We start from the raw sequence: 72,089 nt of genomic DNA, 5'->3' as shown, positions 1-72,089 counted from the left end.
GTTCATAATACTAGGTCACAATGAGGAGCACTCATCATGAACAGAGTCATCAGGCTAAAGAACCCAGCCTTCTATCTAAAGTTTGCAAGGGGTTGCTACTGATATGACTGATAAATGCTGACAGGTTAGGAAGGTAACAGTGGTGGCATTCATTGAAAGTGAAGTGAAGACATTGGTTTGGCTAGAGTTTTTCAAGGCTATGTAGAATCGTTGTCATATGTTTTTAAAGAAATGTTAATTAGCAATACTGAGGGTAGTATATTATCCAGGCTGTAGATAGTAAATACAGAGAAACACTGTCCTTGCATGGAGGCACTGCCAATAGCTGGAATGAACACTGTCAGCAAGTCCTCAGCCAAATGAACATGCCATTATTAAAGGAGATAGTGCTAGAAACAAATGATGGCCTAGGTTCCATTTCTGTAGACAGGGTCAATGTAGTGATTTAATAGTCAAATAGCAGTGAGGCTATGGGACTGAATTAGACCCAGCTGGAAATACTAAATTAAAGGATGTTGTTGATGTGTCATGTTTAATGTGCTTTTTCAATGCTAAGACAATTCCTGAGGACTGGCATACTAGCCCCTCATATTCAAAGTGGGAGACAGTGTTCCATACATAAGACAATCACACTCCTTAATATCCATTCAAATGCTTAAGTCAGGATACTAGAAATGATATTCATCTCAATAGTCAATTCTCTGATTCATGTGGAAAAATGTGGATTCCATTTCCAGTCTTCAAATGAGGATGTCCCTGCCTAGGGAGGGGTATAATAAGATGCTTCATAGTGAAAAGAAATGGATTTGAAGAAAATAAAAAGCTCCATCTTCATGCAGTACTTCTATGTCTAATCCTATTCCTCACCCTAATTCCAACCTGAAGCATAATTCTAACTCTAATCTTATCCCTAACCATAACACACACACACACACACACACACACACACACACACACACACACACACACACACACACACACACACACACGCACACACACGCACACACTCACACACACACACACACACACACACACACACACACTCGCACACACACACACTCTCACACGCAGTACATCAGAGCTGTGGGTGGAAACAATGGAAAAAGCAAGATCTGCGTTGTTTTTTACAAAGTGTCTCATTATGTTAAAGGAGTTTAACATAGCGAGACAGCTTTAAAAAAAATGCGACGGAGACAGGAAGATCTCCATTACTTTTTTTAAAGTTGTCTCACTTTAACATAGTGAGACAGTGTCTAAAAAGCAACGGAGATCTTGCGTTCTCCGTTGCTGTAAAAAAAGACTTATGCTGATGGAAAAAGTCTGTGCGACCGGACCTTTTTCCATTAGTATAAGACTGATTTATTGGAATATTAATGGGGGGGGGTCGTTGTATAATTGCTAACATTAATCACACTAACAAAAACTGATCCATCATAAATTATGAAATTCAATGTATATCTGTAAAAGAGTTACTTTCTATTGAAAGTTTCCTTGACCACATGTGAATAATATAACTGGATTGCTTTTACAAGATGTAGCACCAGGGAAGGAAAGGCAAAATAAAATGGCAAACATAAAGCAGAAAATAATGTAACTTAGTTTTGTTTGCAGTAATCTAGTGACAAATCATAAGGTAGTTGTGACTCCCCACCACTGGACCAGTAAGCAAGGAGCCTCAATCCTCATCACTGGCAGCAGTGGGGGACATACACTGGGAGGAGAACAGGTGCACACACAGTATTTCCAGATTTCTCTTAAGAGCACACAGAGACCACAGTCAGTCTGGGGCTGGTTTCTCCCTCTTTCCTCCAGATCCCCAATAAAACTCCCCACTGGCACAGCTCTAGAGTTGAGATCTCAGCTGAGTGGCCAAGCCAAGACCTCTAGCACCATTTCTGTCCAACCAGTGCTTCATGATCCTGCCCAAGTAGCTGACACACACACTCATTGAGGCTTGATTTACACACACACACACACACACACACACACACACACACACACACACACACACACACACACACACACACACACACACACACACTCACTCATGGGAAAGGCTGGCATAGGTTTAGTAGCTGTGCCTCCTTTTGCCAAGACTATAAGGTAGTTATCACTGCCACCAGCCAACTCCTTATCAACTACTTTAAGGCCCTTATATTACATCCGAGTGATGCCTCTAGGTGCATCTGCAGTTAACTCCTACTGATGCCTCTGGGTGTCAAATATTGCTTGTTCATATTTGCATTAATAATTCCAAAACCATGATATGTTCAAGTTTTTAAAAGATTTCATCTTAAAGCTTATGCAATAGCAAACTCAACAACATTGATATTTGATCTCTGTCTAGTACAGGTAAATAGATATAAACTGTTGTTTTTATGATATTAATTTATATGGATATAATTTTCACAATTTTCTAAATATCTCAACAACCAAGTAACACAGACAGAACTCCTTAGCCTCATATGAAATCTCTCAACTAGATGAATAAAATGCTGCTGACAGTATGTGTGCAACTTGAGTGGTTGCTGAGATATTTTAAGTTGTTTACAAAATATTGCAAATGTAATAGTTACTGTGTTTACTGCGACTTATAACATTTGGTCTAAGACATAGAACTTAAAGAACGCTACCACTATAAAAATAGTTTGTGCTGAAGAGTTTACCATTTATACTTATTTAGTAACCTCTATGGTTTCAGAGTTACAAACATCTGTGTGAAATGAGAGGACATAATTTGATTCTGTAAAAAGGTTTAGGCTCTGCCTATTGAAAGTTACAGTGCAAACTTCATGAGCTCCATTGGAGTGAATAAGTTAATAAAGGGTCTCCAATCTTACTGTCTAATATTAATATTAATACAAATGGTAGTTTGACCAAGAGTAAAGCTATTAGGAGTGGCCCACACAGTGTCACCAAATAAATATGCAAGCACTCTCAAAACTTATATATCTCTAGACAGATCAGCCATAATGAAATGTTTACATATATTTAATAATAAATAATAAAAGAACAAGAAAATACTCAGTATATAGTCACAGTGACATCAGAGTTCAAAATCACAAGAAATATTTAAAACAACAACATTGCAGGGCAGTCTCAAATAAAGAAAGAGAATATCTAAACTAAGCTTTTCTATATTCCTGACTATATCTAACAGAATTGTACTATTCTCTAGAAACTTACTTCATCAGAGCAAGGCAGATGTGGTGAATGGGTCTTGTCAGGTCCAAGACAGGATACAGAATGTACAGTCTCTCTCAGAGAGTTCTCAAGTTAATATCTCAAATATTACTGCTGGGATAACTTGCAGAATGACATCATTTCTTTTCATCTGACTCTATCACAGGTGAAACCCCCACTGCTAGAAGCTGGCAGTATTTAGCATCTACCTGTGAAAATACATAGACCACAGATCTTTAGCTGATTCTGGAAGTCATAAAACAATTGCATTCCTTCATACTTTCAGAGATAATAATTAGTTCACTCTGAAGACAATACAGAAAGATCATCAGTACAGACATTATGTCTCCGGCCTGGCCTATAAATTAACTTAATTTCAACTATTTTTCTGATGTTAATCTCCTGTATTTCCAATTTCCACTATTAAAATATATACATTTAAACAGAAGGGCATACTGTAGTTACATTTTAAGCACAGGCACTTTATAAAATACCTTTTTAACACACATCTGTACAGAGAGGTTTGATATACACATGGCATAGAGTTCTAATACATTTGCAACACAAGCATCTTATATAGATAATGTTGATATTCACAAATGACATATAATTATTTACAAAATTCCAGACAGCTGTGCTGGTAGTATCCATTTATTTACTAACTGCAACAAACAGAAGTCTAAGAGAATGAGTAAAGTATCTAACCCATGTCTAAGCATGCATTTTAATCTTTTTTCATCAATTTTTTCTTTTAATTTTTTTTACTGAAATTTTATACACAGGAGCAAGCAAAAATATAACCTAAAACAAACAAAGATGTATGGAATTGTCTACATCAATTCTTATTATATACATCATTAAGATTTGTTAAAGAGCCAAACAGTATAAATTGATCATGGAACATAGATTAATATGTATGTATTAATAAGTTCAGTAATTATATTCTGTGGTTATTTTGTTCATCACAATTGAGAGAGGTAGGCAACATGTATGACAATCATATTTCAGATTTTAACTGCAAAATTCAGTGAAGACAAGTGCATTAATGTTATATATGCTTGCAGATTATGCAGTAGCATCATAAAATAATTATAACTTTATGCTTCTCAATTCCACTGAGTTGCATGAATAACTGCCACATCTGTGTAGCAGAAATGGTTGCTGAAGAACAGGATGAGTGATGGCACAACTAATGTGCCTCATGAGAGGTACAAATTGATATTCCATGGTGTTTTATTACAATTACCATCTTTTTGCACTAGAGACACCTACCAAAATCTATGGCATGTCCTTTAGTTATATTCAGACTGGGTCATCAGCTCTATCCCATATCAAAAAATATTCAGAAACACGTGGTTCTTTCCTGGGTGTTTGACATGCCTCTAGAGGTATACTGCTGACATGTGAAATAAAAGGAAGCAAACTCATATTTGAAAGTCAATCAGTATTTTGCTAGGCAGATCTCCAGAACATCCAAATTCATATCAAATCTTAGAAAAATGCATGAAAAGGGCATATAGCTCATGCAGATTGGTAAAAAGTCTCACAGTTATATAGTGAAGGGAGTAGGACACTAAAGAAGAATAGTGTTACCATGCAACAGGTTGTGAGTAGAGGAGCAGGCAGTTCCTGAGATGCAGAAATATTCTGTCCACCAATGAAACTGGTAAACCTATGCTGGTCAATTAACAAGACAGAGAGCATCTTGAATTTAGAGTTCAGGTAAAGCCACACAGAGAAACACCTTGTTAGAGGGTTATTACCATGTCTCTGAATCGGTTACTATTCTGTCAGTTCTGACAGCACAAACACACGCACACGTGTACATGCACAACACTTTACACACACACACGCGCACACACACACACACACACACACACACACACACACACACACACACACACACACACACACACACACACACACACACACACACACACACACACACATATATACACACACACACACACACACACACACAACTTATACCGATATGCAATTTAGAGGATAACCAATTTACATGTGGCAAGTATCTGGAATGTGAGAGGAAACACAGTTACTGAGACAAAACTTATGGAGACACAGAGTCCAGCTGAGAACTAAACTGGTGAGCCAAGTGTTGGGAGACAACCGAGATAACCATTGCAGCTCTGTGGTTCCCATAAACAAGTAAAAATTATGTGTTAACCAATATTCAGCTATGGGATTTCCAGTACTCACCCATGAAATCTGTCCAGAAGTAAAAAGCCTAAGCTGTCAAGTTAAAGGATGGGTGTGCAAATACTACAAATGCTACACAGTTGAGACTGACTATTGCTACTAGGTCTTAGTCATATATATGTTATATTAATCTTGCTTACCATGACTTTGAAGGAATCTTCAGTTTACAGACAACTATGATATGATTTCTTACATGTAATCTTTACCTTTTTTGTTTCCCATGGGTACTCAAATTTTAAAACCTTTTTTTTTTTTTTTTATCAGTAACTGTTGTTGTTGTTGTTTGTCTTTTGGCTTTTCCCGGTTAGGGGTCAGTCACCACAGCGGAACTCTGGTCCGCTAATGATTGGCAGTTGTTTTGTTTTTTTTATGATGTCGAGTTGCCAGCCCGACACCCAATCTTCAACGAAGGCATGCCCATTCACTGCATGTCTTTCGAACGCCCACTCAACCGTCGGGAGGACATGCAGACTCTGCACAGAAGGCACTCCCAACCCAAGCCGAGATGGTACAAAAAAACATGCAGCATTGCAAATACTGATTACCTATGCGTGATATCATCACTGCACACTTTTATCAGTCTATGGACGCTATATTGGTTTGACAAGGTAAGAAACTTTCTTTTATGCCTTTATTTGCATTTTTCTATTTAAAATGGCAAATCAGAGATGGTTTATGTTCAAGCTACAGTACTTCAGAGAACACATACATTGACATGAAGTCATGGAATAATAATTAAGCTCTGGTGGTTCTAGTCTGACAAAGTGCACAAAGAGAAAACAAATAATAGATAGACTGTGTTAGATTTATAGTTTTACAGTGTGTGCATGTGTTTGTTGGGGGAGCATCTATACCATGAACATGCATATCACAGAAAATGTTTGCTGCATGTAAGTTCTCACTGTACTGCAGTTCTGTGATTATGAGGGCAATTTTGAGGTCCTCTGACATTTTTACAGTGAAAAATGTCTATGATGTTTAAATGAACAAAAAGCTATGGGGCATTTTTAATTTTGAATTGGTGTGTAGCGATGTTTCTGACTTGCTGTATGAGCAGGTGTCCCTTGCATGTAGTAGTTCAAAATCTACTTATCTCAGTTTATTAGCTTTTCATGGCTTTTGTTTTGGTCCTTCATATAATATCTTGTTTACCATTTCACTTACAATTGTCCAAGTGTGTCATAATGGAGAATATAAATCACATAAACTTATGAACAGTGACATGCAAATTGTGCCATGACCATAGAAACTTTAAGTAGGTAGCCCTTATATGTAAACCCTTGGTATGAAAAAGAATTGTCCCTTATATCCCCCTTCTCAGCAAAAACTTAGACACCTTTCAGTCCTTTTGACCAAACTTTATTACATATTCATATATATGTGTGCAGTAGCATTGGTGTTGTGCTTGTGACAGTAAAACACTTTCTTGAGTCACTAATTCCTTCTGTGGATTTATTTACAACATATAAAATTAAACGTCTCCCCATACAAACTTGGGGAGGGGGAACTAAAAGAAAAGTGCAGTTTCAAGATCACTCTTAGTTTTAGTCCTTGCGCTCAAGCTTTTTATCAACAAATCAGAATGCACTCTGTTTGGTTAAACAATTCAGTTCTAGAAAGTAAATGGTACTTGCATGCAGTTCAAGTAGACTCAATAATCCTTCCAGTCATAGGATAACAGCATGGTTCTGATACAGGATAGTAATAAAGCAGTTTAACCTCTAAGTAAGTATACAGCCATACAGAACAATACCATGTATATAACTCAACTTTTTTGCTCAAAAATCAGGGATAAAGTCAAAAACAGTGAGGGGTAAAAAAAATTAGAAACAACTTTAAATATTACACTGTTTCAATAAAATGTTAGTATGAAACAAGTTTTCCATTATAAAGCATTTTCTGACTAATAAGAAGTATGAAGCATTGAGGTCTTGTATTGCTGACTGATTATTGCCCCTCATTATTTACCAGAAAACCAAAAACTTTATGGTGGACAGGAGAAACAAATAAGGCAAAATCAGGGACAGTTTAGAGGTTCACCCAATGGGCTCCTCTAGCCAAATCTATCCAGAACTGAATGTCTTTTTTGCTGGTATTCCATGCATCCTGCCTAGAGCAGACTGCTATTAATTGCTATTAATTAATTATAAGTCTTTTTTAGTTCTTATTCTTATTTTTATACACATTCAGTTAACATATTATGCACCCATCAGCATTTGTCCACCTTTTTCATTTCAGTATTTGTTCTTACGCAGTTGGTTTAACTCAAAATTGATGTTTACATGTATTTATTTATCTATATGACATTTGTTGACCAGGATAGTCTTGACTGGGCAAATGCCCTTTTTCAGTGGAGGCCTGGGGAAAAAAGCACCAGATTACAACAATAGAAGAAAATTGCCATGCAGAAGTAATGCACATTAGAAAAGCTTCAAATTACAACAGTGCAAGAAAATTAACTTGATAATATAATGTAAATAAGAAAAGATTGGTAAATATCTATAATTAGAGAAGAAAAAAACAATAAAATAAACAAGAAGAAATATACAGAGAGTGAGATAACAGGTAACAGTATAGAAAAAAGAAGGAAAGAAACAGCAAAAGTCATGTTGGAGCTATTTGAAGTGAAATTTGACTAGAGGAAGGGAGTTGGGGGGAAGGGAGAGTGAGTAGGTCGAAAGTAGTAATGGAGTAAGTACAACGTTCAGGTGGGATGGTCACAGAAACATAACCAGGTGATGTTTAAATGTTGTTTGAGTGTTTTCTTGAACTCATGGACATTGGTAATATTTCTAAAGGGCATGGGAAGCTTGTTCCATTTTGTGGTGGGAGAATAGCTATAAAGATTTTGTCCAATTATTTTTTTAGGTTTGTGAATCTGTAATAGACATTGGTCAGAGCTTCTGAGGGAGTGGGGGTGTTATAGATGTAGACTAGTGTAGAGATGCCAGGGTAGGAGGAGGGTTTGTTCAGGACAGAGTAGATGATGAGAAGTTGGGTAAATAAGAGTTGGTTAGGAAGCTCTCGTCAGCTGAGCATCCTCAGAGCATAGCAGTGGTGAGATTTAAAAGGCAGATTAGCAGCCAATCTTGCTACTTTGTTGTAGGTGATTTCTAATTTGGAGAGAAGTAAAGACTGTAAGCTAGTTAGAATTTGAGAACCATCGAAGAGGTTGGGGAGCAGGTAAACTTGTGCAAGTGAGATTCTAAAATCAGGGGTGAGGAACCTTTTGTTTCTATATAGTAGGATGAGCTTTTGGTGGGTTTCATTAATACAGTGATGTATGTGCAAACCAAATTTGAGCTGGCCATCTATGATCACACCAAGGAGCTTTGTGTTTGTTTCAGGTGCGATGCTAATGTTATTCAGTGAAGAGATGTTAAATGATGATTTAAGGTGGTAGAGGAATTTAAAGAGGAAGAGTTTTGTCTTTTAGGGGTTGAGTATGAGATGGTTGTTAGTAAGCCAGGATTCAGTCAAGTTGAAGGGTTTCTGTGTGAGGTTGAGCAACTCAGTAAAGTTGTCAGTGATGGAGATGATTGTGGAGTCATCTGCATACTGTATGAGGAAAGACCGAGGAAAGGATTGGTGTAGTTGGTTGCTAAAGATGTTAAAGAGAAGGGGACCTAAAAGTGAGCTATGAGGGACACCCATTTTGATGGGAACAAGGGAGAGAGGGCAGACAGCCATTTGACAGATTGCTGCCTGATTCTGAGGTGGCTGTTAAACCAAGAGAAAGTTCTATAGATAGGTTTAGTTGTGACAGTTTGGAGAGGAGGATGGGGTGGGGAACATGGTTTTAGTTTAAGGAGAGGATTTTAATGTAGCTGGAAGGAACTGGTTTCAATGAGAAGGGTACATTGTGTAATTTAGGGGTGGCTGGGAGTGAGAGATCGGGTGGGTTGGAAGTCTGCACAATTGAACTGATGGAATCAATGAAATATTAATTGAAGAGAGTTGCAGTTGCTAGGGATGTATTATTGGGAAATGTTATGACATATAATCCTTTATTCAATTTTTATGTTTTGCTTTCTTTCCTCCAATCTGTCTAATTTTAAATATGATAACTTAGCAGTTTATTACCTTGTTCATAGACTGTGTCTATTATAGAAGTAAATCAACAGGAAGAAAGTGAGTTTGCCCTCTTACAGGAAATACTTACATTTCCCTTTATTGAACTGTTCCATGAAAGATACCACATAAGGAGAAGTATCAGCTAATAAAACCTGATTTTTTTTCACATTTACATTTCTTCAAGACATTTACCCAGTCAATTCTTATCTCAAAATATATAAAAATCACTTAATCAAACAAAGACATAAAGCCTCTGCAGTGGCTGGAAGCCTAAAGTACTGGCCATAAATTATATCCACTTTCCAGGAAATTATGTACTGCATGCCTCATAACATTTCCAAGAAATAGCCTTTGACTTTGTGCCATTGAAGGCCAAACTGGTTACCTCAACCCAAATTCACAAATATATTTTCCTTCAGAATCTTCAGCCCAAAAAATTTTAACTTCTTTTCACAAGTTTATTGAATTACACTTAACATATTTTATTAGATGTTACCATGATTGTTTCTTCACAATTACAATTTGCATTTACAGGTTTCTTCAAAACTTTTAATCAGTCAATTTTTCTTCAGCATTTATCCAATCAGTTGTTATATCACACCATTTCACCAATCAGTTGGAAATACTCTTTCTTCCAACCATCTTTATCCTTTGACAGAAGTACAAAACCTTTGCCACTGAAAGAGGTCTGAAGCCCTCACCATGAATGGATGCTGAGGAATAAAAGATAAATATGTCATTATTGACCTCATTTCTAATACGTCAATGATCATGTGGGACTCTTGTTGGCTTCGAATATCTTGAACTGTCTACCCCAATCAATGTCTCCCCAACACAATGCAGAATTATCCATGGTAAATGTGAAATGCAAAAATGGGAGGAAAAAAAATCTAGCCAATAGTAAGTCTAATGGTTGCAACCACCAAAGAAGAGTTTTTGTACAAGAAATCAACAAGGGATATTGTGTGGTGCATAAGATAAATGGACCTTGAAATCCCATTGGAGCATTCTCATGTATAATCTTGTCAGGGCTAAATCTCCCACTAGGCTGAGAGTTGTCAGGATTAGTAGATATGAGGTTTTTGCTTTGTAGAGTGAAGACATTATATTGTCTTGTGTTACTGTTTTCCTGTCTGTGGCAGAGTTGCAATCATGATTGTAGTGTCCAGGTGGCATCTGATAAATGTTAATGGTTGTACTGATTATAATTTGGAGTTATGTAGATTTATGGATATTCTCAAAGGCAGACATAGATGAAGCAGCTACTGCCTTACTTTGATCAGGGATTCCTTTGAGGTCAGAGCTATGAACCAACCATCAAATTAGGGGAAAATTTTGAACTTCGGCTGATTGTGATTAGCCATGCACTTTGTGAACATCCTGGGGCTGTGACTACTCTGAAGACCAAGGTCTGAACTGGTAATGGCATGAGTCCCATTCAGAAGTGTATAAACTTTCTTAATTGCACGGTAATTTTTATGTGTAGTAAGTATCTTGAAGACTCAAAAGAGTACATGCAATCTCCTTCTTGTAGACACTGAAGGATAGACTGCACTATGACTATCCTAAATGTGGTTTTCTTTAAAAAAATTATTTAACTGAGATCAGGTATTAGTCTGAAATAATTAATAATACAAGAACTAAGCTGAAATAGTGTGCCAACCATGCACCACTTGTTCCCAAGTACTATGCAATAATAAATTTAAAAAAACCCTCTCAAAATAAAATAAATTTAATATACGAAATGGTTAAGCCCTTTTGTCCATAACATATTCAGACTTCATCAGAACCAAAAAAAAATAATCCCTAAGGGGGGTGTGGCTGGGTTCATATATGATTGAACACTAGACATAGTGAACAATCTGTTATCAAACCCAAATGCACAAAACCACAAAATGTCAAAGGAATGGATCATCAAATTTTTTCCCAATGACAAAATCTGCTGATCCAAAAAAAAAAATGTAGAGGCAACATAAAGTAGAGTGCTTCGCCCCCACACCCTCTGATGTGGGGGTTGTACCCCATACCCCCCACTTTAAATATACCAACTTCAAGATCACACCACAGTGAAGAAAACAGCAAAGTCCGGAGAATGCCCCAGAAATTTTTTTTGTATGTAAGAAAAAAACAAACAAAAAAACAAACAAACAACTGATCTAAATGGTTTATGAGACGCATTTAGAACATATTATAACTCAATTAATGATAAAAATATCCCTCTAGAGAATGAAGATATAATTGATACTTTTATTCAAAACAATATCATAAATAAAATATTAAAACAACAAAATGAGATATTAGATAAAACAATATCATTAACAGAATTAAAAGACCAAATCAAAAATTTGAAAAATAATAAAGCCCCAGGTTTGGATGAAATATATAAAATTATCCCAAATTCAAGTCTAAAATTCTATTAAATGCATTCACATTGATGCAAAATTAATTGAAAGTCCCCACTTCTTGGAGATATTCCTTGACTTCTCCTATTTAAAATCAAGGCAAAAATTCGCAACTTTGTTCCTCCTGTAGACCTATCTCTTTGTTAAATATCAATTATACAGTCTTTATGTCTATATTGGCTAAGAGATTGAATAGGATTCTACCTAATTAATTAGATTATGATCAAAACAGGTTTTATTTTACATAGAAAAGTTCAAGATAGCATAATTAAATTATTATCATTGATTGATATTGCTAATAAAAGCAAAAAGCAACTCTCCATTATTAGTTTGGACATTGATAAAGTCTTTGATTCTATTAGGTGGAATTATTTGCACAAAATGCTTAAAGATTATCATTTTTCTCTAGTCTTTTTAAATTTAATACTAAGTTTATATAATGATTCCCAGGCCTGTGTTAAAATTAGGTCGTATTTATCATCGTCATTTAAAATTTCAAAAGGGACAAAACAAGGCTGTCCATTATCACCCTTATTGTTTGCTCTGTCACTAGACCCTTTTGCTAATTATATAAGAAACAATATTAATATAAAGGGATTTTCTTCAAATAGTGAACATTGTTCTACAATTCAACTGTTTATGGATGATATCCTCTTAACAAGTGAGGATATAAATTCTTCTTTACATCATATCATTGAATAAATACATTATTTTGAAAAGATTTCAGGACTAAAATCCAATCAAAATAAATTTGAAGTATTATTAATTCAATAGGAAAATTAATAAAAAAATTTCAAGTCTATTTGTTTGTGTCTTTCGGCTTTTCCTGGTTAGGGGTCGCCACAGCGGAACTCTGGTCCGCTAATGACTGGCAGTTGATTTTTACGTACTGGCTTGGCAGGCCTGATGCACAACCTTCAATGAAGGTATGCCCATTCATGCATGTCTCCATGCAGAAGACGTCTAGCTGAGAATCGAACCAGACAGCATCTTACTGTGAGGCAACAATGCTACCACAGCACCACAAAAACTTTAATTGGGAAAATAAAACAATACAATATTTAGGGACTGGTATAAAATCTACCTAGAAAGAGAAGGTCTTTTCAAATTACACTATTCTGCTAAACACTATTATTAAGTTAATTAATACCTGGAATAAAATATTTTTTTACCACAGAGGATAGATAGACTCACATTGATAAAAATGGTTATTCTACCCAAAATGTTATTTTATACACAATCCCTGATTTTAATTTCCACCTCAAAAAATTTTCAAGCAAATAAATAATATATTACTTAAGTTTCTTTGTTTCACTCAAAACTGAGGATAGTGTATAATTGGCACATAAGAGGATGAAACAACAATGGACTCGTTTTTTCTAATATAGAATTATATGAAAAATCAATTGTTAGCAATGTAGTACTATTCTGGTTAAACAATACCCACTTTTCAAGCTGGAAATAATTACATGAGACTCATATAGTAATTGGCAGTAGCTATTAAGCAGAAATAAACTCCTTGTTAGGCATTAGTAAAGTGTATTGGGTATTGTGAGATTATTGTTTAGATAAAAAAATTAAATCATCTCGCTTATGGTGTAAATCAAATCTTTAGTACCTTTAAAAGTGTAGTAGCATGCACTCAGGATTGTTTGGAATCCTTTAATTCAAACAAGATGCTAAATTTTAAAAATAATTTAAAATTCTGGTACCAATTTTTAGATAACAAGATTAATTCAGCAAATGTTCATCTAGACAGATACAATGCTAAGCAAGACAACTGGTTATGTCTACAAATATTACGACATTTCATTGAGAATAAAGTGAAAATATCAATTAGATTAGAAATGGACACATTGCCAAAGCTAATACAACTTTTAATGTGTAATAATTGGACAGGCATTAAGAATAAATTGTGCATTTCATATATATATATATATATATATATATAAAATCTCACATAATGAAACTTTATCATTTGACTTGGTATTCTGAGACTATTCCACGATAGTCGACATAGAACCTTTTTCAGAGGACAACAAAATATTGGTATTAAATTCCATAAATAATCCCACATCTTCTCTTTTCTGAAACTGTTTACATGGAGATTTCTTCATAGAAGATTCTTTACTCCCTATAAAATTGCCATCATTTCTAAGAGTAAAGAAATAAAATGATGTGGTGAAATGTTGGAGGCTAATTAAGCCCATATGTTTATTGAGTGTAGAGTAGTATTACAATTTTGGATTGATTTCACATATTTTGTGAAGGCTTTGTAGTCAGATAATTGTCACATATCAGATTAATTGTTTTTATTTAATATTCATATCCCAATTGTAATTCCAAGACATCAAGTACCCCTCCTTTTGTCACTTCTGGCCATTGCTAGAAAAATAATCACAATGAGTTGGAAGAAAAAACAAGATCTTGTATTAAAATACTTTATTAGTTTAGCTAAACGCGTGTGTAAAAAAGAAATGCAAACTATTTAAGTAGAACATCTAAAATAACTCATAAAAGAATATCCTTGCAGAAACTGTAAATTTTATTGGGCAAATATTAATGGTGTTTATACTTCATATAGAACTTTGTCATGGATGATTGTATATAGTTATATATTGTTGACTATATTGTTTTTTCTTTATGCTTTAATTGTTCTGATTAATTGTGTTTGTAAAATCAAATACAAATTGTTGAAAAAATACCTCTAAGTAATCATTTAAATACAAAATTCAAATAATCATGTGATCACTAACAGTTAATCTTAAAGGGGCAACAAGAATAATCACAGTCTTAAAAATGTTTAATAACAAGAAATAAAAAATGATTTCCAATAATGTATTTATAAAAAGTACTACTGACTAGCTAAAATTTACAGATGTAATACAATGAAGTATAATTGAATCCTAATAAGCTAAATAAAAGAAAACAAATAATTTCTTCTAAGATACATAGTGACAAGAATATATATTATCACACAATAAACTGTTATGAACTATTAATATAAAACATAAATAATATACCTGATAGTATACCACATATCAAATGTTAAGCAATAATAAATCTCAATGGTCTTAATCTCAACCAGTGAACAATAGAAATGTGATTGTTAAGCCCTGGTGTATTTCTCTGACCTCTAATAAATTTCCCAGTCACCTCCTCTCTCATTTGGTGTGATCACATCCAAAATACCAAACAAACTTTTTTTGTAAAATGTACATGACAATATATGTTTGAACAGAGAATTGTTAATATTTTTCTTAATAATATTGTAATTGTGTGTTCATAAATATGTTTCCACAGGGCACATTCAGTTTGGCCTATATAAAAATTAGTGCAGCCAGAGCATTTTGCCACATAACTCATCCCCTTAGTTAAGCAGTTTCCTCTTGCTAAGAGGTATTTTATGATCCACCAATATGATGGAATCTTGGTTCATTAAAAAAGTACATTAATTACATGAACCACAACTATGAGTACCAGTTGTAAAAGTGAATGCATTTATCCTGGGTGATTGTTCAAAGACAATTTTTAAGTTATCCCTCACCTTATAGCTAAAGTTAATTTTTGTTTTTTTCATGAACTATCTTAAAAAGGTTATATTCATTTATAAAAATGCTCCAGTTGTTCACAACCTCATTTTTAACATCATTTGCAAATGTGCCATATTTGATTACAAATGAGGTACAATAATCATCATTATGTTTACCTATATTAAGGAAATCACCTTGACCAGTATCGAGACCTAATAGGGATGGTATTATGTATCCCCTCTTTCTAGAATTTCTTGCTTTACAGCACTTAGAAATTCATAGGGATAGTCCCATTCAAGAAACATTTCTACCATTTTGTTACATTCAATTACAAAGAGATCAAAATTGGAGCACATTCTAGCTGCTCTGTCTGGCCCTTTACCGCACTTTTTTACTTGAATATGGGTGACAACTCATGTCATGTAAGTATGTATTAGAAAATGTTTTCTTTCTGAAAATTGTATAAAGAAATTTCATTGTTTCCTTATTTTGGAGATAGTAAGATCAAAATATTTTACTTTGTCATGTTCTACTTGATGTGTAAAATGCTAAAATTCTGTGCTGTTGTTCAAATAAACTTATAAATTCCGATATTTTATTACCTCTACCTTCCAAAGAAAGAATAAATAATCTAAATATCTCAAGTACAGGGCCCATTCACAAGAAAAACTAGAGTTTAATACGAATAACTTTAACCATGCATACATTATTAGATTTGCATAAATTGGTGTACCAACTGTGTCCATTGCCACTCCTTTTGTCTGTTTGAAATATTGTGCTTTGAAAAGGATAAAATTGTTATTGAGAACTAATTTCATGCAATCCATTGTAAATCTAATAGGGCTGTAATCAAGATCTGTCAAATCTAATAAAGCAGAATGAAATAGGTCTACACTTACTTTGTGAGGGATGCATGTAAATAGTTCTATAATATCTACTGTCAAAAATATGATGTCATGGACTAGACAGAGATAACTGATACATTATATGATCACATATACTCTGAAGACATTTTTTGATCATATTAATGTAGGCACTCGTGTAAATAGATTGTTTTGTTGTTTTATTATATATTTATAAACTCTTATATGTGCTGCTAATCAGTACTGTATGTTTAGTTTTCTATGAGACTGTAAATCACATTCTTGTTTTATAAAATTTTATAAAAAATTTCAAAAATGTGATGTAATGGGTGTACAAGTGTTGTTTCATGTTATGTAAAAAAAGTCCCATGAATCTTTTAAGATGTGAGTGATGGAACAAAAAATATTTTAAGTGTTCTGTCTATAAAGACTGCCAATGGGTAAATCTTATCTCCTTAACTGATGTTGTAAGTCTAAAAGAGGGGCCAGTTGTATTTTTGTAGACCTTTGGAATGCCAAAGAATGCAGGACTGCAGGGTTTCTTAAGCTTAGGAAATGTAAAATGATTGCGTGCGATTACTCCCTGTGTTAAACAATCTTCTAAGAACAAATCAACCTTCCGATATGAAACAAAAATCGCATTCTTAGAAATTGTACTGTATTTGGAGTTGTCATGTAAAATATTAAAAATCTTACTCACATGATCAATCTTGTCTGTTAATAAGATGCCCCTCCTTTTTTGGGTTTCATAACCCTAACTGAATTGTTGTTGAGGAAAGACAATAAGTTAAGTTCACCCTTATTAAGATTTGACTTACTAATTGTATTCTTTTTCATTAAATTATAAATGTCTCTTCTATAGCATCTCTCAAAGGTTAAAATAGTGATATTCAGTGGGGGATTGGATGCAACTTTCTTTTTAAATAAATTGCTCCTTTTAGTTGATTAATTTTATTACATAAGTACATAACATAAAGTTGCAAGGTTAAGCTTACAGGTAAATAGCTTTAGCTCTACCATGAGGTCTGGGATATCTACCCAATTGGAAGGTAGAAATTTAAAACATTTATGAAAAGGGAAAAATGATCTATAGTAATATCTAAATTACTATAACTGAAAATGTTAAAATCTTGCTAAGTGTAAATATTGTGCTAAGTTAATATGTACCTGTGTTCATTAACAAAAACTTGAGTACTGTGATCTAATTTCTTTCACAGACCCTTTTCTATTTCCATTGCATCTGTCCATACCTGTACCTCTCCCCCTCCCATAGTTTTCTACATTTTGGGGGAGGGTTGTGAAAAAATGATTCTATTCTTTAGGTCTGGTTCCCAGATGTTCTAATCTTTAAGGTAAGTGGGGAAATTTCATCCAACTCCTTAGATGATTGCATATTTAATTGTTGAACTTCAAAACTCTGGGTTTCATGGATATGATTAAGTCTGTTATTTGTATCTAAACCAGGAGGTGCAGGTTACCCAGTGTCATGTAATTCACTGGTCAATACTACATTTCTAGATGTTGGATATACTCTGTTCGTATAATCATTGTAGTCTTTTAGTATTTTTTTTCTTATAATTTATAATAGTTTACATTTGTCCTTTACATAAAAAACACGATCATATTTACATTTGTTAAATTCAAAAAACAAATCCTCAACAATTGTACTATTAAGTACAGAAATTTCATCAAATAACTGATTAATTGAGTAGAGTTCCAACTAATGATAAAATTCAAAAGTTAAAAGCCATGACTGTCAAACATTTTAGATAACTCTTTGTATTCAGTGTTGTACATCAAAACTCTGTTAGGAAATCTAAATAGTCCGAGTCCCTTAGGGACCCTCTTGTTTGTTAAGAAGTTCAGTTAAAAAGCCATTATCTAACTGCAAGCTCCATACTATCAAACAAATTTTTACCAAGAAGGTCAATTAAAGTAGGTAGGATATCTTCCAGTGAATAAGAAATGTCTTGGTGGTAATTCCAGAAATGGAAATATTTTTTAACCAATTTTTCAAATTTTGATTGTATTTCATCATGTCATCCATTGAAATAGGTCTCTGCTAAGCTAACACTGCATCTGCAATAAAGGTTGGGGGGTTTAATCACTTCCAGTCATGTATTAAGCAAATCTGAAGATTTGTCAAGTGAGTTGGACTGAACCAACTTAGTTTGTTTTTGAGGTAACGGTTTAGAAGTGAGAAGTTCCAATGTGTTATTAAGCAAACTATGTTGTTGGGAGATCATCACAATAAGTTGAGTGAGAACTCTCTGCTGGGTGGACTCTTTAATTTTTTGGTCCAAAATCAGGCATCATGGTGGTGAAGCAGGAGAAGAATCCAACAGTGCTGCACATCAAAAAGCACACTGTCATGTTTACAAATATCAGATAACCAAGAAGACAGAGAATGTGACTGTGCAGCCCAAGAAGTAATTAATAGCATAAGAACTGAGCTCACATAGTATGCCATCCATGCGCCAGTTGTTCCCAAGCACATTGCGATAATAAATAAATTGAAAAACTCTTAAAATCAGATACATTTAATAGACAAAATGGTTAAGTGTTTATTCCTATAACATATTCAGACTGCATCAGAAACAAAAAACTCTTAAGTAATCTTTTAAATACAAAATTGAAATAATCACGTGATTGCTAACAATTAATCTTAAAAGAGCAACAAGAATAATCAAGTCTTAACATTTTTAATAACTTAAGAAATAAAAACTAATTTATTATAATATATTTATAAAAAATACTACTGACTAGCTAAAATTCACAGATATAACAAAATCATGTATGACACCCTAACAAGCTAAGTACAAGAATATAAATAATTCCATCTAAGATACATAGTGAGTAGACAATAAATTATTACATATGACTTGATAAAATATTTTCTAGTCACTATGTAAGACCTCAGAGGGGATTTTTTTCTTTTTGGAAAGGAAAGAATTACACTTTAAAGGTCTGGGAGGTAACAGACATTCAGGTCCTTAGTCCTGTTGTAGGAATGATAATGACTGAAAACATCGACCATAAGGCATGCATGGGAGGACCTGATTTAAACTCTGCCTTTTCTACTTCCAGCAGAATGAATGCTCTTCTTGGTACCTTACTTCCTCACACAGCTCTCAGTGCCATGACTGCAAGTGTCAAGGCTGTCTACATCAAGGGACCCGCTCACAAAATTGTCTATGATGATTGCTCAGCACTTACAGGCCCAGGGCCAACACCAAAGAGCAAGTTGTCAGCACTTAGGTGTCAAAGGCTAACCCTCTCAGCACTGAAAATAGTCCTGAAGCAATCAGGTTTAAAATCAGTAATAAAATGTCTAAACTATCTCAGACCTAGTGTGAATTGGGAACAAGGTTAATTGTGCCATATCCATAGGTAAAGAGGGAGCTCAGCACCATGGAATAAATCACTACTGCTGCAGATGGAAACACCATCCTCTTATTAGCCTGCCCTATACTCCCAGTGCTGGAAAAGATATCAGAACATGAATCTTCAATATGGTAGAACTAGCTTGCTTCCAGCTGCATTAGGAACAGAGGGGGCAGAGATGATACCTAACATCAACTAGGTCTTCAAAATGGTCATTAGCATAGTCTCCCAGTCCAAAGGAGCTGGATTCCATACAGACCTGGATGACATAAAGGGGACAGCAGAGGCAGGTCTTTAATGAATTACTTTTGATAACTTATCTTCTCTTCTTCTCCATAGAGCCTAGTCCAAAAAGCCCAACTGCGTGGGCCTGGAGCTGGCTTCAAGAGGCAGACAGAAGTTGTGTGAAGGGCTCAGTCTGAATGGGGGATCATGAGAGGAATTTCAGAAGATTATCTGACTATATATATATATATATATATATATATATATATATATATATATACATATAGAGAGAGAGAGAGAGAAAGATGTGTGTGTGTGTGTGTGTGTGTGTGTGTGTGTGTGTGTGTGTGTGTGTGTGTGTGAGTGATATAACATGTTAGACCAGGAAATGTTGTACATATTTATCATAGTAGCAATGAGTATATCTGAGGTCGTGACACGTTTCTATGGTTGTTTACATACAATAGTTATATTTTTATTTTTGTTTTTATATGAGAAATGTAGTTTTTGATGTTTTAGAGATAGAAATATAGTCCCTTAAATCTTTATAAAGTGTACTATATAAACGTAACAAAGTTTGTTATAGGTATTATAGTTAAGATAGCCATCAAATGATGAGATAAAATAACATGTTTAACTTAGATAGTTTATACTAGTTATTTTCTAGCTGATATTTAATTGAATGAGATGAACTGATGATTACTCAATGATTGCTTGCATCAGGTGTATTTAATTAAATAGAAGTATATATAACTAATGGTTTTAAAAAGTTTTAGTGAAATCTGAAGAAGCATGCCTTGGGAGCACGTGAAAGTGCTTATTTTATTCTATGAAATAAATTTTGTTACATGTTGTATATTTTCGTGGTGGTTCTATCCTGTTTTTTTCTATAAATTTTGGCTTTTTTTCTGGATTTGGACCTTTGGACAGCAGCGACATCTTCTTTTTGAATATTTTGGTTTATTGTTTAGTTATCGCAGCTGCCACACGATGGATACACCATCCATAGAACTTGACTACAATCCAAACAGTATGGATTTAAACTAGAGATGGAACAGCATTTTTGAACAGAGAAGTAATCTATTGCTTAACCTCGAATTACAACATCCAATGCCACCATTAACAACAGGTACTGCTGAAAATTTAAATGAGTTTAACAATCTTATGAGAGATCTAGAAAATTATCTTTATAAATTACAAAGGCTTATATGGCAAAGGAGACACATGGGAGCAAGTCTCCATTTCCATATCATCCCTCGGGGTATGAGAATACTCTGCATGCCGAAATATGGTGATAGCCATCCGGAACTTTTAAAGAGATGGCAGCAACTTAATATCGAACTGAGCAATAATTATATGAGGCTGCTTATAGAATATTTCTCACCCATAGAAGTGGAATTAGTCAAGAAGGCAGACGCTTTGAATAAAGATCTACAAACACGCTTTAAAGGGGAGATTTTTGAAAGGAAACTGGATAATATGTATATACAGGTGGCAATGTATAGTGATAGATTACAACAGACTAAATACCGTAAGCTCCAGCGAAACTATAGAGACTTTACCTCTGGACAAGTCTTTGTTTGGCCTAAGAACAATCAACTTAATAATAATTCTGAAAATACAATTGTACATTCTTCTCAGGTTACTCATAATAATATCATTATGAATAGCCAAACATTAGATACAGATGCTGTTCCTTTAAACAGAGATACTCATTCTGGTGATGATATGAATGAACTCGATATACCGGCTTTGTCATCCAACGGAGGTTTTGAATTAGGTACCTCCTCTTCGTTAGCCACTCCTCTACCCAACCAACAAGCCCTCATTGATGGAAAGGATGTGAATGCCACAGGAACCAGACCCAAACTACCATATGGGAATATAGAACATTTTTTGCCTTTTCCTATGCAGATACAAGCAGTGTCCAGAACCAGATCCAACAGCAGAGGATGCCGAAAACGGAAGTTCTCGGGCAGGAACTTCGAAACAAGACGCTGGACCAGGAATTAAAACAGCTCGTTTTTAATTATTCTAAGTATGAGTTAACTTCTGCAGACATTTCTTTGTTGAATAAAGGCTTGTCCTTTATTCCGTCACAAGGTAGTAACCTTAGTGAAATTTTAACGGACTTGAGAATGTTTGCTCGTACAGTCGCATTAAAATTGATCTATAAAAATGATAATACAACTGATATGAGTCAAGTCACTAGGTTTAAACACAAAAGTACTTTTCTTCCCAATTTACCAGCGTGTATAGACTGTTTTGTTAAAGTGTGTGAGAAGGATTTTTATACATATTTCTCTAGTCAGACACGTAAATGTTTGTACTTTAACTTAGACAGAGAGGAACATAAATCTTTACAGTCTTTGTGCAGTAATACTGAATTAACTATAAAACCTGCTGATAAGGGAGGGGGTATTGTGCTATTTAATACATGCGACTATAATGAAGCCATGATGAAAATGTTACAAGATGTTGATACATACTTGAAAATTAATCATGAATGTTTTAGAAAGATTGTTAGAAAGGTTTATGATGATATATATGACCTTTTGATGCGTAGACAAATTAATCAAGAATTATACACTTATTTTCTTGTTGATTTTCCTTTGATTCCATATATAAAAGACCTGCCAAAGGTTCATAAAAATATTCTACCTCGTCCAATGCGACCCATAGTGGCAGGACAAGGATGGATTACAGAGATTATATCAGCTTATATAGAGGCTATATTAGGTCCTTTTGCAAGAAGTATACCCAATATTCTTAAAGATACTTATCAGTTGATAGATGAATTAGATAATATTTCCAGACAAACTTTACCTACAAACTGCATATTAGTGACTTTAGATGTCAAAAATGTATTTACTTCGATCCCTAATGAATATGGAATCGAAGCTATTAGAGAAATTTTAAATTCAACAAATAAGTTTAGTGGAGATGAACAACTTTTGATTTGTACTTTGTTGGACATTATATTATCTAATAATGTCTTTATGTTTAATGATGAGTTATTTTTACAAAAATAGGGTGTAGCGATGGGCACCCCATGTGCTAACACTTATGTGAATCTGGTAGTATACTTCTGGGAGAAGAAGCATTTATTTAATAGTGCATTCTATCCACATGTACTTCTGTACAGACGTTTTGTAGATGATGTATTATTGTTTTGGGATGGTAGTATAGATATGCTAAATGAATTTATTGATTATCTATAGTCAACTACTTATTTTTTTAAAGTTTACCATGGATTATTCTTATTTGAAAGTTGATTTTTTAGATATAACCATTACCAAGGACCTACAAGGTCATTTATCTACTTCTCTGTACAGAAAGACATGTAGGAAGAATGCACTGTTACATTTCAGAAGTATGCATCCCAAATTCGTATTTTCGAATATAATTAAAGGTCAGTTCATCAGACTTACGAAAATCTGTAAGGATACAGTAGATTTACAAGAATAGATAAGAATCATGGATTGATTGTTTATAGAAAGAGGGTATAATAATTCTATGAATAATAAAATTAAAGACTCTGTCTTAGGTAAGACTGGAGCTATCAGAAGGAATTCGAGTAATATGATTATCCATCATAGAAAGAAGTATAGTAAAGCTAGAATCACATTCATAACTAGGTATACAAATGATAATAGGAGTATTGTAAATATTATAAAAAAGCATTGGCACGTGCTTACTGTTGATCCTGTTATAATGGATGTTATAGGAGAAATACCCTGTTTTACTTACAGGAATAGTAAAAATCTTAAAAGGCTATTATGCATAGACCATACTTCTATGGGACATGAAAAGACACATAATAAGCAGCGGCTTCATGGAACTTTTCCATGTAAGATCTGCAATATGTGTAATATGATTACTGATGTACAACAGTTTATTCATCCCATTATCAAATATACATTTATTCCTAGGTTTTATGCAACTTGTAATGATATAAATCTCGTATATCTAGCAACTTGTATGATATGCCCAGCCTTCTATGTAGGAATGACATCGAGGAGACTTAAGGATAGGATTTATAACCACATGTACGATATTAGATGGTTGAATCAACAGAATGCACTAGCAAAACATATAGTAGTACATAAGAATCATTATTTTAAATTTTGAGTGTTACAGTTAGTAACAACAAATACAAGAGGGGGTAATAATGTAAATTATTTAGAGTCAGTAGAACTCTGCTGGATATTTAAATTACGAGCACAATTACATCCTGGTCTTAATCAATTTCTAAGTATTAAACCTAAACTATTCTTCTTTCGGCTGTTCCCTTTAGGGGTCGCCACAGTGGATCATCTCTTTCCATTTCTTCCTATCCTCTGCATCTTGCTCTGTCACACCAACCACCTGCATATCCTCTCTCACCACATCCATAAACCTTATCTTAGGTCTTCCTCTTTTCCTGTTACCTGGCAGCTCCATCCTTAGCATCCTTTTCCCAATATACTCTGCATCCCTCCTCAGCACATGTCCAAACCAACGCAATCTCGCCTCTCTTGCTTTGTCTCCAAACTGTCCAACCTGAGTTGACCCTCTAATATACTGATTCCTAATCCTGTCTATCCTAGTCACATCCAGTGCAAATCTTAACAACTTTAACTCTGCCACATCCAGCTCTAACTCATGCCTTTTCATCAATGCTACCATCTCCAACACATATAACATAGCTGGTCTCACTACCCTCTTGTAGACCTTCCCTTTCACTCTTACTGGTCCCCGTCTGTCACAAATCACTCCTGACATTCTTCTCCACCCATTCCACCCTGCCTGCACTCTCTTCTTCACCTCTCTTCCACACTCACCATTACTCTGAACTGTTGATCCCAAGTACTTAAACTCATTCACCTTTACCAACTTTACTCCCTGCATCCTCACCATTCCTCTACCCTCCCTCTCATTTACACACATATATTCTGTTTTAGCCCTGCTGACCTTCATTCCTCTCCTCTCTAAAGCATATCTCCACCTCTCCAGGGTCTCCTCAACCTGTTCCCTACTCTCACTACATATCACAATGTCATCTGCAAACATCATAGTCCATGGGGCTTCCTGTCTAATCTCATCTGTCAACCTGTCCATCACCACTGCAAATAAGAAAGGGCTCAGAGCTGATCCTTGATGTAATCCCACCTCCACCTTAAACGTATCTGTCACTCCCACCGCAGTCCTCACCAATGTCAGACTACCCTTGCACATATCCTGTACAACTCTTACATACTTCTCTGCCACTCCTGACTTCCTCATACAGTACCACAACTCTTCTCTAGGCACCCTGTCATGTACTGTCTCTAAGTCCACAAAGACACAATGCAACTCCTTCTGACCTTCTCTGTATTTCTCCAACAACACTCTCAGAGCAAATATTGCATCTGTAGTGCTCTTTCCTATATGTACATATATATATATATATATATATATATATATATATATATACTATATGTGTGTGTATATATATATATATATATATATATATATATATATAAAGAGAGAGAGATAGATGTCTGTGTGTGTGTGTGTGTGTGTTTGTGCGTGTATGTGTGTGTGTGTGTGTGTGTGTGTGTGTGTGTGTGTGTGTGTGTGTATATATCTATATATCTACATATATATATATATATATATATATATATATATATATATGTGTGTGTGTGTGTGTGTGTGTGTGTGTGTGTGTGTGTGTGTGTGTGTGTATACGTATGCATGTATATGGTTTACAATGAAAGTGAAGGTTTGGTGACCACAGGATGTTGAATTCCAGTTGGTTAAATCCCATGTTGTCGAACCTTCAAGTGTGCAAGTTCCCAGTCAGCGAATGTATTGTGAATTTGCACATATGTAGTTGATGAGATTTGTAGAGATCATGTTACAGTGTGGATCAGCAACTATAACCCTTTCCACAATGTAGTACGATCTTGGAGTTGGATTATATAATTTGCAGGGGTTGTGGGAGTGTATGCTGACTTGTCCCCACTGCAAAAACACAAAGCTAACTGTTGTACAATACATTTGTACTGCTGACAACCTGAACTGTAGTGTCTGTTCTGACAGGTGCAGGGGAAACTCTTTGTTGAATAACGCCGAATTGAATAACCTGCATGTGAGTCGACATAGTGACTTATTCAGTGTTCTGTATTTTGCATTGTTTTTCGTTGTATTGAACAGTTTTTGTTTTGTTGGCAAACCTGTGTGTGTGTGTGTGTGTGTGTATATAGATATATATATATATATATTTTTTTTTACATCTTATTACATATCTGGTCAGGGATCAACCTTTAAATTATCACCTTTAAGAGGACCTATCGATATGAATGTTGCACGTTTCTAGCCATGGCTGCTGGTAAAAATTCTTATGTTTCAATGAGTCAAATCAGGCCCAAGGTGTTCTGACCTCAGGCATATCACACAAAGATTGTGAGGATCTTAAGGCAGAATTTTTGTCACCACACCTTTTACAATCTTAAAATCAGGAGTTTTTTTTACTTTTTCTTTCTCTATATTTAAAATCAAAAACAGCAGGTAACAGTCCTGTAACTTCAAGACTAAGACAATGCAAAGAGCTAAAGAATGAAAAAAGTCACTAAAGTCAAAAGCACCTAATTCCTAAAAACTAACATTTGTAAGGCCTAACTATGCATAAAAATACAATGATAAAACCACTTGAAGAATATTTTATAAAGGAGACTGTAACAAAGATTTTCCATATTTTTTAAAATGTTATGTTTATAATGAAGGTAGCACTACTGCTAGTAAGAAGTTGGAGAGCAACAGTCTTTTTGATAGACAGATGGAGAGAATGAAAAAGTGGGGTGATAAAGCCGGGAAGACAGTTTGAAACTGTTTGAAAAGAAAATTGTCAGCGTGACTGGAAATAGTTACTTATCTGCCACAAAAAAAAAGACTCCCCCCCCTCATAACTGCTGAAGTCGCTTGAAAGGAGAGATCTAGATGTTGCTTGAAAAAAGCAACAATCAGATCTGCAGACAAGAAGCACTGCATTGTGAGAAGGGGGAGGTCTGAAGCTTCTAAGAAAGTTAAATATTGCCAACAAAAGTACTTCTGCTCGAATCTGTCTGAGTTATCACAACATGCAGACATGATCAACTTGGATCTTAGATTTAAAAATGGAGATAGGTCATAATACTTTTGATATTAGGTTCACAATTTTAGGGCAATGTCCAAAAGTTAAAAGACAGACAGTGGTTATTATTTAAGGAAACTTACAATATTCAGAATATACTCATATTAACCAGGATGATGTAATGTAGAAATAAATTGTTTATTTTAAACAGTAGAAGCAACATTATATGTTAATTATCAGGGACAAATGTGCGATACTTTAATTAGATAATTGATGTTCATCTCTAATACTTAATGGTATATTTTGTAATGGGTCCATTTGTCTCCTTTAAGCATTTTTCTTCTCATCTTTATACAAACAGAGGTTGCTAAGCAGATGAATTTGTCTATATGCATCTGCTAGCATAGTGATGTAAGCTTAGGAATCTGTTGGGTATGAGGTTTGGGAAAGAGTAAAGGAAGCCTAGAAATATGAAGTATAAGGTCAGCGGGCAGGGTTGAAGGAATAGGAATTGATATAGGGGTTGAGTCGGTATTTATAGACTGGTTAAATAGGCTTCTGGTCTCTTCGATACAAGTGTTTGGTACTCACAAATTACTCCACTGCCAGCACCCAAGTGAAAACGTAATGGTATCTGTGCAGGTGTCCCAATTAAGAGGAGTGCAGGTAAATGCTGCTTTAGTCTTGTCCTGGACTAAGTATTTAAACTCAATAGAAAGGAAAGCACAGTTAAAAAAAAAGGGGAGGGATGTGAATAAAATATTAAGTTATGGTAATATCACTTGGTAGACGGGGAGATTTGAGGACAAGTGTCAGAGGGATAGACCTTACCTGGTTTCCTGTGGCCATTTCTAGCATCTGCCCCATATTGTCCTGGTATTTCATGCTAGTTAGGCTGAAGTTAGGCCAGATGCTGAGGATTCAGGGTTTGTAAATCCTTGCTGTGGGGGTATAGACTATACTGTTTGGATACTATACCATTAGCTTTCTCAGTGGAAGTGCTTGAAGTCAAAATGGCAGAGTAGGTGACAGGTCTTGCAGTGGGATTGTGGTATAGAGCAAAGCTGGGGATACTTGGCTACCCCTCTAAGTAGTCTGCCCCATGAAAGTCTGTTTGCATTTGATAGAAAGTTACAGAATTTGGGCTATTTCTATTAAGGATAAAAAATAATATTAAATAAATAAACAGATGCATCAATGTGCTGATGATGTTCAGGAATTTGCCAGTGTCCTGCAGCTGTGATGGATCGGGACCACTGTGTACCTTGTTTCAGGCCATTATAGTGGGGTTTGGTCAGAGGGGTGGGAATCAACTCAGCTCTTCATCTCAATTGGCTGGTAGGGAAACTGGTGCAGACCTTTTGGTCTGTGAGCTTTCTCAGCTGATTCAGCCATTCAGAGGTAAATAGTAGTGAAGCAAATGCAAAACTCTAGAGCAAATATATACAAATAAATAGAAAAATAAATAAAAGAGCAAGTTGTAGCTTGCCAATGACAGGGGTGGATGCCTCTGGGAATATATACATACATATATACATACATATATATATATATATATATATATATATATATATATATATATATATATATATATATATATATATATATATGTATACAGATAGATACATCAATGTCAGCCATGACAAATTAGTTTTACATGAAAATAAAAACACGTACACATGGGCAGGGATCTATCCATTAGTGCAGCCATTTAATGACCTCAAATGGTCTCAGATGCCAATATTTTAAAAATCATTCTAAAGAGTTACTTGAGTTGGGAAAATAAAAAAAAAAAAAAAAAAAAAAAAGAGGAGTACAAAGAATGAGGAACAGAAGATTTATGAAAGTGAGGTGAAAGGGGAAGGTAGGGATGGGGAGGTTATGAAAGGTTTCACAAGATATACAGATGTCCCCTTGTAATGTTTATAAACAAACAAAAGATGAACAAATACTGTGGCATTACAGGGACCAAGTCTCTACCGAATTGAGGATGGTCACCTCTTGTAAGGCTTTTGTGTGGGTTGATAGTTGGGTGAAGTCTAAAGGGAAGTAGGAATACAATACAAGAAGTTATAAGAGAAACAATAATAAATTCATACTTATTCACACAGCAGAGCTTAAATGAATGATGGTTAATAGCATTGTTAAATGGGTCCTCCTCCATTGTTCATGTAAATAGAGTCAGTGCACTAGAAATGGGAGTAGCAAACACTTTCAGGGTTAGATGTCGGAAGAAGTGTGCATGTTTGCACAAAGTGACCATAGAATCTGGAAGACAGATTTGATATACGTGGGGTAGATATTAATTTTGAACAGTTGAGAGAAAGGAAGCCTGAACAGTGGGAGCTGCATGGCCAGTGGACTGAGGGGTAGGGATGGTAACATTTTAGTCCCAGTCCCTTAGCTCCTAGGTGTTGGGTACAACAAAATCCCTGTAACATGAGTGGAATACTGAGAGAGAAAGAGAGAAAGAGAGAGAGAGAGAGAGAGGCAGTATTTTGAGTCAATGGAATAGAATAGGGAAGTGGTGTTTACAGTCTGCAAGTGCAGCAATGGCGTAAGGGGGGGGGGGTCAGGTAGGAGTGGTGGGGACAATCTTTATGGAAGATGGTGTATACTAATGTGTTTTTTTTTTTTTTACTTTTAGCATGGTAGTAGTCCAGGGTCTTAGGAAGTGTTGTGAAGAAATTAGGGCTCATACTGAGGCTTTTTAGGATGCAACAAAACCATTACATCCAAAAGCAGAGATCATTTCAGAGCCTTCAGCAAAAGGCAGAAGAAAGCAGAGGGCAACAGTGGAACAGCCAGTGAGACAGGCAAACACCAGAAGGGGAAAGAGGAGTCAGAGGAATGAGGTGGATGCCTGTACAATCCTTACATGGAAGCTCTAGCTCTTTGCACATAACTCAGTTCTTTGCAATGTAGAAGGGGGGAGCAGATCTGGAGTCATCAGCTGATGAGTGTTTGTTGGAATTTGTGTCTGATTTGAATGCAGAGGATATGGCCTGACCTCAGCTGCTAATATGGGCAGTGAGCAGGAACATATACTAGCCAGTCACTCCTACATGTGGGCAGGTGAGGTAGAGGAAGACATGTGCAATCTGGAGCCCTCTGATGGGCTTGGGCTTCCTCTCTGATAGATTTTTTTTTAGTCCCATTAAGCTTACAGATTGGGCCAGAAGGGCTCTTCCTCTAGTGTACAAGGTAATCAAGCCTTCCTAGCAAGCAGGATAGGTATTTTCATAACGCCCCACATCCCCCCTGTTGGTGAAGGAAAACATTTGGGGAATTCATAGATCTATTCAATTTAATAGATGTGTATGGGATGAAGAGGACTGCAAAAGTTGAGGACCCAGGCACTAGGCTCTTGATGGCAGCATTAGCAGCCTTTAGTAGGAGGCAGCCTAACAGGTTTAAGGTTAGGAGATACAATAACAGGGTCCTGTCCTTTGCACACAGGATGTCAATCATCCTTGAAAAGAACACTTCTCAAGGGATGCCTTTATTGGCATATTTCTTAATAATAAGAGAGGCAAAGTGTTTGAAGGATTGGAATGCCTTGTTTCAGTATGACCAGCATTTGAGAACATTGAAAGTGTTGGACGAGTTCCTATAGTGCAGGAACAGGAATTTGGATATGTGGTTAGGTACAGTGGATAGCGTGGAGGAACAGGTCAGATTTCTAACGTGGCAGAAAAGGTGACAATAATAAATCTTGAGTGGCCTTTAATGTAGGTGCTCCTTAAAAGTCTGCAGGTGTACTCATATTGTTGATATTGTGGAGACCCTGATAGGGTGACGAGGTGTTAGAAAAAGGAAATGACATGTGATCCTATGTTATCACTGCTTCTAGATAACCATATGCAGGGGATGATGGGGAAGCATGGGGCAGGGGCAATTTTTGAAGAGTCAGGGTTCTGTTTCCTGCTTTTGGGGCATGGCTGAAAGGGTGGCTATCCCATTCCCATATTACAATAGGATTTTGCAGTTGATCCTTTAGTAGCTGATGAAAGAGTTTTGATCAATGTTTTCTATTAGGGCAAAGGGTGGGGATGTAGAAAGGTACAAATTTGAAGAAAGAGGGTAGGAGGAGTTAGCTCCAGCATTGTCAGACAAGAAGGTAGAAATAGATAGACTGTTAGATCCATTTCACATGCCTCCTTTTCATGAGTTTAGGGATTCCTCCCCTGGGGATGGTATCTAAGAAGAGGCAAGGCAAGTATCACCTTAATCACCATTTTACTTTTCCCAAATCAGTGTAAAAACAGTCCAAAACATTGGGCAAACACAACTCAGTAAAATTCCAAAATATGAATGCTCATCTTGATTAAAACATAAATGGTCCCAAATCAGATGGAGTACTTATAAATCCAACTTATTATAAAAACAATAAAATAGGTCAATCACTTTCATCCCTATGGCTTTGGAACTTCATCAGAACAAGCATATACTAGAAAATGACCTTTTTATATAATAGTATACCCTATTAATTTATCATGTGGTAACTTTAAATTAATCAATTACCGTAACTGAGTCACATTAAAGATAGTAAAAAGAGGAGAATATTATAGGATTAAAACCTATGTTAAAAATATTTGAGAATCTAGTAGAAAAACACATATAGGACTTTTACAAGCCAACAAATATGGGATGAAATGTAAACAATTGTAAAAATCCCTAGAAATACAATATATTATAAAAAGCTGCCTCCTTAATAAAAATAGATTTTTGAAAAAAATCAAAAAAAATTTACAATAACCATTAATATATGTTTATTGCTTAAAAACATCTCTTGTTATAATTCCTGGGCTTCAAACTTTAAAATAGGTAAAAATGACAGCTACTCATTTATTCCAGCTGGGGAAGTTGCGTTCAGTTTAAGTTGCCATAGCAACTCCCTTATTTCAATTTCTAACTTCCACTAGCCTCCCCTGGAATTCCTTGCTATGATATCAATAATATCAGATCTGAACTTAATGAATCCCGGGCAGGTGAGTGCATGTCTAAAAAGAGCATTAATAATATTATCTTTATAAATAGCGTATAAATGGTCATAAATATGTTTTCTCAGATGCTTCTCTGTTTTGCCCACATAAAAATATTCACATTTTGAACAAATAGCAATATAAATAATTCCAGTAGTGGCACAATTATCTTCTCTTAAAAAATCTCAAAAGGAATATACTGTAGGAAAACAGAGAGGCCTTCTAAAATGAAGGAACATTGTTTTAATGCTCCACAGCAGGTGGTCCCATTCCTGTTAGGAGAAGCAAATAATTTATCATGTTCAAAGAAAAAAAAATAAAATTCCTACCTGTTTTATAAACAAATTGAGGTGCTACACCTAGAATTTCCAACATTTCTGGGTTTGCCTTAAAGATGACCCAATTTTGGAGTATAATGTCTTTGATGTGACTAGAACATGCTCCATATGGTACCACCATATTGTTGGTTTATGACTGGGCTTTGGAATCATTTGCTGGAGGTGGTAATAGTCATGTTTCATCACCCAAAAGGGGTTCATATCTTCATCCCCCCCCATACCACCATTACCTCTCTACAAATTCTGAATGACAAATCCTGTGGATAGCCCCTTTCTTTGAACATCTGTGCAATATTATTTAGCTCTAATTTAAAATAAAGGAAGCTTGTACACATTCAAGCAGCTCTAACTAATTGCCCCTTAAAAATATTCCTTTTGGTAAATTTTGGGTGATCACTCTGAAAGTCCAAATAACTACTGAAAAGTTATTCCTTCTAAAGATTTTTTTATGCAAAGCAGTTATTAATATCATCTTTGTAAAGGGTAACATCCAGATAGTCAATACTATTATCACCATGGGCACACTTGAATTTAAAATATGAGGTGGCATTGTTTAAATGACTAATAAAATCATCTTGGGCCTGTGTTTTCTTCTTCCATACAATAAATATATTATCAAGAAAATTCAAATAAATATGCCATTCATTTTCAAATTTTGTTTTAAAGATGTGTTTACCTTATCAAGCGTATAATACCAAGTTGGTGTAAATGGGTGCAGAACATGCACCCACTGCAACGCTCTTAGTCTGTTTAAAGTATTCACCCTTGAAGTTAAAAAAAAAATTCTGTAAAATTATTTCCATCACCTCTGTAACAAAGATCACCAGGATGCTATTCAGTGAAGTCAATTCATTAACAGCCTCAAAAAATGAACTCATTCCTTCCTGATGGGGTATTGAGGTAAACAGATCAACTACATCAATAGTTGTGAAACTAGCATTTTCACTATACCACTCTTGTCTAATTTTAAAAAGAAAATCCCAAGAATCTTTGAGTAGGTAGTCTATTGATTTAATAGCATTCTTAATTAACCTATCTATGAAGACCCCAAGAGGATAGGTGGAGCTGTTGGGTTCTGCTACAATAACTCTATATGGAAGTTTGAAAATGTTCTTCTGAACCTTTGGTATACCAAAGGCTATTGGGATAGGAGGATGTTCGATTCTTAGGATATAATTCCTCTGAAATAACACATTTAAAAAGTGCATCTTCAATAAATAATTGGATTCTCCTATGTGCAATAAATATTTCATTACACGAAACCTCAACATATTTTTCAGTATCTTGTAAAATATCCAACATGTAGCCAGTGTAACTAACTTTGTCTACTGAAACAACACCCCACCCTTATCCGATTTCATTATTCTTGGAGTGTTACTGGTCCCGAGGTCAGTTATTACTTTTAATTCCTGCTCAGTTAGATTATAACATTTTAATCATTTTGTGTTGGCTAAAGCATTGTTGGGAGGGTGGCTTAATAGCTAAGGTGTTTGCCTTACAAACACAAGGTGCAGGGTTTGAGTCTCACAAGGGATAATTGGCTAGGCTTAAAATGGCTCGCAAGGGCAGTTAGCTTAGTACTAAAAACTATGAACTAAAACTAAACTATAAATTTCAGTGGTGCATAATGTTTCAAATGCAACAATAGTAGGGTGCAGGATGGAATTAAAAATGCTCTTTTTCCTCAACACGTTATTTGTATGGTGGGTAATACTTCTTGATACCTGATTTTTAAACACGAGCTGAAGATTAAGCTTCCTTGTAAATAATTTCAGCTCCAAAAGTACATCTACTGTCCCTACTTGAAATGAGGGAGCAAACTTGAAACCTTTTTTTAAAAAGGGAGAAATGGGTTTTATTAATATCTAGTTTGATGTAATTAAAAATATTAAACCCAGTCATGAAACGTAGTGTTACAGTTGTTGTTTAAATCATTCCCTGTTCTGTTGGTGCCAGACTGTAAAAATCTATTAGAAAAGTCTCCATGGTTGATCGTGACGTCACATATATTGGTAGGAAACGTCCTTGCATCTGGCCCAGAGATAGTTGGGTTTTGTATAGCTATAGGTAAAACTGACAAATACTCATTTTTGCCAGGTGGGGTTGTTGTATTTAGTTTAAGTTGCCATAGTAACTCCCTTCTTTCAATTTCTAACTCCCACCAGCCTCCCCTGGGGTTCCTGGTATAATATCAATAATACCAAATCTAAACTTAATAAATCCTGGGCAGGTGAGTGTATGTTTAAAAAAAGCATTATTAATATTCTCTTTAGAAATAGCATATAGATGCTCATAAATACATCTTCTCAGGTGCTTTGGTCTGTCTGCCTCAATACCCCATCAGGAAGGATTGAGTTTATTTTTGAGGCTATCCCAGGGGAGGTTGGTAGGAGTCTGAAATTGAAAGAAGGGAGTTGCTATGGCAACTTAAGCTGAATGCAACAACCCCACTTGGCATAAATGAGTATTTGTCCATTTTACCTATTTAAAGTTTAAAGCCCATGAATTATAATGAGATATGTTTTTAAGCAATAAATATATATTAATGGTTATTGTATATAAATATTTTTTAGTTTTTCAAAAAGTTATTTTTATTAAGGAGGCAGCTTTTTATAGTATTTTTATATATTTTTTTATAAATATGCTTTTAATGATATTGCCATCAAGTAATGCTGTTTTATTGTATTTCTATGGATTTTTATGATTTTTTTACATTTCATCTTAAGTTTGTTGGCTTGTAAAAGTCCTATATGTGTTTTTCTACTAGAGTCTCAAATATGCTTAACATAGGTTTCAATCCTATAGTATTCTCCTGTTTTTACTGTTTTTTTAATGTGAATCAGTTATGGTAATTCATTTATTTAAAGTGATCACATAATAAATTAATCAGATATGCTATTATATAAAAAGGTGGTTTTATAGTACTAGTTTGATCTGATGAAGTCCCAAAGCTGTAGGGACGAAAGTGCTTGACCTCTTTTATTGTTTTTATAATAAAGTTGGATTTATACGTACTCCATCTGATTTGGAACCATTTGTGCTTTTAATCGAGATGAGCATTCTTATTTTCCCAAAGAATATTCAATAAACAATCGCATAGACAAAAAAGATGTGAGAGTACAATATACATCAAGAGATAATGCTGTTAGAGTGATACATGCTGTTAAAGATCCATGATGAGTCAAGATAGACAATGAGTCAGCATTTAACTTGCTCCCCATTTGGGAGCCAGACTGACTGTGGTTAGGTATGTGTCTGAACAAAAAATGTTATTTTGAAGAATCAGTTCCCATGTACTGTGCAGTGGCATGTGCTACTTTTGGAAAGTTTAGTACAGCCCTGCTCAATAGGGTGGGGGAACAGACCAGATTTCCACCACCCTATTGCCCAAGGAGATACGGAAGTTTCCAGTTCCTGCTGACTGTCGAGGGGTTACAGGTATAGATTGTATGAACTGTGTCAAGAGGTTGTAGTACCATTAGCTTATGAAAGTTTGGAAGGTCCAGCTAAGGGTTTAACCTTTTTAGGTTTGGGAGTCAGTGCAGCTTTGGGGCTGTTTTACCTGCTGCTGGTGGAGATGCATGACAAAACTGAGCTCTTTGTGGGAAAGGATAAGCTTAGGGTTGAGGAAGTCATAACGTTGTTAAATTTTGCTTGTAGGACAATAGAGCTCCAGACAGCATCTAACAGATCTCTGGCTGACATGTTGAGGGGAGTGCAATGCAAGCATTACAGAGTGAAGGTGTCTGGGCTGGTGAGGTAGGATCTTTCCATTTGGATGGATTTTTTTTTGTGTGTGTGTATATGTAATGGAATGTTCTCCTAGCATGAGGAGTAGGTGTCACATGACAACATACAGTTGTACATGGATGGAGTATGTGGATTAAGCATGACAGACTAGTTTGAAGTGAGATTGTTACATGCTGTGTGGCCAATTGAGTGGCCTTAGGAAGGTAGGAAAGACACTGCATTAGTAGAAATGATGCTAACTTGGGCAGCTTCAGCAGCTTGGCAAGATGAGAAGATGAACAAGAAGGTTGCTTTTGACACTGAGTAGTGGGCAGTGTTGCAAGTATTGATGAAAAAGTCTTGTAAGTCTCAACCAGTGCAGCTGATACTGGGGAAGCTGATATAAAGCTTGAGGATTAAATTCACATTTTTTCCTTTGCATGCTCAATGCAAGTTTAATGTGGTAGCTGATAGTCTCTCTCATTTTCAGTTTCACGGGTTTTGTACTTTGGTGCATGAATCAGAGGAGTATCGAGTAGTAGTGCCCAAGGAGGGATGGAAAACTGTAAAGAGGACTGTATGAGGTAGCACTAAGCTATGGCTGTATGTTTTAATGGAGTCATTGAATTTCTTGTGTGAGGATGTGTTTCAGGTGACTGAGCTTCTGGATTATTTAAAGTGAATGGACTTCAGAATTACAGAGTCATTGGTTTTGTTTTGCTTAAGTAGGTCAAAAACTGATCAAAGTAGTCATAGCAGGAGGTTTTGTGATGTAATATTGAACCCTTGGTGTGTCCAAAGTCTTGGGCTTTAACTAGGAGGCAGATGACAGGGTGTAATGGAGTATTTTATTTTTTCAGTGACAGGATAGGAGACCAATTTCAGCCAGGCAATTTAATATCATTGTAAAGTGGGTTTTCAAAGTCAAAGGATTTTTGGGGAGAGGCTTTCTGCAGATTCATTTTGCATAGGTAGGGCTTCACATTTTGCAGTGGTTGGTGAGTCATCTTAGGTGATAAAGAAAATGTGTAGATTGACACGAAATGTCTTTGTTTTCTATGTTAGATAGTGTAGGGGGTGGATGATAGGTCATTGTGTTGCAGTTCTGTGTTTGTTTTACAGGTTTCAGAATTTTGATTCCAGTCATTGCTTTGTATTCTGGGCAGTAAGAACTGATGGATTCAGTTGTTTCCTAAGTTAAAAGAGATTCAGACAGCAGATAGAATTCTGCAGATTATTGTGACACATTTGGGAGGTAATGATTTATGCAGGGTACCTCAGTGAACATCATTGTCATAAACAGTTTGGAATGTAGTTTTGGTGAAATAAAGATGTTTTGAGTAGTGGATCAATTTTGGTCAGAAAGAAATCTCAGGCTAGAGTGGGAGGAGGCAGTTAGTTACAAGACTATTCAGACTGCTAGGACTTTTTTAATCATATGTTAGCCAAAGCTGGTGATACAACATTAGATTTCTATGTGCTAGATCATTGGAAATTTGCTGATAGGAAATAGGTTCTGTTTAGATGGATGGTGTTCATTTGAGTGATACAGGGATAGATTTATAAAATATTCATAAGTAATTGCTGCTGAATGATTTAACAGAGGTTTTTAAGGATTTGTATATCTGGATGCCAGTTCTGTAAAATGGTCAAGATGGAATGGGGGGACATGATGCCATGGGTCTATTTCACTTTGTCAAAAAAATCTATTTGTCGAATAGTTTTTTGTCAAATCCTATTTATCAAAGCCTTAATCCATCGAATGTTAATTTAAGTGAAATTTTTCCCAGCAGAAAAAAATTACTTGGCCAACCAAAAGATTCTCACAAAATTCATGAAATTTACAACCCACCCATGTTGGAGGCTGCCCCTCATACCAGTCCTAACTAAATATACCAACTCAGAGATTGCACTACAGTGGAGAAAATGGCAAATTTCCAATGATCGCTAAGGCAAAATTTTGCTCAAATGAAAGTTCAATGGCTTCAACAAAAAGGTATTCAACAAATAGGTTTTTTGACAAAGTGAAGTGCACCCGATGCCATTTAGGCAGTCAGGTGAGTGGTGTTAAAGTGGTTTCTCTTCTCTAAGATGAGAATGTTTCCTTTCCCCCTCTTTTATTATTCTGGGTTAGATGGTCTATTTCAGGGTAAGAGATATGCTACTTCATGTTGGGTTAAGATGCATTACAATGAGTGATATGACTAATGCTGCTTGGATGTTGTAATTTGCTTTAGGTGAGCAGTTATCAATAGTGTTGCACTGGCTCTTTTGGTGTGTCTGTTTTTTCTGAGCAAGAGTACATGGACAAAACTCATTCTATTAACTTTTTAAGAGAATTAGACTAATATTTAAATATTTTCCATGATGTGGGGCCTTTAACCCTCCTTTATTTTTGGCTTCTCTGGAATTCCTAAAGAAATAAGTTAAGACGTGCCTTAAAGGAGAGATGCACTAATAAGTGTTTTAAATTTTGTGAGTAAATGTTAGGTTTTATTCTTCAGTTGGCAAGTGTGGTAGATGTTGTCCAATGATAACTGTGTTTTGAGAAATTAATTAGAAACATGTCACACCACACTGATGTCTTCATGGTTGCTACAAAATGTTGAAAGCCTGAAACCTTCTTCTGTGGCTCATGTGGACCATGACAGTTGCACACGTCTCCTTGGGAGAAGACAGCTGAGGTCTCCCTTCCTATCTAATCCACTGACACTTTAAAGTTCCTCTTTACTGCATTTAATGGAAACCATTGTACTAGCTTGCATTACTGTCTCGGAGAATTAAGTTATTAAAGCAATTAAAAGTTTAATTATTAATGAATTCATTATGCAATTAAAACAATATTCAGTTTGAAGAGTTTATTTATTTAGCTATGTATTTAAATTTGTTAATACGGATCACAATGGATTCATTTTTTAACTTGAAGTCAAAGTAACAGAAAAACAAACATCATGTTTTTAATTATTTCCATAGTAAAAAATAGGTTAAACAATATATACTGGCAATAGAATGTCATACGGAAGGTAGAGATGATATGCATTATATACATAATGTTGACAAAATATCAGCAAGAGAGCTATTGTATGGGATGCCAGCATTAAAGGAAAAAGAGTGAAAGAAGAGAGAGAGAAAGAGAGAGAGAGAGAGAAAGGGAAAGAAAAATTTTAAAAAATGTAAAAATAAGGAATTCAATAAGGAAGGTGCATAGGATTAAGAGTGAAGGAGAGCACAGGCAAGCAGCTTATCAAGTGGAGTAGTGAGTTTAGAGAGAGATACAGGAGGAAGATAGTTATTGGAAGTCAAGTGATATAATCTGAGGAGAAGCAGTTATATTTAACTAATCTGAGAAGATGCGTTTTCTGTTGTGATTAGAACTTGGTGTAAAAGATCATCTCTTTGAAATGAGTGGAGTGGAACTTCTAATGCTTGGGGAAATTAAATCAGATGATGTGGTTTATACATTGAAATCTTGTTTGGGAATTTGTAATACTGGACTTGAGTATGCTTATCTTCTGTGGTTATAAGAAGAGATTTTCATGATTAGTCTGACCACTAGTGAAGAGAAGGCTTCTGCATTCTGATGCTGAAACTTAAGAGAACTGTACAAAACATCTGTTCTTTCCCAAATGGGAAGTCATTTGCTTTGCTGATTGTTTGACAGTGATGCTCTTGTTTATCAGACATAGTGGTGAAGCTGCAAACCTTGATGGAAATATTTGACAGTATTTTTGTGTTACTGTTAGAGGCTGCATAATCAAACTGAGCAATAGGACTCCTTCCCAAGCAGTGTATTTTTCAGCAAAGAAAAACTAAAGGTGAGATTTTACTGGACCAGAAGATGAGGAGAATGACTTCATTACTGGCTTTTCTAGTTATGTATAAAAGTTTAGACTCTGACCAAGCCTTATGAAGTGGATATTTGAAAGAGTTGGCTATTTCAATCATGATATTGCTAAGTTCTTTGATTTCTTTAAAGCCATTGACAATGTATCTGACATAAATGGTCCAAATATGTATGGGTAAAAATGTGATTGATTGGTAAGAGTCTAGCACAGTGTCTGGGTACAGATTGTGATGATTAACAGTGGTTGGGTGAGGTGAAGGTACCTAAAGGTGGGTCTCACAGTTCAATTTTTTAGTTTGAACTTATCAGCATGATACTATTGGTCTTAACAAATGGCCTCAGAATTAAATAAATCTGACTGCTAAAGGAACATAGGAGGGAGCAGTTGTCATGGGATAGTGACTGTCCAAGAAGGAAATTGCTTAAGCTCAATGCAGAGAGGTAGGTATTGACATGCTTCTGGAGGTGGGAGTGTGGATGGGGCTCCACTAAAAGATATACATGCCAGATAAAGAGGTAGGCATTGTTAGATAGTCACTCTGAGAACAGAAGATATGCTTCTCGGAGTCATCATCACCCAGAGACTGATGACCATCTCCAGCAAGAAGTTCCTACTATACTGAGGTGCTACATCTGTAGTACTGGACTGTAATTTGGAGATTACACCTTAGCAGAAACATAACGTTAACTATACCCAGAGTAAATAAACAAGGAAAATAATCATGACTAAGGATATGAGTCATAGTGTAATGTTTATGGTCAATGTGCTGACATGGCATCTATATCATGTTATCAAAATCTTACTACATGAATCACTACAGGTCGACCTCTAGTGATCGATGTAGTAAAACATTGAATAACGTTTAAAAAAAAAAAACAAACAAAAATAAAATCTAACTAGCATAGGCAAGGGGGCAAGCCCCCCTGCACCCCTGCACCCCCCTACTTAAATATTCCAACTTCGAGACCACACTACATTGAGGTTATCGAAAATCTCCCCCTATAGAGATTTCCGTTTACCTGCACGATGTTCTGCACTTTTGATGTTGTGGTGCCGACAATATCAGCTTCGATATTGTCGGCTTTCGACATCGTGAAGTAGACCCCTGACATGTACATATCAGACAAGAGATTGCATAAGTGAGGCATTTCATGAATGCACTGAATAATCAAAGGATTTGTATCTGAAAGTGAAATAAAGAGAAAAGATATGTCACACTGAAGAAAATGTCATGATGAGAGTTCAGGTATTAACTTAAGGCAACAATGGGTGGTGCAGTGGTGCAGCAGTTAGCATTGTCACTACACAATAAGAGGATCACCGGTTTGATTCTTGGCTGAGGTTCCTTCTGTGTTGTGTCTGCATGTCATCTTTGCATTTGAGTGGGTTTCCTCCCATATTCCAAACACATGTATCTAGACCATTTCTCTCCAGGCCTCCACTAAATATGGGCTCTGTCCCAGGCAGACTTTCCCAGTAAACAAATTTAAAATAAATGTGAAATAAATAAATAAATAATAGCACAATGGGGTGTGATGTTCAAGAATGTCTTGCTGCACTGTTTGGAGAAATGCAGAATATATGAAGAACACTAAATGGTATCAGACAAATGGAAGCAAGTTACAGTCATAGATACAGAAGTTAATAGCAATAATTGGGCAGATGCAGATGATCCATTATTGTTTGTAATATGTGTTTTATATTTATATCCTTGCATTTTAACCTTTTGTTTATATTTAGGGGAATAAGAATGTATGCATCCATAATAAAATAAAACAAAACAAAAATTAACTTGATCTCTTGTTTTAAATATGTTGAAGGATATGATTTTGATTATGCACTCAGTGGAAGAGAGAAAATTGTAGACGTGATTGAGCCTTATAAGGTGACTTAAAGGTATAGGTTAGTTGTTAATGGAAAACAAATTTCTGTTAAATAAGAATTATAAGGTACGGGACCATGTGCTACAGTTGTAGGGGAGTTAGATGCAACCATAAAGAATACTGCTTCTCAAACAGACAAGAAAATTAAATTCCTAATGAATCTTGTTAGAGAATTAGGAGTAGAAGATTTCAAGCGTGCAAAGCATATCCTCAAGCAGATAGGGATGTTGTATCTTTCAGCTTTTCCCAGATAGGGGTCGCCAAAGCAGAACTCCGGTCCGCTAATGATTGGTAGTTGATTTTTACGTGCCGAGTTACCAGCCCTGATGCACAGCCTTCAACGAAGGTACGCCCATTCACACATGTCTCCACGCAGAAGACGCTGTAGCTGAGAATCAAACCGGAAAGCGTCTTACTGTGAGATGACAATGCGACCGTGGCACCACCACCGTGGGTGAGGAAAACACCTTGGTATCCACTACTCCTTTTAGCATTCTCTCTGGAGCTCCTGTGAATATCAAGAATTGTATTAGCTTTGATTGCTAGCAGTCTGACTTTGAGAAGGGTAGAGTCTGCCCATTTAATCTGGCAAAAGTCTTGGAAAGGGTTACTGACACTAAAGATGGTGGTCATGAATGCACGCATTGTAGCTGACCAGTCCAAGGCCTTCAATGCCATTCCCCATGCTGCGCTCATAGAAAAGCTAAATGCTTTACAAATCAACCCATATATGATGGATAGCAAACTAGCTGAAATACGGAAGCCACACATTGCAAGTTACAGGTACCTCATTAGAAAGTATAAAAGTGACTGACATGTCCCACAGGGCTCAGTGCTGAGACATCTCCTGTTTGGTATTTACTTCTCACACTCTAACCAGAAAACCAAGACCTCTGGTTAGCAAAATTTGCTTATGACTGCAAACAGGGGTTATTAAATCAACTTACGACTCAAACCCCTCCAGTATGAAGTATCCCTAATATATACTCTTGTATTAGTGCTCACACTAAACGCTTAAAAGAGTAGTCCCATGACTTTTGGTATACAACTTCTCCTTCATCACACTATATAGACAGAGTGCCACTTTAAGACAAAAATTTATTCAAGGACCTGACCATCATGTGACAATGGCTGTCAGGAAATCCTAATATTTAGCCCATATAGCTGCCAAAGGAATATCAACAAGGTCTAAAGAGGAAGCTGCTGTCTTAGACTCAGCATTGATCTGGCCAGTTATGGATAACAATGTCCCATTTGGGATTATCAAACAACAGAAAGCCCTCAAAAGTTTTTAATCAAAACTATCACAGGCCTAAAGACTCTGAGACAAGAAAGTCTGGACAGACTATACCTTTGCTCTGTTTTTGGGGTGTGATCTCTATCCCACCATGCCATTACCGACCCAATTGTCCTGGAGCCCCTGTTTCTCCACAACTCCAATATCTCCACCAATACTAGAACCGGGAATCTAAATCTTGGCCAACAGATAAATAAAACATGGTGAAGGGACAAGTTTATAACCAAACACCTCCCAAACCTATGGAATAAACTTCCCACGCATGTTAAACAATACAATTCACTATCTTTCTTTAACCATAAACATGATGACTTCATGGGAATCCACAAACTTACTCTGGGATTCACTGGTATAGCTATCCTGGTGAAAGTAGCAGCAACCTTAGGAATAGTGCTGGTAAGGAACAATTTATTATACCAGTAAGACTCAAGTGGCTTGGGAATCACTATGAATTTATGAATCTGTCACAGCATCTGCATAAATGCTACCTTAATAAATGTGTTTGAAAATAAGTGCTTACTAAGGTTAGCTCAGTCTAACATAACCCAGTGATATCTTAAGTTCTGCTATTTTGTAATCTGGTGGTGGTGCTGCGGTAGCATTGTCGCCTCATGGTAAGATGCTGACTGGTTCGACTCTCAGCTAGAGCATCTTCTGCATGGAGACATGCGTGAATAGGCGTACCTTCGTTGAAGGTTGTGCGTCAGGCCTGGCAAGCCGGTACGTAAAAATCAACTGCCAATCATTTACCGGAGTTCCGCTGTGGCGACCCCTAACCGGGAAAAGCCGAAAGACACAACAACAACAACAACATATTTTGTGTTCAGGAAAATGATTAAAAGCAAGCATAGCACATTGCTGTGACAGGCATGACCTTGACAGTAATGGCTTTAGTTGCCATCTTTCTATATCAGGTTATTTTGATAACAATAATCTGATTAACTACATCTTCCTCTTTCCTTAGGCATTTAGAATTTGTTGGCCATGTTTGTCTGACTAGACATGGTTACCTGCTTTCAGGTTTGACCTTTGAGCTCCAGATCATTCAGACACTAGCAGTTAATATAGTTACCAGATGTCTCTGTCTTGATACACACACACATACACACACACACACACACACACACACACACACACACACACACACACACACACACACACACACACACACACACACACAGAAAGGGGATCAAGTGGCATAAAAAAGTGCATTTATACACTGTATCTTACAATGCATATGCATTCACTCTTATTTTCAAACTCTGGAGTATAAATTGCTTAAATAAGTAATAATGTGCAAGGGAGATGTTGTTAAGAGAAAAGCATAAAATCTTATTTAACTTATAACAAAAGAACACCCTAACAACTAAGACTGATTGTTTGCCTAGTTGTTCCCTTTAGATCCAGAGCTTTATTTCTTTCTGGAAGCCTGGTTCCTTCATCAGTTTATCTTTATTACCAAGTACCATGTGTATTTGAGGCTAATTCTTTTATTCCTGTTTGTGTTGCTGAAGCATTGTGGCCAGGCTTGTATTATAAAGCAAATTCTCAAAAATTCAGTGGGGCTTCAGGACACACAAATCTTGCAAGGCTGCACAGAATACAGCAGCTAAATGGCACAATTTCATGAAATTATTTGACAGCTAACATTTTAAATACTACCCCCATAAACCATTTGGGGTGAGTGGAAGAAGCAATATAATTTGTAGGCAGAATCAGTCTCGATTCCAAGGGGTGTTTCTTTCAATCTCTCTCTCTCTCTCTCTCTCATTCTGATTACTTTTTTTTTCAGTGCTGTAGTGCTGACCTTTGCAGAATTTGTTTACTACCTAATTTTCTTTCTGGGCCTGGATCCTTTGTGGTCTACACATACAGCACACAGCCTGGTAAATATTTAACCATGGTGCTGGCCTCAGCAGAGAAGGCCTAAGTGACACTACGTTCATTTGTGTGTCATGCATTTGGATTGGCTGCCAAATATTTAACTGAGGGCTTGGAATCTGATTGAATGAAAATATTGTTTTTACAAGTTGATGAAGGCTTGATTGATGTGGTTGCCAGTGCTTCTTTGAAGGATTAAATTGTGTGTACAGATTACAGAACCCAGGCTGCTGACGAAATGGGATTTTTTTTTTCTTCTTAGTGCTGCTAAAAATACTGCCATATTTCTTAAAGCTCTGGGAGCAGATGCGAGTGCAGACCTCACTCCTATGTAGTTTGAAAGTGATTCTTTATTGAAAGAAATCATCTAGGTAGCCTTAGAGGTGCAATGTTTCTTCATCCATCACTGCAGTGACACACTCTTTCCCAATTCTATCATGTTAAAGTGGAGGTGGAGAGAGGGAGAAATATTATAAATGAGCAGAACAAAAGAAGTATTTACAAATATTTCAGGTTGAGAGCTAGGAAAGATAAGGGTAATAATTATGTTTTATAGAGAAATACATTTTTATATCTAAGCATTTCCAAAAGGGTTTTTTGCTCACTCACCACTCATTCATTTTGCACACAATGCACCCATTTATTAAACTGTTTCATATTCACAGTATCTAAAATAGTTCACTGTAGTTACTAAATGTGTTTAATACTGCCAGCACCTAAGCCGACGTACAGTTTAACATGCAGGGCATTCCGCAAAGGGTCACTTGTTATAGCATACTAACAGACCTGCCTGTGTCTTTCCCTTCTCACAAATGTACATAATGCAAACAATACTGTTACCACAGTCCTCATTCATACTCACTTTACAATCAGCACTTTTTTAAATACTAGCCTGACACAATAACATTTATTACATTTCCACATTTTCCAAACTGCTATCTGAATCGTGTTCAGCATCCTCAAAACTAGATACCCTGTCTTTTACTATTGGTGGTTCTAGGAGACTTCACTACAAACTGCTTTCCGACATACTTTTTAAATGTGGCATTTTAGCTCTAATTTTAAATATATTAGATATTGCATCTGAAAAATGAAGTGAAGGGTCTAGTATTCTCACCCAATTAGCAGACAGACAAACAGATATGTAAAAAGTATTTAAACTCGGAGTACTACTACTCATCTCTTGTACACAGGAGAACAAACCAGTGTCTACCCATATATACGGACGTACTGATCTCACCACGCATTTCTCAGAAAATATTAGGAGAGCTCTGGGAGCAATTCCTCACCAAATGTGAATAAGGGGGGCAAGAAGGAAAGAGAGAATGGAGTCTGTGCTTTTGATTTGACAGTCATTCCATGGTAACATCTTTGCCTTAATCCTGCATTTGGACTTAGTATTTACCTTCGGACACTTTGAATATGAAGTTTCTATACTGTTACCATGCCATGTGTGTTTTTTCCAAGTGCTGTGGATTCTTCTGGGAAACATGGTGGTAGATCAGGTAAATTAATATTGTCTATTTATGAGTGTAGGATTGCATCCCCCCCCCCCCCCCCGTGCCTAATGTCATGTCTCAGGGTGTCTTTGGACAAACAGTTAATACAAGATAAAAAATACATTTTTATTATTATTTTTTATTTATTTGTTTTATTTTATTATATGACTGTGTCCTCTGGGTTGAGGACCATTATCTGTAGGAACCCTGAGTGAAAAGAAAAATCACAACTGCATATTTTTAATTACTAACAACTAGAAATAAAAAACACTTGCAATATATCTATCTATTTATATATATATATATATATATATATATATATATATATATATATATATATATATATGCATTAGATGGGCTGGTGCATACAGAGACAAAGGCAAGTGTCAGTGGCCAGCATTGCAGGTGTCCAGCTTACCTAGGCTGCTGCTGAATAATGCAAGACCTGGTAAGTATAATGCCATGCTCACCAAGTAGGGTACTGCCGCAGGAGTCATCCTACACAGTTCCCCAGTCTGGTAACAGTTTGCATTTCTTCCTATAACTGATTGTCTAACAGTCTAGGAGTGACCATTATCAGGCAGGTAGACTTTACCCTCAGATTGAAGTGGCAAACAATGTGGCCTGGTGATGATATATAAATGCTTTATTTATGCTACACCTATAACGAGTGGCGCTTCAATGAATCCATTATATATACAGAATATCAGGGTACACGTATGAAAGTTGGGACACTTCTTCCCTAATCTGGCATCCTTAATGTCTTCATTTATTTCTTACATACTGCGATTGACAATTTTTTTCCTGTGTACTGTATACTATTCTGGCAGTCATATATCCACAAGGGTATGATCCAATTAATAAAAACAAAGACATACCAAATTACTAGTCTTGGCTGCATAAATCCAGTTAAGTTAACTTCTGTCAGTGACTTTAACTTCAGCATATAGATCTACTCCACCAAGCACTATTACTGAGGTTAATGCTTGAAAAACAAATAACAGCTAACATGCGGATATTAGAGTCAACAAATAAGAACTAATGTGCCAATGTTAAAGTCAAAGCTTGAGCCAAAAACTGTGTTTGTAGGACTGAGTGAAACAAGTTGACCAATAAGCTTAAGCTTCATATAAAAAATTCTAGAACAAATAGTGCTCTACTCAACTACTGCCTGTCCTTCAGCCACATCAATCTATTTATCTAAAGTCAGAGGGGGAGTAAAAGTGGACAGAATCAGTGCAAAAAAACAATGAACTGAGGGTGTCCATGGTGTAAACAAAAGATGGCAGCATAGTTTGGCAAAACTGGAGGTATACTCAAAAGGTTCCAACAAATTCTCATCCTAAAAGCAGTGTTACAGAGAACAAATGTGATGTATTTTAGCAGTGAATAACAATATGCATGTTGATTATGAATATTCTTGCTACTTCAGAAGTGTGACCTCGAGCTACTATCTGATACAAGGGTAGAAGTTGGAAATCCACCAAGTGTAATGACAGACCAAGTGTTACCCAAGTGCAACTTTTCCTGATTCTGTTGAAACTATTTTACAAGTGACTCCAAAGGTTATAGCATTAATTATAATTACTTGTCTCATAGTTTTCCTTTCATAAGTTTCCTGCTACAAGTTCAATTCCTGAGGTAGTCACATGACATGCAGAGGGCGTGAAGTCAGAAAATAGATTCGCTATCAGGACTGAAGTAGGATTATTTGGTCAGATAACGACTAGACAGTTTTTCTTGTTGGAAATCCATTTCTAGTGATACTTCCTCAAGGAGCTGTTTCAAAACAATCATATTAATCTTATTTTCAAATAATCATAGCATTAACATATGCATTGACAAAACCAGTTCAAAGTTTTGAATATTTTGTGCACACATCTCTATTTTGTAAATTCAAAAGAGAGGTGTCCCTTTCTTTAGGGGGTAGACATGATGATAAATAAAGTAAAGCTGCTAGAGTATATACATATACTGTGATTATTTACTATAAGCATTCTCACATTTAGACCGTTGCACAGTATTGTCATTTTAATAATGCATGCATTCCATGATGCATTGTGTCTACAGCTAATTCCAGTATGTACATATGTGATGACTCTGGGGTTAATATCATTTCTACTTAGCAACCATCTCGTACAGAATAAATTTCCTGTTTTGTTAAAAAGCATGTGTTTCCCAGCGCTAATGCTATTACTAACTTACATTAATGGGTAACTGGAGGTGCACATCATAACAGTTTTATGTTTTTGTTTATATATGTATTTGAGCATTTCTGCTAATTCAGAGAACACGCTGAGTCAAGATTTATTTTAAGGGGAGAACTAAGGTAAATGCAGATCACAAGCAAAATAACAGTAGACATTTCTGCATACACAGTTCTCATTTATCATATCTTCTAACAACTTATGTAACAGAACATATTCAAATATTGATCTGTGCTCATTGTATCTATAAAAGTACCTCTAAATGTCCTTAATAAGCATTTGCTCAGATTAAAGTACAAAATAAATAAATAAATAAATAAAACAATTTATAACTACTCTCGTAATTATAATAACATTTTGTGCTGCCTTTACTATATTCAAAATAATGGCTATCTATTTATGAAGCATTATGGTTGAAACTGACTACTAATGCCTGTGCTGATGACCTTTAGATAATATCCTCTGTATGATGAACTCTTAATCTGCTATTCTAAATATTTCACTTGTTTCTGTTAACTTACAAATACATGACACATGCCATACAAAGCATGTAATTAGTATAATCTGCCATTAAAAAATTGTAGCACCAAAAGAAGTGAATCGTGACTGAAGGAGTGATATCTTTCTTCAGCAATTGCTTGACCTGCAAACAGCTCTAATGTAGACTTCTTTTCTCTTGTGGCTATCTTGACAGCTGTATATTTTAACAACAATATACAGGTATGGCATGATTAATTTATTTATGATGTATTGAGGATGCATGATGTTACTGATCCATTTATTGACTGAGTAATGTGGCCATTTACATTTATCTAGTTGAGAGATACTGTAACATGGAAATGTGTAGAATGACTCTGCAAAATCCAAGTATGCATGTAAACATTAAGGTCTTCAGCTGCAGTCACCTCCTCAAAAAATACACATGCTCACTATTCCAAATAACCCTGTTAGTTAAGATCAAAGAGCACTATATCCAAAAGTTGCACTATTATTTACTTTATTATTGTCTATGTAATTTTGCATTCTATGCGTGTTAGGGTTACTGGTTTATAGTTACTGTGATAAAACATGATGACACCTTTTATTACCTAATCACCTGTATTTATCTCCATATTTAATGGCCATATGACTATCCTTTACAATGTACATATAAAAGCAGCTTTGACAATATCCACTACCATTATTTTCTCTAACCCCTCACCTTTAAGATCAGCTTGTAACCTGAATCTCACAGCCTTCTGCTCTCAACCTTTAACTGTTAATTACTCTACTGTTACCTTTGAACTACCTAGCCTGTTATCTAACTTTAATCTAATTCCTACTTGTGCCTTATATTATTGCAGCATTACTGCAATTACCTTTACAGTTCCTTCTATCTATTTGACCTTTAGTGCTACTTGCTGACTTGCTTTAGTTTGAATTGCATTATTGAGTAAAACAACTTGCCCTTTAGCTTTTAAGGTTTCCTGAGCATGACATGTATTAATGAGCCAAGATTCAATTTAGCAAGCCTTGACTTGATGGAAAATGCCTTTAATAATTTGTTTGATTATTTTTGTGCCAATGAGGTTGAACACCATATTACTTACATTTTGCATGACTTTATAATGATTAGCTTATAGCATCAGTTTAAATTATAGTTTGTATAATTTTATCATCATAATAGTCTGTTGTAAGCATAATGACTTGCAACATTTCTTTCTTGGGCCTCCAGTCCAACATGACTATCAATTCTCCCTTTTGGCTACTCTACATACTCATTCGTAAGTCTTCAGGGTGAGAGGCCAGGCCCATTTATATTACTAGGGAAAATTGGGCCTACTGTTTTCGATAGTTGCCCTGAGATCTTTTACCTCTACCTGAGCTACCACTAACTCAAACTGATGGGAACCTTGATTTAAAATCTCATTTGAAGGAAAAGACACTCATGAATAGAGCAGCCCTGTAATGCTACACTGCAGTGTTAGCAATCCAATCACCTGGAGCGGGAAAAGATTCCACGGCCTTCTGGACTCAGGCACCAAAGGTGAGTATGTATTGACACTGATTATGCTTTCTAACTTTACATATGAGGCTAGTCAATCTAATGGGTGTATAGTCGGGCCAGACCTGCACAATGGTGATACAATGGTGATATTCCCAGTAAAGGAATAAAACCAGTGGGGAGGCTTAGATTAAAGAAGTTACATAGGGGATCAGATAGACTATATTTGTCACTGATAATCAGGCAACCTGGTATGTTATCACATCCCATGGATGAGGTGTTCTTAGTTTTTGAGAGGGTTGAGAGAACTTCTTACATAGTAACTAAAGGGGGTGGCTGGGGTTGTGGAATCTTTGGAATAGCTATAACTGTGGAGGGAGTAATATTTGCACTAAATCTGTCCGGTACAATATTAGTTATTTCCTTTGGTACACAGTGTATAGTACTATTATAGACTAACTCCAAACTTTGTTGGGTATAGTTGTGTTGACCTTACTAATAGAGCCCCCTAAGCTTCTTACTAATTTGTGTAAGTGTGCACTTAAGCTCATAAGATAGGTAGAATGAGGCCTCTTATAAGAATTAAGCAATGAATTTTTCTTGTCATACAATTTATTTGTATGGGTATTCCAACACAGGGATCTGCTTTTAAACTTGTCATTGTATATGGTCGCATTTAGTGGCTGCCTTACCAACACAACTACTTAAGTGTGAGTAGAAGTCAGAGGTGTTATGGTTTTACTCATACTACATTAGGTTCTTACCATCCACAATCAAAAGAGAAAGCTGAGAAAGCAATTCAAACAAACAAATAAACAAGATATTAACACAACTTACTTCTCACTGGATCTCATCTCATATTGATCTGTTCCAAAGAGCACTACCGGAGAAAGCCCTTTGCTAATTGAAAGTCAAATAAAAACTACCATGCAGATGTTAGAGTCAGCAAATACAAACTAATGTGCCAATGTTAAAGTCAAAGCCTGATCTTAAAACTGTTCTGTATGAACCAGTATAACAAGCTAACCAACAAGCTACAGCTTCATACAAAAGGTCCTACAACAAATAATTAACTACTGCCTATCCTTCAAGCAGACCAATCTCTTCATCAAAAGTCAGAGGGGGAGAAAAAGTGGGCAGAATCAATGCAGAAAACCAATGAACTGAGGTTGCACATGGTGTAAACAAAAGATGGCACCATAGTTAAGCAAAACAGCTGAGTCTTATCCTAAAAGCAGAGTTAGAGAGCGAATTTGATGTGTCTGAGCAGAGCACAGCAATATCAATGTTGATTAACAGCATTCCCATTACTTCAGAAGTGCTACCTTGACCTATTACCTGTGACAAAGATAGAAACTGGAAATCCACCATGTGTAATGAAGCATCGACTACTCCTGATTCTCTTGAGACTGTTTTGCAAAATTACTCCAAAAGTTACAGCAGTCATTACAAACTGCTTGTGTCATAGATTTTCTTTCATGGATTCTATCTCCAGCTCCAATTCCAGTGCTAGTCACATGGGGTGTTCATGAAAAGATTATATAGATTTGCTACCAGTACTGAAGTAGCTTGAGGGATCCTTTGGAGGAGGATTACAGTGGAATTTAGTTAGGTCATTAATTAACTGTAGAAGGTTTGCTTCTTAGAAGTCCCTAAACATAGAGGTATTGGCAGGAAATGTACCACCAGTTTTAAAGGAAAAGCTCACTAATTTATGGTGTAATTTAACAATGCAAGATGATACATATGGAAATGTGAAAGAAATCACCATATTTGCAAGGACTAGATCAAGGAAATTTGGGCCTCTAGTAGGTTGGTTAACTATCTATAAAAGAGAGTTATCATTTATAATGTTAATGAAACATTAGAAGTGTAGGTTATCTAGTTTATTGATTGATAGATGAAGTCCCACAGTAGAAAAGTGTAGGGTTTAATGAGGATTTCAACTAATGTGTTATAAAAGTTACTGTGCTTAGAAGGGGATATGCAGAGTATTCTATAGTTAGATATGAAATCATAATTGGTCTTGTTTATGGTGACTCGAACAACTAAGAATTCAAATACAGTATCCCATGGAATTTGTCATGAAGTGATAATATCCTTGGCAAACTGATACTCTCCCACAATTGCTAATAGGTTTACAGACATGATGGGGACTGTTCCCATGAATAAAGATAATGTGCTTTCATCATCTTGAGGCCATGTCTCTGAAACTACTCTTTTTTAATTTCTCCACACCTTTTGGGTTTTGAATACCATGATGGGAATGAACCCCATTCCTAAATCAAAGTATGATTAAAGTTCATGAAATTAGTATCATTTCAATCTTTGATGTTAACCAGAAGTGCTCTTTGCAGCACCCGCAATGTGCCCAGTAATGACTCCTTCTGCAGTTTGTAAGGACTTAGATGTATGGGTAATATATCTAAGTATGATTATAGATTTTTTTTTATAAGACCTCTTGATCCTACTACTATTGGAACTCTCTGGGTATCTTTCTTCCACATTGCTGTCATTTCTGCCTGCAAATCCTAATATTTTATGACTGTATGTTAGACACTGTAGTCACTGGGTGTAGCAATTTCAATGATCAATGCTACTTTTGTCTTCTTTCCGTGGACCACTATATCTGGTTTTCTCGCATCTGTCTTTTGAACTGTTGGTAATTGGTGGTCCCATGTGATGTAGACACCATCATTTTCTATGATGCTGTGTGGCTCATGTTTCCAGTGTTTGTTTCTTCAGTATTATAATGAATATATAATTTGCACAAACCCCAGTGCAACAGTCGTGCCACATAATTATGCCTTTCAGTATGCAGTCCTACTGCCATTAGTATGTCACAGCCAGCAACAAGGTGTGTGACTATTTCCAGTTCTGTTTTACAAAACCTACATTTGTCTGTTTCTCCTACATGTTCAATGGACTTTTGTAAACCAACGTGTATGTAGTCCACTATCTTGGGTCACCAATATTAACCTTTCATCTTTTGGTTTAAATTCACCTCTCCTTAACCATTCCTGCATTCGATCTTGATCAACATGAGGTTGTTCCAGGAGTTTTCTATACTTGCAACTATTTTTATACATTTTCTACATTTTTTGCCCTCTCATCTGGTCCTTCACCTTATATTCTTTCGTTTGTTTTTTGTTTTTTTTTTACACATTCAGTTGCTGCCTGAGTTTTATCTACTTCTGGTTTTGATTTCCATTCCTGCTTGACACCAATATGGTTCTGCTACACTAATCAGGGAAGTCATCTTAGCTTTATTCTCCTCATGTTTCAAAACTTTCACTATGTTTGGGTCTAGTGAGGTCAGCAGATATGTATGTAGCCCCATGATTGTAGATCTATAGACATAATCAATTTCAAGGAGGCTGATACCTCCTTCGGAACAGGGAATATATAATTTTGGTATGCACTGATTTTTATAACTTATTTGATGAGCATGAAGCATCCTTCTTGTTTTCCTGTCTAATCTATTGAACACCTTTTAGGGCCAGTGAATCAGTCCAAAACTGTAAGTTAGGACAGGAAGAGAAAATTCGTTTATAGCTTGAACTTTGTTCCTGGATGTCAACACTGCTTTCAGGATTAATTTAGGTCTCCTAAAATATCCCTTACTATGTTTTATTCACATTTGTTCATGTTTTATTGCTGATCCTTCATCAGTTACCAAATAGTTATTCACTCCCTCTTGCTCAAGTTATTTTATATCACATTCTTGTCCCAAACTGATGTTTTCCTGGTGCTGCAGTTTTCCTGCTTTAAAGGCTGCTTTTGCACATTTATCAAGACCAAATGTCATTCCAATATCATCTGAAAAGGTTTTGACTACTAACAGTTGTGCTTTCAGTTCCTCATCTGATGTGCTATACAGTTTTAAATAAATGGCAAAGAACAGATGAGAAGTCTGTCCACTTTGTTACTGGCAGTCAAATTATAGCCATGACCTAATCTGTTAAGCAGACAGCTGAATGGGTTAAGAGCAAGGAAAAATAGCTGTGGTGACAGAAAGTCACCCTGGAATATCCCCCTTTGGATTTATATCCCTGGGACAGTAATTTGTTATGGCTTAACTGCCAAGTGGTTTGCCACTGTTACGTGGTCACTGTGATGTAGTTTATCAGTGTAAGGTGTATCGTATACATTTTTAAGCACTCTTTTATCCATGAATGTGGGATACTGTAAAATGTTTTTTGTAGTCTATCCATGCCATACTTAAATTCTTCCCCTTTTTACAGTTGTGCACTGTGACTTTATTTAACAACAAATAATGCTTTGTTCCACGTGACTTTATTGTATTATCGTTTGTTCTGCTGCCATAACTGAGTTTTCTTCTAAATGACTCTAAACTCTGTTGGTATTAATTTCAGTGTATAGTTTTATGTCGTCAGGAGGCAAGTTATTGGTCTATAATTTTTAGGGTAGCTTGTAGGTTCACTTTTAAGTAGGAGCATTGTTTTTCTGTTGTTAGCCAGGCTGGTGTCTGTTCAGGGTGTACATATAAATAGTTCCTACTAATGTCTAAATCTTCATGCAAAGATGTTAATAGTTTTAGCCAGAAATTAGGTACTGCATCTGGGCCTGGGGGTTTTCTGGTAAGAAGCTTTTCTTAATTTTGTTTCAGTCTCTCTGGCAATTACTTCATCCCATTTCATATCCTGTACATCTGAACATCTTATTCTTTCTTTTAGTTCTTCTTTTGTCAAAGTTGCCAGTTTCCTGTTCTTTCCCTTGCTATATAGCTCCAACTGAACTTGCTATATAGCTCCAACTGAACCTTTGTATTGATTACCTAGGGGAAGCTCCAAAGTATCTTCATATATCAATTGATTAGATGCTTCCTGCTCCACACGTTTCTCCTTAATGTGGGTGTCCATTGCTGTATCCTGTTGTGTTGTTTCTGAGTTAAATTTTCTACATTAAATCATTCACTTTGCAGGTAATTCATAACCCCAGTTTCTATTTTTTAACTTCTCCATTACTAATCCTATTTTTTACTTTTCCTTTTTGTTTTCTTATTTTTTGTATTGTTAAATTTCCCATGTCTGGATGCCTTTGCCTGTATTTCTCTTCACATATCTTTGGTGCTGCTCTTTTTGCATTGGTTAGTTTTGCTTTCTCCTTTGCATAAATACTGCACCGTATTAAATCTCGTTTTCTTTCCCGTGTCCATATTCCTTCTTCAGAAGTCTCCTGCTCCTCTTGATTCTCCTTGTTTTGGGGACTAGTGTTCCCATCATGCTGTAATATGATCCGTGTTGGACTTTCTGCACTGAATCCTTCACTTCGCAAACATTCCATAATTTCAGCTTCTATTTTCTTAACTTCTTAACGTCTGTTATACAGTCTTACTTTGTGCTCTTATTAATTTTTTTTTATTGTGAAAGTTTCCATATTTGGATGTCTTTGAATATATTTATCTTTGAATATCTTTGGGGCTGCCTCTTTTGTGTTGATTAATTTTGCTTTCTCCTTTGCATAAATATACTACACCATACCAGAACTCTCTTTCTTTCCCATGTCCATATTTCTTTTTTTATACCCATCAAACATCTCTAAAATTTTATTCAAATTTTTTGCACTTCCTTAGTCACTTCTTTTTTTCAAATGGCATAAGGTTACTTGGTTTTACGTAGTGTTTTCATGGATCTATTTTATTATGAGCATACATTTTTGACATTTTTTTCTTGTGGAAGTATTTTTCTTTCCTCTAATTTTTCTCTTAATCTTTTCATATATCTTTTGTCTGGAAATTCTGGGCTTCTTGCATAATAGTAACAATACAAAATGTCTTTCTTATCCTCAACAGTCCACTCTGTTGTCTGTATGGCTCTTTTTTGGCCTATCAGTTTTTGTGATTTTTGTGGAATGCTACTTACTTGTACAACAGGGGGGCCATCCTCCCCCTGGGTGTGGCCTAGCCCCATTGTAGGAATATTTCCATGTCTTGAGGATTCCACACTGTCATTTTTCCAGTCCTGGTACCAGTGCACCTACCAGGATTGGGCACTTGTTTATCCTGGGACTTGTGTATCCAGCTATCGTCTTTATTTTTTAACCTACTTCTGTCCATGATATATACTTTATAAAATACAGTCTATATATCAGTGTTGTTTCGGTGAGATTTTGTGAAAAACAGGCTCCACCTCATGAAGGTACTCACCAAGGCTTGAGGATGAATTCAATTCCATCAATACTTCTTTCCTTTTGTTGATTTTATCATCTCTCTCTTTTATAATTTCTCCAAATCTTTTGGGTTTCTAATACCATGACGGGAATGGACCCCGTTCCTAAATCAAAGTACGATTAAAGTTAATGAAATTAGTATTGTTTCACTCTCTTCACAGCACCCACAATGTGCCCAATAATGACTCCTTGTGTAATTCGTATGGAGTTATGTGTATTGGTAGCATATCTAAATATGATGGTAGACTGTTTTTTATAAGACCCGTTGCTCCTATTACAATTGGAACTATCTGGGTATCCTTCTTCCACATTGCTCTAATTTCTGCTTGCAGATCCTGATATTTTATGACCTTGTATTGCTCTGTACGCAGGACACTGTCATCGCTAGGTGTGGTGATTTTAATGATCAAGGCTGCTCTTGTCTTCTTTTCTTGGACTACTATATCCAGTTTTCTAGTATCTATCTTTTAAATTGTTGGTAATGGATGATTCCATGTGATGTCGACTTCATAACTTTCTATGATGCTTTGTGGCTCATGCTTCCAGTGCTTCTCAACCACTTCAAAACCATAATGTTTGCACAATCCCCAGTGAAACAGTCTCACCACATTATTGTGCCTTTTAGTGTACAGGCCCTCTGCCATTAGTATGTCACAACCAGCAACAAGGTGTGTGACTGTTTCCAGTTTGGTTTTATACAACCTACATTTATCTGTTTCTCCCACATGTTCAATGGAATTTGTAAACCAGCATGTATATAGACCACTGTCTTTGGCTGCCAATATTAACCTTTCATCTATTGGTTTGAATTCACCTCAGCTTAACCATTCTTACGTTCATTGCTGATCAACATGAAGTTCTTCCAGAAGTTTTCTATACTTGCTACTATATTTATGATTCTTCCACATTTTTTACCTTTTTATCTGGTCCTTCGCCTTATATTCTTTTTTTTGTTTTTTGGCACATTTAGTTGCTGTCTGATTTTTATCTGCTTCTGGTTTGATTTCAATTCTTGCTTCATGGCGATATGCTCCTGCTAGGTTAAGCACAGAAGTTATCTTAGCTTTATTCTCCTCATGTTTCAAAACTTTCACTACATTCTGGTTTTGTGAGGTCAGCAGATATGTGTAAAGTCCCATGATTGCAGATCTGTACATGTAATCAATTTCAAGGAGGCCCATCCCTCCTTCGGAACAGGGAATATATAATCTTGGTATGCACTGATTTTTACAGATCATTTGGTGAGCATGAAGCATCCTTCTTGTTTTAATATCTAATCTATCCAACACATTTCGAAGCCAATCAATCACTCCAAAACTGTAAGTTAGGACAGGCAGAGCAAATTGCTTTATAGCTTGAATTTTGTTCCTGGACATCAACTCTGTTTTCAGGATTACTGTAAGTCTTCTAAAGTACTCTTTACTAAGTTTTATTGCTGAGCCTTCATCAGTTCCCAAGTATTTATACACTCTCTCTTGCTCAAGTTCTTTTATATCACATTTTTGTCCCAAACTGATGTTTTCCTGGTGCTATGCAGTTTTCCTGCTTTGAAGCTTGCTTTTGGACATTTATCAAGGCCAAATGACATTCTAATATCATCTGAAAAACATTTAACAACCTTTCCATCCTCTAACAATCTCTCCATTCAGAATCTGTTCATGTTCCAGGAAATCCTCAAGTTCAACAGGGCATTTTTTTGTCATCAGCTTTCACTAAATTTAATCTCAGGTAGCTGTCACATGGAAGCCTTTGCTCTCACCAAAGGCTGGCACACTGCAGACCCAGCCATAAGAAGCCAATCAAGTCCTTGGTGCGCTTTGAAATAAAACTAACCCAGATGAAAAAGGGATTTGTAGTCTTTGCCTCCATCTCTGTAGTTTTCTTCAATTCAGTGTATCCCAGCAGTAGAGAATGCTGAACTGAGCAAGCCTCCTGGTATTTAAAATTTCTAAGGCTCTATCCCTGCAGAAGCCAAACAATCAAAAGGAAGCAAATTCCCATAAAGAAATTGGTTAATCAAAATCAAGCACTCTAGTTCTCTGGTCCTAGGAAGCTGATGAAGTCCTTGTTCATTTAATCAGCAGTAACCCAGATGGAAAGGGCTTTGTAGTATTCTTCTCATTTTCTGCAGTCTTACTGTCTTCAAAGTATCCCAACAATAAAGACCCTAATACTGTAATGCTTGTCTGGCTCTTTTATAAGTTGGAGTTGAAAAAGATTTTCATTCTAATCTTTCAACTTAGTTAGCAAACAAATATGCAGTTAAGCAAATATGTCAATATAATTAGAATGTCATATTTCAGATCATGTCATTTACCAGTTCTTTCAAAATTGCATATATATCACAAACTAGAACGGAAGTCAGAGAGATGGTCAACAGCTTTGGGGAGTGGTGCTTGCATTTAAGTAAATGGTGAGCCAGGGAGCTCAGAGTGTTTTAGCTCCAGAAGACTGTGTAGAAATGCATTGTGGGTACGCCACTTACAAGACAATACTCAAGCTCTATAATCCGCGGTGGTGGTGCTGCGGTAGCGTTGTCGCCTCACAGTAAGACGCTGTCCAGTTCGATTCTCAGCTAGAGTGTCTTCTGTGTGGAGACATGCGTGAATGGGCATTCCTTCATTGAAGGTTGTGCATCAGGGCTGGCAACTCAGCACGTAAAAATCAACTACCAATCATTAGCGGACCGGAGTTCCACTGTGGCGACCCCTAACCGGGAAAAGCCGAAAGAAACAACAACTCAAGCTCTATAAGATGCTCTTAAAATGTATTTGTAATATTACCAGTCCCCATGCAACCTCAGCTGATACTTACACAACTGAGTTCTACTCCCGCCAACAAAAGTGTATAAATCTGGCAGGCATCAGTATATCCAAATATAACAGGAACATTTAAAACAAAGCACCTTGGTGACCACTAGTATGAATAACTTTTAACTCTAAATTCCTGTAACAAATATAAATCTACCCATGTTAAAGACTCGAACAAAAAGATAATTAAAGATCTAGAAACAAACATTAGAAAGACTAAAGCAAAACACAAACAGAAACTGGCATCTGGAGAGAAGGACAACTATAAATCCTTCTTTAATTGCATCAGAAAATTAACAAATAACACCCAACAGTGTTTTGGACTAATTCAAAGTGACGTCACCCATTTTCTTTCATATCTTGCATCTCCATAAGCCCAAGAGCTCTACAAAAAATTAAACTAAGGATTGAAATCTTTGGCAAAATATAACTAAAGCTTGCTGGAGGGATAGATATATTATTCAACATTTATCCCTGGAGGGGTAGGTATATTTTCCAACATTTATCTTATCTCTGGAACAAATTTCCCTTAAATGTAAAAGGTGAACCTTGTCAACTGGATGGACATTTGCAAGTTCATTATAGACCTAACTGCTTTACATACATGAATAAAAATATTTCTGGCACGGGCATTAATGCCCTTCTAGCCTGCCAATATACCAAAACAGTTGTTCCCATAAGTGTCCAGGCTATTTGTAAAAACAATATCTAAACTAGTACTTGGTTTAATGTAATTTGTAGTTATTTCCATACATCAGCTACTTTCTCAGAGAGCCAGTTAGTAAACTTCTCATTCCTATAGAATCTTCTACATAGTTGTCTGATGATTTTCCCCTACTTTTTGATAACCTCAAACATCCCCAGAAGTAGTTGTCTCTAAATGCCCTATTTACCCGAATAATGTCTCCTCTTAAATATCTATATAAGACACTGTATAAGCACAGATATTTTAATCTTTCATAATAAATTTAATTTTCACATCCATGGATGCTCTTGATATATTTCTGCGGTAGTCTTTCCAGTTTACTCATGCTTGTTTTCTTATAAGGTTTCCACAGTTATTCCCTACTCAGTTTAAATCTAATTTAACTAAGAAACAAAGGTTTCATCATTTCTGAATTCCAAGACTTTATAAATCTTTTATGCAGCCTATAGTTCTATAACCATCATTAACTGATATGTTAATATGATTAAAAAAACTCAAAACTGGATCTACCCATATACCTAGGTCCTTAAATGAATCTACAGTTTCAGTCACTGTGTTCTGTATTAAATATTCACCTTCCAATGTATGTCTTCCAAATCTCACATGCTTAGTTTTCAATGCATTTGACAGCATATTATTCACCTGTGCCCAAATGGTCAATTTGAGACAAGTTCTTTTACAGACATGCTCTATCTATAACACATGTAATCAGTTTATCCAATTTCTAGTCATCTGCCTGTAGACTGTAGACCACCTCAGATGAAAAAGATAGGTCTGAAAGATGCACTCTAAAAGGTATGGGTCTAGGACAGAGCCCTGTGGAACACACTGACTGTAACCAAGAATTTCACCTGTCTAGGCGCTATATGACACTTGTCATGCTCTATTGTAAACCATGCAGCTATCCATCTTATCAATACTACATCAATATGTAGTTGTTCTAATTCATTGATCAGTATTTTTTGTTTGATCTTGTCAAATGCTGAAATTAAATCTATATAAATTATATCACAGCACAATTTTTAATTTATACTTGTTATTAGATTGTTATAGAATATCATGTTACAGGTGGTAACAGATTTATTTTTAAAATATGCATGCTGATATATGGTTTCAAGTCCCAACCTTTCCAGTTGTGACAAAAAGTTATCCAATATTAACATTGTCATTATTTTTCCACAACATGAAAAAAAACATAAGGGTCTCTATGACTCTGGGTATTCCTACACCCCTTTCCCTTATAGAGAGATTTAACAAGTGCATGTCTCCAATCTTGAGCAAGCTCCCCATATTTATATGACCTAGTTAATAATAGATATAATGGTCCTGTATACTCTTGATGAAGTGTTCTGTGGTCATTATTACTAATTTTATCTCCTCTCTGTGCTTTATTTGGATCCAGCTGCATAGTTAATTTTTAATATAATCTAATCTGATTTCAGTATTTGAGGTTACCTGGGTGTCACTAAGGTTGTATTGCTCTTCTAGAAGCAGAAGGTACATCATTAGGACTGATATTGGTAAGCAGCTTACTTGTCTGATAATTCCAATGATGCTATATTCCAATGAAACAGTGGAACTAAGTTGCAAATCCAGATGAATTGCTGTCAGAAACAATATAAGGATGGACTAGGTCATATCAACAGAAGTAAGTTGCTGGGTTGTTGGATGCTACTTCTGTGCTGAGGAAGGAGACAACATCTGTGTGATAAGTAGAAACATATGATCCACATTTACTTGATCTTATCTCCACATAAAAAATTGGTTCTGGATGTAAACTTTTCAATCAGTGATCGTCTCTCTCCTTCTTTGGTGTTTCCTGAGATGAGAATCCCCCAAGCTGAGAGCAGTACAACTCGGTTTGTGCCAAAAGATAAAAAAAGCTACTTCAATACGACTATAAATTCCAAAAATTAAAACTCTGCCTCTTTTATGGTACATTCGCAACTTTCAGCTATTAATAGCATTCCACTATCTTGGAGACTTAGTTTTGAACCTTCGCAAGATACCATCAGCTGATGATGCAGTTATAATGGGGAACTTCAAAATTCACATGGGAATTGCCATAAATGTCTAATTTGGAGGCAGAACTTGTTTGATATTATTGGAAAGTTGTTCTTTGTTCTGATGATGATTTACCCATAACAATCACCTTGTTTTTGACTTTGTAGTCATATTGCTTGACCTGGAGGCTATATGCACTAAACATCAGGGACCAGAGGTCCTAAGGTTTTAACTGAGCCATATTGCTATGGCAGTAAATATAAGAAATAGTTCATAGTGTGGTAACTGGGAACAACTTATAGGTGCTTCTTTGTACTACTATTTCAACTGTACCTCTTAAAGAGCCTCATCCTTATTTCAATGAATATCAAGAATATGGAGTCTAAATAGACCCTATTCAAGACCTTAGTAACTTTGTCATTGACTAGGAGACAAAGAGAAATGGTCAAAATATGGACAGCGCTTGTCATGCTGGTAAATCTGCGATGCCTTGTTGAACACCAGAGGTCTTCATTGCATTACTTGTTAGGGGGAGGGATTAGAATATCACTGAAAGAGGCACTAACAGATCAACTAGGAGGGTAACAGCAGCGGAATTTTCAAAGTAAAAGACTGGATGTGGGCTGACTTTAGCTAGACTATGGATTATTATTTTCAGATGGCCTCAATTATGTTCTGATGAACCATCTAACAGCTGGAGGGGGGTGCGACATTGCCCAGGCTGTTCTTAGCATGGTGGAAAATCCTAGCCTTGGATAAGGACACTAATAGGAGGTGGAAGCAACACTTTGAGGAACTCCTTCAGGCATGTATTCATTTACGTATACAAGGCAATGGATGGACTAAATCCCATTTCTGTCTAAATTAAATGAGTTTCACTGTGGCAAAGCTGTGTAATGCATAAAATATGGCTGGAAACAAAGTCATTCTAGGTTGTTGGGGGGTCATGGCTGATGTGCCTTTTCATTTCTTTGTGGAAGTTGAGCTCAGTACTTCTAGACTGGCAAACAGGGTGTTGGTCCTCATTTTCAGAAAAAAGAACAGGAGATTGTCCAGCAGTTACAAATATATCACACTCCCTAGTGTCCCTGAGAAAGTCTGCTCCAAGGTACTAGAAAGGTGACTTCCTCTGACAGTTCATCTGATTCAGGAGGATCAATGCTGATAAAGCTCTAGCTACAAAACACTGGGTGAAATCTTTGTCTTTGCACAAGTATTAAATGTGTTATGGGAGTTTAGCAGCATAGTCTACATGTGTTTTCTGAATGTATAGAAGGCATACAAGTGCATACCTTAGAATATCTTGTTGAAGGTGCTACAACAGTATAAGGTTCAAGTGTCCTGTTCCATCCATGTATTTACGAAGCATAACTTCTGTTAGCAGTCTCAAAATTAAGTCATAAATGCTCAGTGTTGCTATATAGCTTTACATGGTGTACAGGGTTTTCTTCCTATTCATGAGTTTTATGAGCAGAATATTGAAAAACGCCCAAGGTTTATAGAGCAGTCTGAAGATATGAGGGCTATATCTTAGCTGCTGACAGACAATATTGTTCACCTGCTCTCAAGTGACTGTGACCCCTAATATAAACTGATATCATTCATAACTGTCACATCGCAGCTCCTCAAGTCATATCACATTATACCACACCAACTTGCTCCACACAAAATACTCCCAATCACTCTAATTCCCACTAGGCATTTTTTACATCACCCACACTACTTCCCCATCCACATATAGTGCAACCCTATAATTCCTATTCAGACCCCCCACCTAGAAACAACTTAAACTTTATAACCATGACTATCACACAACTAAGTCTAGTCTGTCTTCTCATAATTCTTTGCAACACCACAAGTTATCACTCTAACAATATCCCTAAACTTAGTAGCACAACACTACATTATGCACTCTCGTATACAGACACCACACATTATAATAATATCTGCCCACAGTTATTCAAGAACTACATAACAGACCAGTTCAGAACTAAACACATATACTCTCATTCCTACTCCAAAAAAACACAATACTTTCTCACACTCCTCACCAAACTCCAACATCTGTATAACCATTTTAACTCCAGGCTCACCATAAGTGGGGATATCCACCCCAACCCAGGCCCAAATCCATCCTGTCCAACACAAACTGCTTCAACACAAATGTCAGAACATAACACCCCCACTTTCTTCATCCCTGGGCAAATCAACAACAGCAGCAAAACCAACCATCTTTTAATGCTAATTATTAATATTAGAAGTATCAAAAATAAAATACCTGAACTCCAGGCCGCAATAGCAAACTACTCCCCAGACATAGTTGCTTTAACAGAAACCTGGCTAAATAAAAACATAGCTAACTCAGAGGTTCTCCCTACCGGCTACAATATCATTAGACAAGACAGACCACTTCGTAAAGGGGGTGGAACTGCCTTACTGTACAAGTCCAACTTAACTGTCTGTCAATTACCAAACTCCTACCCCTCCCCCAATAATTGGGACATACTTATCTCACAACTTCAACTTCACCATAAAAAGGTCATCACCACAATTGTAATCTATATTCCACCTGGTAATACACCTGCTAGGCTTGAAGACTTCTTATCCTGGTGTTCTTCCACATACTCACAAGAAACCCTTATTCTGGGGGACTTCAACCTAGATTGGTTCACCTGTATATCAGAACCACCAAGTAATGTAATAAATCTCCATGGCTACCAGCAGCTAGTCCAAATTCCAACTAGATGTGATAAAAAATCTAAAAGACAATCCATCCTTTACTGGGTCCTAACTAACAACCCCGTATTGTACCCTCACACAGGCAGTGTCCCAGACATCTTAAGTGACCACAACATAATATACTTTATACATAGTAGAACAAGCATATGCAAAACCACTAACAATATATATCCTCTAGAAACACAAAATAAATCTCTGCTGAGGTCCTCAACACTTTACTCTGTAACTGTATCTGGACCCCCCTAAAAACCCTCCCACTTGACCAGGCTGTAACATATTTCAACAAAATATTTCTACAACACCTAGACACTGTCGCTCCATTGCGCAAAATCAAGGTTAGAACCTCTACAAACCCCTGGCTTAGTAAAGAAACCAAACAAATCTTCAAGTCCAGAGACACTGCCTGGCTTTACTATCAAAAAACAAAGAAACACAAAGCCTAACTAAGTACCAAGAACTGCGCAACCATGCAAAAAAATGCATTAGGCTGGACAAAAAATCCTACTACACGACATTACAAACTAAATACCAACACAACCCGCAAAAATTTTGGAAAAATGTAAACCAGCTACTAAAATCCACCCAAAAGGCTACCCCAAACCAACCACCCCTGACACTAAAGTTCCCATCGAAACACAATTCAACTCCCACTTTGTGAACTCAATTCTATCCTTAGTATCACAGGACAGTTCCTTCCTCACTATCCCCCCCCAACACAAATAACACTAATACAAGCTTTACCCTCAAAACAGTTTCCACCACTTCAATCAAAAGCATGCTCTCCAAACTAAAAACTTCATCAACAGCAGCTGACCTACTCCCCAGCTATTTCTTGAAACTCACAGCAGATGCTATTGCTATCCCAGTCTCCACTCTCATAAACAGATCAATTGTTGAAAACTATGTGCCCAAACTCTGGAAAATATCCTATGTTACACCCATACATAAAGGCGGGACCTCCACTGAACTTAATAACTACAGACCCATTGCTTTATTCTCCCCCCTGGCCAAAATCCTAGAAAAATGCATCCATATCCAGATGCTAAACTATCTCCAAGACAGCAGCATCCTGTCACCTACTCAGCATGGTTTCAGACCTGCCCATAGTACCACTACAGCCCTCCTCTGCTTCACAGATACAGTAAACCGTCTCAAAAATGAAGGCCTACAAGTGTCAACTCTTTTTTGGATATGTCCAAAGCATTTGACACAGTCTCACACCAAATCCTGCTAAACAAACTAAACCAATATCATCTATCAAATTCCACTCTTACCTGGTTCCAAAGCTACTTAACTGACAGGTACCAAGCTGCGAAATGGGAAAATTCTCTCTCTCCTCAGCTGCCCATAACTATAGGAGTCCCATAGGGTTCTATCTTAGGACCACTACTATTCACAGTCTTCACAAATGACCTCCATGCTTCCACACAGCATGCATCTATAATTCAGTATGCAGATGACACTACCTTAATCTGTGCTGCACAAAACATTTCCACCCTCCTGCAAATAACTCAGCTAGCATTCTCTGACATTGAAAACTACCTTATCAAAGCCCAACTTATCCTCAATCCAAAGAAAACTCAGCTTATGATTATAACCAGTTCTAACAAAAACACTAACAGTCAATTCACTATCTACTCCACAAATGCTACTCCAATTGCACCAGTGGCACAGACTAAGCTATTGGGAATAACCATAGACTCCCACCTAAAATTTGATAGTCATCTCAACTTAACTATTAAAAAAGTACATGCCAAACTGGGGTCACTCTACCGTATCAAACCATTTCTTACCAACAACACAAGATCAGCCATTGCTCGCTCCCAACTTCAATCCACCCTACTCTATGCATCTCCCATTCTGACTAATCTCAACAAAACTGAACTAAGCAAATTGGAAGCCTGCTATAACAGAATTGCCCACTTTGCTGCAAATTGCTCATATAGAACTCATCACTGTACTGCTTTGAGACAGCTCCACTGGCTTGAACTGCCCAACCTCCTAACCTACAATCAGCTCTGCCTCTGTCATTCTATCTATTACCTCCCCAATAAGTGTCCTGCCCTCAAAAACCTAGTACAACATCACTCAGCCAAAAGGCCTCTTAGATCATCAAGCAAACTACTACTAGAAGTCACCAACAGCTACAATAGCTTTGGAGATGCACTATATAGTAGTTCAGTGGCTAAAAAATGGAACTCTCTCCCCACTAGCATACAAAACACATCATCCAAAGCCTCCTTTAAAGACCTCATCAGGCAACATCTCAAGCAAAGTTGGCAGTGCCATGATTGCTCCCCAGGCTAGTGAAAGCGGATAACATATACATACTAAATCTAGAGCACTTGATAATAGTTTTCAATCTTACTCACAAACACTGGCTAATCTACAATGTATGTACTGTACCTGTGTACTATGTATGTATTCTACCTATGTTCCAAATTTCAGTTGTATACTACAAATCTATTAATTACCTTTATTTTTAAAATTAATATTTTTTTGTTTGTTCTCTCCACTGTAACTGTTTATGTGCCGCATACCACTGTAAAAACATGTCTCTTGCAATTTGTCTGTATACTGATCATGTCTAAATAACTAAATGTGTCTGTAATTTTTCTTTGTGGAGCTTTTCTCCTGGTGCCTCTGCTGAAAAAGGGCCTTTTCAGCTCAGTCAGACACCCCCGGTTAACAAATGTAACATAAATAAATAAATAAAATAACTGAGTGCAAAGCAGGTGAAAATATATCATTATGCCCAGGTAGGAGGTCATGAGCGAATTGCTGTCTGCAAGTTTTGGGGTTCTAGTTACCTGAAACAAAAGGGTTTGTATATCTCAGAGCCATCTTCATTATCAAGGGTAGACAGCATTAGGAAACTGGCAAGCAGATGGGTACAATAATGACTGTACTACAGGCACTGTAGTGGACTGTATAGGTTAAGTAAAAGATGAGTGATAAGATAATTCTGTCATTTTCCTAGCCTGTCTATGTCCACATCTTCACAAAGGTCACAAGCTTTGGCTAGTGACCAAGGGGATGCATCCATGGTGGAAATGCACTTCTTTTATAAGATTCCTGGGCTCGCTCTCAATGACAAAGTCTGGAAAGTTCTATGAAGAAATATCACATGTCCTTTAGAGAAGAAGTAAAGTATTGCAACTGATATATTTTTGGCCACTTTCTCACTATAGAGTGACCGTCTGCTGTTCTACATTGTTCATAATTCTCTGGATCTCCCTACCCAGAGTAACCACTGCAGGTCATACATTGTCAGACATCTAGGTTAACTAGTGGATTTGAAGTGCTGTGGAATCCTGGACGTCATATATGCTGCTCACAAGAAGAATGTTTTTGATTATGCAACTTAACCCCCACCACCACCAACTCACTGATCTCCTGGTTAACATACCGTGAGTGGTGTGTAAAGGTGCTGTGATGTAGCTGCCAATACCAATGTGGTGGTGGGCCCCTCTTATGCTCACCCACAACACATTTCAGCTGCCAACCCTGTCACTATTGTCAGACGCTTTAGTCCCCACTGGAGTCTCTATTTTCAGGCAGTTCTCCAACATATCTTCACATAGCTTCACATTGTCTACCTGGACAAGGCAAGCAAGCATCATGTCAGTGTTCCTCTGTCCCCAGCAACCAGCTCCTCCAGCAGCAGTACTGCTAATCAACCTTGGATCATCTAGGTCACACTCAAGGCTTTTTTTATACATTCCTGTATTCACAGAGTTTACAGGAACAAGCCTTTTATTGTATGTTTCAAGATTCATAAGAGTTTACAGGGCAGTGTCAACCCATGGATCAGAATTAGCTTGCTGTCACCTATCCTCATAGGACATATCCTGCCTCCAGGCAGTCAGGACCTGAATGAATTTATAGATGCACATCCAATCATTGTGCTTATTCTTAAAGGAGACAAAGGTGTTGTTCTGTCTTGCCGGCTGAGAATCTTCAGTCTGGTGACTTTTTTAGTTGGGAACCTATGAGGTCTTTCATCCTGGGTAACATATTTGGATAGATACATACTAAAAGGAGTATTATATATTATATTTACAGAGGAATAATAATTTCTTTTGACCTGAATGAGGAATGCTTTCATCTATTTGTTGGGTTGACAGAACTATTTTTCTTTTCTGAGTACTGCTGCTATGTGGTGGCCAAAGTTTAGGGACTTGCGTGCAAAGTTACTGAGATCTCTAATGACCATATTGCTGTGGAGTGGGGTGCTGTCTGCATTAGACTGTAAGCTGCTGTTGAGATTTGCTTTGCTTGCATGCCTAAGCCTAAATCACTATTGATCTGTATGGGTTAGCCCTTCCTGTAGTAACACAGTATCAGATGCTGAGCAAATGACAACACCTACTTTGCAGTCATTGGCTTCATCCCTTTGTACCACGGAAGTGATGCAACAAACACATCCAAACCTCAATGCAAGAACATCCTAAAAACTCAATACACATGAAATTATACAAAGCAACTAAAATGTCAGCAAAGAAAAGTTTATTTTAAACAATTACCTTTTTTTTTACTTTTCTTCCTAAGTCATTTGAACTTGGAGATGGCATTACACCTTATCTGATCCTAAGCAACAAGCATACTGAGATGTCAGCCTTCAGATGAACATTTACTAGACTTCAGTTGTGTGTCTAGCATATTTGAACATGCTGTAATGATCTTACCGAGGACCTCAGAATTTCAGGTGGCTTTGAGAGTTGAGCTCTTATTCCTCCAGGTGGAGGGGTTTTTGGTATCTAGTGGCTTTATAGCCACCAGACACATCTTATGTGAGGTGTTCCTGGTGTGGACCACTGGGAGGTCACCATGGGGTACGTTCAGGATATACTGGATAGACAATAACTGTTATTTCTCCTAGGATAGCCTTGGGTTTTCAAAGGATGATTTGAGGACAGCGACAGAGAATAATGACATCTGGTATGCATTCACCCTGCTATAAGTATGGCCCTCACTAGGGTAAGGAGATTGCAAACTAAATACATAGAGAGGTATTCATAAATTAGTGCAAGCTATGTTACAATCAATTTAGGGAAAACTTTGCTCATTTATTTCTTTATGTAAGATAGGGGATAAGAAGATGATGACTGAAAGCAGGTGTGCTAATAAATTATGTAGTATAAGATTTTAGTGAAGATTTATTTGTGCGTTAATGCAAAGAAACTATAATATAAATGTTTGATTCAAAAGTAACTTGAAGAGAAACTAAGTATATTGCCTATACTCTGAAAAACAGGAAGAGAAATATTTGACAAAAAACATGTGCTTAAAGGTATTTAATGATGTTACAAAACAAGCAAGCCTTCAGTAACACAAAGCTTGCAATTCTGTAGAAAGGCATAATTATGCTAGAGGTGCAAAAGTGGAACAAACGTACAATAAGGAGGATGATTGCTAATGTTTGTAGAGGGGAGTTTTTTCCAAATAAAATGAGTTGATGAGATAAGATAGGTATGCACAATTGGTCCCCTGCTGTGTACAAAATATTAAAATAAGGGAAATAGATTTAAATAAAGAGTTACCTGAAATGAAAAGGCGCAGTGAAACAGAATTAGAAACACCTTATTTATTCAGTGATAATTTATGAGGTTTGGAAAGCAATACAAATAAATGGAAGTGAAAATGATGAGAGCTGGGTAAATATTTCTGACCGTTTTTAAGACCTGGGATTTACTAAACTTAAGAATCAAGCATCACTCTCATTGTTAACAAGCAAGACAGTAGGGAAGAAATGGAAATAATCTTAAACAGCAATGTTGTAAGAGGGATAGAATTTCTTCACCACTGATATGCTGATGTGAAGAATCTGTCACGCCATCTTAATACTAACAATGCTTGACTCAGTCATAGCTAGCAATTCTGATGTCCTGGACTGTTCCCTGATCTGGTGATCAACTCAACTTCAAGTTCAGATGCAACCCCCCCCCCCCTTTCAGTTATTTTGATCTGTAGAAAACTGCTTGCTATAGCGTATAACTGTTTAAACCACGCACAAGTGTCTGGAAAACACTGTACAAACTACAGAATTCTGTTAAAAAAAACAAAAGAAAACAGACAGAGTTTGTTAAATCGGGAGATTTACTGTGTCTTTTTTCCAGAAGAGCATTGTAAATGAGTAAAAAAAGCATGACAAATGGAAAAAAAGATATTCCTCCTCTCCCTGACATGATCACAATGTCACAAAATGGGCAAGAAGTGGGCAGGAAGAGGGGAGGATATGGACGGGCTTAGTGGAAGTGTGATGAGTGTGGCCTTTGTCCAGTTTCTGCCACAACAAAAGGTGGAAACCCTACTCAGATTTGCAACAAGCAAAAATAGCCATAGCAGTAGTGTCCATGTAGGGATGTAGCCGGAAGTCTACATTTTGTACTCAAAAACAATGTTGTTGCCCCCACCACGCATCTGTCATTTTAAAAATGTACTCAACCCTTTAAATGATACCCCCAGACAGGAATGAGAAGACATGTTGTTTCCAGCAGTTGTTTGTACTCGTACCTTTATACTGTAAATATTTGAGAAGACAGTTTAAACATTTTGTGATTTTTGATTGTTAAAGTTTCCAAGAGATGCTCAGAAAAAATATATTCATTCGAGTACATTGAGTATGTCTAGCTACACCATTGTGCTCATGTACCAACACCTAGTTTTGCATTGCGAGGTGGTCACCCTCATTGTCAGTACTCCTACGTTGCTTAGATTTTCAAAGCCCACCTGATATTGTTGGTAGCATCCATTTGACTTAATCTGTTTGATTCTACTTAATCAACAGCACTGATGTCATGGACCACTGTGATGTCATGGACCACTGTCTCACAGATGTGGTCCTATGGAGACTGATGAGCACCCCTCTCTCCAACAGGTGGTGCCCATGGATCTTGGGCTGTGCACCAGCTTGTCATTCTTAGCTTGCCTGAAGCTGTTCAAGCCATGCCATCTACCCTGTCTGGATAACATGAGAAATACCTGTGTAAGCAAGAGATATAGCCATA

Source organism: Protopterus annectens, chromosome 8.part1 (assembly GCF_019279795.1).
Source record: "Protopterus annectens isolate FY-2018-M chromosome 8.part1, PAN1.0, whole genome shotgun sequence".
Lineage (NCBI taxonomy): Eukaryota > Metazoa > Chordata > Ceratodontiformes > Protopteridae > Protopterus > Protopterus annectens.
This window is presented reverse-complemented; position numbering follows the sequence as displayed.